The 61,937-nt window shown below is 43.6% G+C and overlaps 2 protein-coding genes across 2 annotated transcripts; one reads left to right on the top strand and one right to left on the bottom strand.

The window, feature by feature from the left end:
- Positions 1–44,093: 44,093 nt before the first annotated feature.
- Positions 44,094–48,142, bottom strand: LOC113406691 (snaclec bitiscetin subunit beta-like). The gene is made up of 4 exons (XM_026652524.1): positions 47,861–48,142; positions 46,348–46,485; positions 45,211–45,346; positions 44,094–44,176 (listed from the first exon to the last, which is right to left on the bottom strand). The coding sequence occupies exons 1-4, from the start codon at positions 48,140–48,142 to the stop codon at positions 44,094–44,096; spliced, it is 639 nt and encodes a 212-aa protein (XP_026508309.1).
- Positions 48,143–55,234: 7,092 nt separating this feature from the next.
- LOC113406610 (protein FAM216B-like) lies at positions 55,235–57,140 on the top strand. Its single transcript, XM_026652269.1, has 3 exons — positions 55,235–55,333; positions 55,700–55,820; positions 57,010–57,140. The coding sequence occupies exons 1-3, from the start codon at positions 55,235–55,237 to the stop codon at positions 57,138–57,140; spliced, it is 351 nt and encodes a 116-aa protein (XP_026508054.1).
- Positions 57,141–61,937: the final 4,797 nt, after the last annotated feature.

Here is a 61,937-nt window from a genome sequence, read left to right as displayed (position 1 = left end):
CCCTTTTCCTCTCTCAGCCGATAAGGCACAGAGTGCAAATGACTTGATATATATTATTAGAATCTATGTTAAAATATTGTCAAAGATATTACTGTGCCTGGAAGAACTGATGGCTGTTTGTGGGATAGACACTGTACACAGACTGTAAACATGATCATTACATGCGCTGATGAATTTGAGGCAGTGCTGGCGTGTGGTTTGCCACATATATTCATTCTTTACTGGGCACTTCCTTCTTCTGAAGTAGCTGCTTCAATGACTCACCTTGCGAATCAGCTGCGGTCATAAACTGCTTTCTGATGATATCCATCCGTTCTTTTCAGGATCTAAGTTACACCATAGCGCCCTCCTAAGAGCCTTATTAACTCCATGTTTCAATTTTAGCCAAATCTTCCCTATTGCATTTGTTGTGGTTACTTCCTCTTGTGACACCAGACATCTGCATACGGGTATGACTCACTCGTTTATGCCATCTACATCCCCTCCCTGAAATAAATGGCACTGCTCATAGTGCTACCCAATCTGAGAAAGGGTGGCAGAACGTCACCCCTTGATTCCAGCCTTTCGCAGTATCCCCTATTGAAGTCCTATCCTTTTGTTGGGAGAGCAAGATGTCAGACCTATACTAAGACCACTGTTACTGATGATCTAGCAGTTGATTGGCTGAGGATACACTCTTATTAAGCTATGAACCATTCCCCTCAATGATATAATACATCTGGAAAATGCATCCAATTTGGACACTAGATATCTTGAAATTGATGCTAAACTTGGATAATCCCCCGCCCCCTAAAAAAACTAAATAGAATTTGGTTACTCTCTCAGCTATTTAAATAATATTAAGCCACATGAGGTGCTTTTTTATTATAATCTGTCAGTATAGTCTGCATTGTTTTTAATTATTTTCCTTCTGCATAATTTTAGGTTTTCATTAAGCTACTTTCTTTACCTTAATCACTTGGCTCTCTTTAATCTATGAAGAATGATAGACGTTAGAGAGGGCAAGGCCCTATGATTAAGCCATCTAGCAGAAAGGCTGCTCCATGTAATCTATTTTCTAGTGTTTCGTTCAGCAGTTTAGTGGTACTGTACCACGAGAGAATAAAATTCACTGTCAGGAGGATTTTCCTGAAAAGTTGCAATATTGGTATTATGTATCTTAAATGCATTTATTATTAACTGGCACTCACAGCCTCCAGCCTGCTCTTCGCACCTCCATTGACCCTGGTGTGCTCCCAATCTCCGCTAAGAATTTGTGCGTCTATGGTGAGCTGTCCCTTACTTAAGCAACCTAGGGACAACAAATCACGCAAGGAGCTGCCTTCTATTAGTTGACCTTTCTTTATTGTTGCAAAATTGCAGATGCCTCCATCAGTTCAAGCTGTCTCTCTAGCCAGCTGCCATTAGTCTGCCTATACAGAAGCAAGTTGGAATCACTGAAACAGGAGGTACAGTGGTACTTTTGGAAATGTGATGGGAGAGAGGCAGATTAACAGCAGCTAACAAGACAGCAGAATAGTGGTGCTGTAACTAAACCGGCCTGCTTTCCCAGTTCCTAATATTCTGGGTCTGGTATTTCAGATTATGTTGTCTCAGGTTTGTGAGAGCCTTGAATTAATACTCTAACGATGTAAGGCACTAGCAATTTAATGGACTACATCCTTTTGGAATGAATGCCTGTGTGGAATTATAGCTAAAACTCTCAAAGTTTTGCTCCATGATGTGCTATAATGTATGTGTTTCTTTGTTGGCTTGTTTTTGTTTTAAATGTGTGGCTGGATTCTTCAGGGGAGTTTCAAAGATCGGCTTCAGTTGTTCCAAAGTCCTGGGCAGGAGTAGGCGTATGCCAGGCTCCTCTCTGAAACAATACAGGACTGAAACTAATAACCACAAAATGTGTATTGGAATAAATGGCTCACCAAAGCTTTAGATTCAGAGTCAGATTTTCAGAAACGTCAAAAACATGCCATGTTCACCACGTCTGTTTGTGCTGAGAGTATTCAGAATCAGCTGAAGGACAAACTGGGAAATGTATGCCCCCCTCAGAGCCAACACTGGCTCAGACAGTAAACAAACACGAAACAACTTGTTTACTCCCAAGCTTTCTGCCTTACCAATTACCTATTTAATCTGTTTACTGGACCACTAGCTCCCTGGTGCGTTCCTTTATTGCCCTTTTGGTGCTCCCAGAATGCACCTCACATAGCACTATAGTTGGTGTCCTAGGCATCAGTCACTCCTGAATTCTATCTATACCACCCGTCACCGTAGCATCTGTGCACTTTCTGACACTCATTTGCTTTGTGGACTTGGGTATCTCATTTTGGGCCTGTTCCTGCTCCCTTTGAAGTCAATGGCGTAATTCCCATGGACTTCAATGTAATCAGGAGAAGGCTCTTAATTAGTGAATATTTGTACAATGCTTTGAAAATGTACCGTGCTATAGGAGTGCTAAGTGTTATTGCCTCGCAGCTAATTTGTTAACCTTTCCTTTCTTTTGGGGCCCTTTGGTTTTAGCTACTCATTTGCTTAATTGTTTCTAAAGCTTCTTGTTAAAATGCCTCAATATATAACAGCTATACCATATCTCAAGATGAAAATGTTACAGAAATAACCACCATCCCACCAGCCACAATCTCTTTTCCACTTACTTACTTGGTGCACCCCTGTGGATTGCTGGCAATGTAATTACTTGATATATTTGTTGGACTCCCAGTTAGCTGGGCAATACTTTTTCCTCTCATGTGACTTATTTTCTGCCTACTCATTCCTTGGCTACTCAGTACTTTTTCATATAATTATCTCTGTAGCATCTTTAAAAACGATTTTGCCTCATTTACTGTGTGCTGTAAATGATGTGGTTTTGATAAATTAAGCAATAATCAGAAAACATTTTCAGTATTCCATAGTTTTCCATTAAGATACGGCTATAGTGACACAATTTGCTCTGCTACCTTTCACACTGTATTAGCCTTGCTTTCATTAAAAACTTCATTATTAAGAGATTTATAACTCAGCCACAGAAATTTGCTCTAGGGCGAAACTTGACTGTGTTTCAGCTCAAAAGTAATTTAAAAAAAAATAAAATAAAAATAGATTCATTTGTGTTGGGTTATGGTATTTTAATCTACCTGTTTAAATGTTTTCACATTCCTATAACTCAAAAATAGATTTGGTTTTAGAAATGTTTTATTACTTATAAATAATAATAATAATAATTAATAATAAATAATCACATTTTCTATTTATATCGGGCCAATAGTGTTGCAAGGCACTTTACAGACAAGAATACAGATAAGGCACTTGCTCTGAAAAGTTTATAATCTACATACATTTGGCAGGTGAAAAGTCCCTAATGTGATATAATCCCCTTTGGAATATTGAAAGAAAAAAAAATATGGAAGCCAAGTCATTCAGGTTTACAATTATTTGCCAAACTTGAGCAGTACAATTTCTTATAACTTTCTTTAAGGATTTTGACTTCTGAATGGTCTCTCTCCTGGTGCTTAGACTACTCTGCCATTCCTTCAGTCTTGTTCATGTGTTTTCATAACAGATGAGAGGAGCTTTGAATTAGGAGAGGGCAGTGCCAAAGAAGAGTAGGATACTATTCTAGCTGCAAAATTTGCATTGCATTATGAGCATACATGGACCACAGAGATGAGTGCAGAACAAGAACCTAGATAGTAATGCCAGTGCAGAAGAACTTGTGCTGGGTGAAGACATTCTTGGAGCGCTGGTGGGAAGCCACAGTGAAAAGCATCAGCAAATCTCTTTCTGCTTGTGCTTGAAATATGGGCTCTAAGATCACCGGGATCTTCTTAGCCAGTCGTCTTCCTATGTGACCAATGTTCTATTCAGAGAGGGGATACGGTTCTGGAATATGGACTCAGTTAGGCTGACACTGGAATGAGGTAAGGTTATCAAAAACTCTATCATGTTTCAAGAGTGGTCTAAGTAAACTTAATCCTATCACAGTGGGCAGGGGAGGGGGAGCATGGACTAGATGAACTCTTGAAGTCCCCTCCAGGCCTACATTTCTATGATCTTGGAGTCATGAAATCTTCAGAGATCTCAGAAGTTCAGATTCATTCAGCAGATTGGGACTAGGCTAAATTAGGAAAGTCCAAGTTTTCCCCCGAACAGTTCATCCTATTCTACTCTCCCTTCTCACCTACTGTGTACCCATAAACATTTTTCAACATTCCGTTTTAGTTATGTACTTTCCCCAGAAGTGTATTGGACCACATTTTCAGCTTCTTGCATACTGTTTTATGTGCACAACTGATTGGTAGTACATCTGTTTGGGGCATACACACAGCCAATTTGTGTTCACAGACATGAATTCTGTATTCCCAGTTTTGTAGGTGCAATTGCTTGTGCAATGCAAAATTGGTCCTGTAACTCTGGAGACTATCTTGAGGCAAGCTGAAAACTCGGTCCACAGCATATGCCTTCTAAACAAAAGACCTGATGTATTCTGTCAATGTTCTACAGGCAACCTTAAGCAGAAAATTGATCCAACCCAAGATATATATATCAAATTGTTGATATAGCAAATATAGAATATACTTATGTAGAAGCTGCAGTTCCAGGCATTTACCAATGCACCTTAAAGTTATTTCCACATTTATCAGAATTGAAATGAAAAGAACTAACATCTTCAGAGATTCATTGACTGATCCTAAGCTCGGCTTCTTTCTGCTCCTAATGAACTCTGCCAGCTTCTTTGGTCTGAGTAGCTGAAAAAGGACTTGTCAGCAAAAAATGAGGTACTAGTTATCTTAGTGAATAATGGGAACATCTTTCCTTTGTCTGTGTAGAAGATTAATGTTACTCCAGTGGAATGGACCTGGTTATCTGGGGGAGATGTAATTCTTAAGACTGAAATTTCAGTAATGGACCTTTTAGAAACTGTAGCTCAGTAGAAACCTTGTCCTACATACATGTGTGATAGAAAAGAAACTCTCAATCATATCCTGATATAGTCTTGGTTTCACTGCTATATAAATGGTGGTAGAACAGCTTTTTCTGAAATCAAGACACCATAGCGATTCCTTTTAAGAAGTCTTTAGGATTGATGGTAAGTAGTAGAAATACGCAACAGAGGGTCCTGTGGCACCTTTAAGACTAACAGAAGTATAGGGAGCATAAGCTTTCGTGGGTAAGAACCTCACTTCTTCAGATGCAAGACTAGTAGAAATACGTTAACTTAAATGAAAATTATAGATGACTTAGGGAATAATATTTGGATTTCTTTCTATCTTAAACTACTTTTCAGGCAAGGATAGGGGACAGGATTCTCTAATGGAGTGGCTTTTACCTCCCTGGACCTTTAGAGTGAGATTTGCAAATAGGCATAACATTGACCTAACTCTGCTCCCATTGAAATCAATGGCTTAGCACCGCTACCAGTGACTTCAGCGAAGGTTTTACCATTGTCTTCAATGGATGCAGGGTTATGCCAACACTGAGCACTCTTGCAAATACCACCTTTCGGATATCCAGGGCTACATCCTGCCTCTCCTGGGGTGAGTGAAAATCCCCATTGAAATCAATACCAGTAAGAGGGGCCCTGATGGCAGCATTTTAACAATACGGAAAACAATGAAGGAGTAAAACAGTTTAACTCAGTTTATGTTTTCACTTTTAAGAGGTTCAATCTAATCTAAATGGAGAGATGCTAATAGACCAGAGGTGGGCAAACTTTTTGGCCTGAGGGCCACATCTGGGAAATTGTATGGCAGGCCATGAGTGCTCACAAAATTGGAGTTGGGGTGCGGGAGGGGGTGAGGGCTCTGGTTGGGGGTGGGGGCTCTGGGGTGAGGCTGGGATGAGGAGTTTGGGGTACAGGAGGGGGCGCTGGGCTGGGACCGAGGGTTTCGGAGTGTGGGAGGGGGATCAGGGCTGGGGCAGGGGGTTGGGGTGCAGGAAGGGGTGCAGGCTCCAGCTGGGGGTGTGGGCTCCGGGTGGGGATGAGGGATTTGGGGTGCAGGAGGCTGCTCTGGGCTGGGCTCGAGGTGTTCAGAGGGTGGGAGGGGGATCAGACCTAGGGCAGGGAGTTGGGGCATGGGGAGAGGCTCAGTGGTGCAGACTCTGGGTTGCGCTTACCTCAAGCGGCTCCCGGAAGCAGCGGCATGTCCCTTCTCCGACTCCTATGAGAGGCACAGCCCAGTGGCTCTGCACACTGCCCCGTCTGCAGGCACAGCCCCTGCAGCTCCCATTGGCTGCGGTTCCCAGCAATGGGAGGTGCAGGGGTGGTGCTTGGGGCGGGGGCAGCATGCAGAGCGTAGGCCCCTGGCTGCCCCTACGCGTAGGAGCTGGAGGGGGGGCCATGCCGCTGCTTCCGGGAGCTTGCATGGCATGGCCCCCGACCCTGGTTCCTGGCTGGAGCGCTGAAGGAGGCCATTCTGCTGCTTCCGGGAGCCGCGTGGAGTGTCCCCTGACCTTGCTCCCCGCTGGAGTGCTGGAGCGGTGTAAGCCCCAGACCCCGCTCCCCAGCGGGAGCTCGAGGGCCAGATTAAAATGGCTGGTGGGCCGGACCCAGCCCGCGGGCCATAGTTTGCCCACCCCTGTAATAGACACAGCCTCTCACAAGTCTTCCTAAAATGTAATGGATCCGCTGATCAGATGCAAGGGGCATGCAGGGCTTGTGAACAGATCCAACCTCTGGGCCCTGATAAGGAGAACATAAGCTCCCAGTAAAAAGAAAAAGGAAGTCTCTAGCCCTTTTCATTGTGAAGATAGCTTTGAAAATGTACACTACAGCAAACTGATTGCTAAGATTAAAATGCAGCTAGGCTTCACTTCTGCAGCAAGAACCTAGATGGAACCTAAAGATCCCCCACACCTACTCTTTCAAATCAGTTAAGTCTCTCTGACCTGTATCTATCTTAAAGAGTCATCTCACTCCCCATAAATCCTTTACCGGTCCTGTGCATAGTAAAGTGATAAACATGGACAGAATTGCTTACATTTGAGTTGGGAAGTCACCGTAAAAATGACAAGATTGTGCTTATGAAAAGTTAGAGCCTTCTTCGAGGATGCTCGCTATCACTGTGACAGAAGCAGCTGCTGCAAGGACATTCCTTTGTTGTATTCCCACCAGTGCCTCTTGGTGCATATAGGGGGATGCACCAGAGTCCTTTCAGCTCCTGCAATGCCAGCTGCTCCAGCAGTGTAGAAAGGGGAGTAGGAGGAGCTGGAAAGGGGCCATGCTGCTTATGTACTGAGTTGGATTCCTGAAGCCACTACAGCCTGCCTCTCTTCCTGCTGGAGTCTGCCATCTCAGAGTGTAAAGAAACTGTATTAGAAAGGAACCAGGAGACCTTGTCACCATCCAGCAGCCAGGGGAGACCCATTCTCCAGTCGCCTGTACCAGCTAAGGGAGACCTCTAGAGGTCGGGGGGGGGGGATGTCTATCTCAAAGCCTAAAAGGGACCCACTCTTTCACTGGCCATCTTGCCCAAGGGGCCTGCTTCCTGCCTGACCAGAGACTGCAGGGTGATCTACCTGTTGCCACTGATGTTGCTGTGAGGAAGTTAGCAGGTGAGGGAGTGACCTAAAGAAGCCTCAGTGACATACTGATGAGAGGGGGGCATGGTGGGGTGAGAAGGGGCTGTGCTGAGGGGATGAGGGTGAAAGGACTGATGCACTGAGGAGGTAGAGAGTATGGAATTGGTGGGGGGTTTGCAGAGGGCAGTGAACTGAGTTTTTAAAAAACATTTGATTAATTCATTGATCAGGAGCAGGAAGGAGAGGGGAAGTATATTACCAGCTAATATTACATGCTTTTCTGACAAAGAGGAAATTTTCTGAGGGAGCCCTAGTTAAAATTTTGGCAGCATATAACTGATTGGATGAAGAATGCTTCAGCGGCAAGGCAAAACACCTGTCATATTTAGCTGAAGTATCAAGACATGGATCATTGACTCCTTAGCTGAGAAAAGCTGTAATATAGATCAGGCGTATTCCAAATGGATGAGTTTCACCCCTATGCTGAGGGCCAGCACAAGAACTATGCACTAATAAAGTCTCATGAAAGGCCTCAAAATGGGGATAATGTGGAAATTTGCTGGTACATAGTCTATGCACCATAGGCCTTGTGCTGGCTCTTTATACAGGGGTGAGTCACCTAGTGTGAACAGCCAATATGAACAGATTATTTTTTTAATGATCTGGGTCAGACCAATATTCCATCTAGCTCAGTATCCTGTCTTCCGACAGTGGCCAATGACAGGTGCTTCAGAGGGAATGAACAGACAAGGGCAATCGTCAAGTGATCCATACCCTGTCATCCAGACTCAGCTTCTGGCAGTCAGAGGCCTTGGGACACCCAGCGCATGGGGAGCATTCCTGACTATCTTGGCTAATAGCCACTGATGAACTTATCCTCCATGAACTTATCTAATTCTTTTTTGAAGCCAGTTATGGTTTTGGGCTTCACAACATCCCCAGGCAATGTGTTCCACAGGTTGACTGTATGCTATGTGAGGAAGTACTTTCTTTTGGTTGTTTTAAACCTGCTGTCTATTAATTTCATTGGGTGATCTTTGGTTCTTGTGTTATGTGAAGGGGTAAATAACACTCCCTTATTTACTTTATCCTAACCAGTCATGATTTTATACACCTCTATCATATCCCCATTTGGTTGTCTCTTTTCCAAGCCGAATATTCCCAGTCATCTTAATCTCGCCTCATACGGCCGCTGTTCCAAACCGTTAATCATTTTTGTTGCCCTTCTCTTTACTTTTTCCATTTCTAATATACCTTCTTTGAGATGGGGCAACCAGAACTGCATGCAGTATTCCAGGTGTGGGCATACCATGGATTTATATAGTGGCATTATGATATTTTCTGTCTTATTATCTATGCCTTTCCTAATGATTCCTAGCATTCTGTTGGCTTTTTTGACTGCCACTGCACATTGAGCAGATGTTTTCAGAGTTTCTTGAGTGGTAACAGCCAATTTAGACCCCCATAATTTTGTTTTTAATTGGAATTATGTTTTCCAGTGTGCATTACGTTTCAGTTATCAGCATTGAATTTCTTCTGCCATTTTGTTGCTCGGTCACCCCGTTTTGTGAGATCCCTTTGTAACTCTTTGCAGTCAGTGTTGGACTGAACTATCTTAGGTAATTTTGTATAGTCTGCAAACTTTGCAACCTCACTGTTTACACCTTTTTCCAGATCATTTATTAATATGTTGAACAGCACTGGTCCCAGTACAGATCCCTGGGGATACCACTATTTATCTCTCTCCATTCTGAAAAATGACTATTTGTTCTGACCCTTTGTTTCCTATTTTTTAACCAGTTACTGATCCATGAGAGGACCTTCCCTCTTATCCCATGACTGCTTACTTTACTTAAGAGCCTTTGGTGAGGGACCTTGTCAAAGGCTTTCTGAGAATCTAAGTACACTATATCCACGGGATCCCCCTTGTCCACCTGCCTGTTGACCCCCTCAAAGAATTCTAGTAGATTGGTGAGGCATGATTTCCCTTTACAAAAACCATGTTGACTCTTCCCCAATAAATCGTGTTCATCTATCTGTCTGCTAATTCTGTTCTTTACTATAGTTTCAACCAATTTGCCCGGTACTGATGCTAGGCTTACCAGCCTGTAATTGCTGGGCTTGACTCTGGAGCCGTTTTAAAAAATTGCTGTCACATTAGCTATCCTCCAGTCATCTGGTACAGAAGCTGATTTAAACGATAGGTTAAAACAGTTATTAGTTCTGCAATTTCACATTTGAGTTGCTTCCAGAGGTGGCGAGTTATATTCTTTTGTGGTGCCCAGGCTCCAGGAATATTCAGGGCTGGGGGCCCTGCTCCACCAATATTTGGAGCTGGGTCTCTCCCCTGGCCCTGCCTGGATCGGGCCCCGGCCCCCGCCTGCCCCCGCACGTCTCCCCCGCTGCATCCCTGCCTGAGAGAAAGCGGCGCGCGCCTCTCCCGTGCCTGCTTGTGCTGCCGGTGTAGCACATTCCTACGCTCAACTGCTGTCTGCTGCCCCAGGATCCTAGTGCCCCCATCCGCTAATGGCAGGCTGCCCTTACCCTGCCCTTCCGCCCTAGCCCTGAGCCTCTCCAATGCCCCAAACCCCTCAACCCCAGCCCTCATCCCCCCACATCCTAATCCTCTGCCCCAGCCCTGAGCCCCCTCCTGCATCATGAACCCCTCATCCTCAGCCCCACAGCCCTCACCCCTGCACCCCTCCTATCCCCAAACTCCCTCCCAGAGCCTGCACCCCCTCCCTCTGCACCCCATCCCAACCCCAAACTCCCTCCCAGAGCCTGCAGCCCTCACCCCCTCCTATGCCCCCACCCCCAGCCCAGAGCCTGCACCCCTCACCCCCTCCTTCACACCCACCCCCTGCCCCAGCCCGTAGCCTGAACCCAGCACCCGAACTCAATCCCAGAGCCTGCACCCTAATCCCCAGTCCAGGACCTGCACCCCAGACCTCCTCCCCCCACCCAAACTCCCTCCCAGAGCCTTAGGCAGGTGGGGAGCAGAGTTGGGGGGGACGGAGTTGGGGGGAGCAGGTTCTGGGCACCACCAGAATTTCTACAAACCTGTCACCCATGGTTGCTTCAGGACACTTGGGTGAATACCATCTGGTCCTGGTGACTTATTACTGTTTATTTTATCAATTTGTTCCAAAACCTTCTCTAATGACACCTCATTCTGGACCGGTCCTCTTAAGTATTTCTTAAATATTTTGATTTATTATAATTTGCTATGCACTGTGAATGAAATTCACTGTGCACCAATTAATTCCTACTTAATCCCTATTATTGAAGGCTTAGGTAGAATGTGAATAGTACATGGGTCTTGTGCTAGGATCATACAGAGTGATCAGTAAATTACAGTTTTTAGTTTTCAGGGTTGGTGGATCATACTTTACGGCACAGTATTAGAGGTTCAATTATACATAGAATCAATGATAGCATATCTAGAAAAGAGAACTAGGAGGGCAGGAGAAGTTTGATCATATCACAGAGTTCTTGTAGCTATTATGCAGCATGGTGGCACCATACATCAGCCCAGCACTGGGCCTACTTCACCTGGGGACTGGGCTGAGGATTTGGCCCATAATGAGTACTGATGCTAGCAATATTGTATGCCATTTATTCATCATGCCTAACAAGATTATTTCTTTTCTCATAAAAGTGTTAGTATTCTTTTTACCCATTGAGCCAGATGATTCTATTACTGCACTTATTTTTAAAAGTCTCTCTCAATTCAAAATACAAAAAGAAATCACAGGCATGTTCTTTTACACAGTCAAACTGAGCATTAAAATCGATTGTATCACAATGCGGCAAGCAAATGACTGCTTTATATAATATGTAAAACACAAAAGAGCACTATCCCCAATAATGACAGCTGAAGATAAGGTAATACAGGTTTTCTGGAAATGAACATATCCAACGATTTAAATGTTGGAGCTTCCCCGAGACCTCTTTCACTTGGTTCACCAAGAACTCAGTTTGATTCTCGTCTTGTCACTCAGGTTCCTTTATTTGGCATACAGCAAAGCTATGCTGAGTTGATCAGACTCAAGTGTAGCGGTGAGTATAGGGCATACCACACAGAAACCCTCTTCCTTTATATACATTTAACACATTACATTGCATTTAATATACATTACATCACATGTTTTGGGATTGGTTTGTATCTTGGGATACCACATGCTCTGTCCTGGCACTGTCCACGTACAACTTATTCTTTACTTCATCTTTACATTCCTGACTCATTTTAGCCATTGTTATCTTGTCCATTGTAAATGGTTCTCTGCATGTTCCCCCTTTTCTTAGCTAGTACAGACCTTCTGTCTCTTAGCTTACAGACCCATTTACCTATCCTAATTAGCACAGACATTCTGTTTTCAGTCTGCTGATCTATTTACCTCCCTCGTCCTGTCTCCCAAGAAATGATGCCTCCCATTATGTTTAATTACTCATGTCAAGTCAGGCCTACATTCCACTGCTTTTGTTTTTCTTTTCTAGATTAGTATACATTTTATTTCTATTCTTTTGTGCTTTCTTTTGTGCTTTCAGCAACACATTTTCAAGACCGCAATTGTTGTAATTATTTGACCCACCATTAATACTAGGCTTAAAGGACAAACCAGGGGATGCAAAATCACCTACTGCAGAATAGCCCACCACAGGGTGTGATTCTTGCTTGCTCTGCCTTTAAAGCAACATTTTGTAATTTTAACTTTGCTTTTATTTTGATATTATTAAAAACTGGTACAAAATTTAAAAATATTTTCATTTATCATCACAAGAAATTTAGGTGTGAAACAGAACATATACCAAGTAAAATAACATTTCCTGGATCCATACCAGAAATGTTCCTTTTCAGCCATCACACAATACTTGCATGGGCAGTTTTTACTTTACTAATGTTCCAGCATTTCAACCATACAGTACAATTTGGAGACTGTCCCCCCCCAGCGTGAACCCACATGCTGGCAACTCTGTCTGTAACACATTACACCTGCACATGTAAGTGTCCCCCAGATGCAAACAGGTACAAATCTGAGACTTTTCAGATCTTGAATTCTTTTGCAACAGTACTTGAGGAGGGAAAACGAACATTTTCACACTATATGAGTTGCAATGGTTTCACATTTAATGAGTCACATTCATTGTATCGGACCCTTGTTAATTTGCTTACCCCGCGCCAACTGGTGTCACCTCTCCTGCACCAAATGTTTAACTTTTCTGTGGTGATAAATGAGGGCAAGTTTTCTTGCTCCATATTATTACTTATGGACGCTTTTACTTTGTATAACATGTATCCCCCACATACTACACATATTGTTATTATTGGAACACATTGACTTCATAACGATAGCTGAACATGTCAGTACAGGTTATTTGGAAACTAATATATCCAAGGAGGTAAAGACAATCAAATAACGGTATGGCAAACTGGTCTAAGCCAACATTAATTTGCCAGGCCTAGAGTCCAAACTCATCCCCTTTCTGGAGTTTAGCTTTATTAACAACTTTACAATTAATTTAGCTAAAGTTCAGCCTAAGTCTTTGTCACAAAATAGGTTGCTCCGATCTTTTTACCTCAATACTGCTCAACCCGCACCCTAGCCTAATTTTCTCTAGAAAGCCACTCCCCCCTCCCTCCCTCCTGTTTTGGTAAAGCAATGAAGCCAAGTGGTTGGGGGTGTTCGAGATTTTTCCTCCCTCCCCTCCCTTCCCCTCACACAGAGTGCGGCATGGCTGATTGGGTGCCTGGGCCTGATTTAGCCTCTCCCATTGGCCTCCAGCAGGCAGAGTCCCTCCCCCGCTCCCCCCTCCCCTTGCCTCAGTGTCAAGTTGCCAGCACGCTGCGGGGGAGGGGCTGTGGGCTCCGCAGCCTGTTTGTTTTGGCTCCATGTGGAACCAGCGGCTGGAGCGGCATGGTGGTAAGGGGAGTCCCGGGGGAGCTGTCAGGGGGCGGGGAGTGGTTGGATGGGGTGTGGGAGTCCCGGGGGTCTGTCTGGGGGCGGAGGTGTGGATAAGGGTTGGGGCAGCCAGGGGACAGGTAGGGGGTAGGGTACTAGGGGGGCAGATAGGGTGGGGGGTCTCAGGAGGGGGCAGTCAGGGGACAAGGAGCAGGGAGGCTTAGGGAGGGGGTGGGGTCCTGGGGGGCAGGTAGGGGCAGGGGTCCCAGGAGGGGGCAGCCAGGGGACAAGGAGCGGGGGGGAGGGAGGCGTTCTGAGGGAGGGCGGGAAGTGGGAGGGAGTGGATGTGGGTGGGGCTCTCCCCCCGTCCTCTTTTTTGATTGTTGAAATATGGTAACCCTAAAAAAGCGGTGCCCTGGCTTGGCAGGGAGGATCCACCTTCTGGAGGCACCGGAGAGCCAGAGCGTCGGCTTGCGGGGGTGGCGAGCCCCAGCCATGGAGGAGCCGGCGCGGCACAGGGGGGCAGCAGCCCTGCAAAGGTGGCGGCACCGCTAGCGGGGAGCAACCGCGCCCCCTGCCTCTCCTGCCCAGGCTGCAGCCCAGCGCACCCCCCCCCCCCGGGGGGCTCCTGCAGGCTGCAGCAGTTTCATGTGGTCGGCGGCCCCCGTGCACCCCCCGGCTCCCCCCTCGCCGTGCTCGGGCTCTGTGGCTCCCAGGCATGTGAGCTACCGGGGCGCAGGGCCCTGAGCCTACTCTGGGCAGTGGCGGCTTACACTCCCGGGAGCCGCAGAGCCCGAGCGTGGCAGGGGGGAGCCGGGAGGCGCACAGGGGCTGCCGCCCGCATGCATCCACTGCAGGAGCCTCTGGGGGGGCGCCAAGTGGGTTGCAGCCCGGGCAGGCGCACCCCCCGGCTTACCCCGGGCATGTGAGCCACCGCTGCCCCTCCCGGAGCAGGCTCAGGGCCCTGTGCCCCGGCGGCGGCTCACATGCCCGGTAGCCTCAGAGCCCGAGCACGGCAAGAGGGCAGCCGGGGGGGCGCATGGGCAGCCTGCATTCGCTGCAGCCTGTAGGAGCCCCCGGGGGGGGGCGCCAGGCCGCAGCCTGGGCCGCAGCCTGGGCAGGAGGGGTAGGGGGCGCGGCTGCTCCCCGCTAGCTGTGCCACCGCTTTTGCAGGGCAGCGGCCCCCCTGTGCCGCGCCGGCTCCTCCATGGCTGGGGCTCGCCGCCACCGCAAGCCAATGCTCTGGCTATCTGGTGTCTCCGGAAGGTGACTCCTCCCTGCCGAATTGCTGCAGCGGCCCAAGCCCGGCAAAGCCAGTGAGTGGACTCGGGGCGGGGACCGCGGGGGTGGGGTGGGGAGGGCTCATGGGGGGGCTGTGCACCCTCCAGGGGAGTTCAGGGGGCGGGGAGGGAGGAACCTGGTCTGGGGAGCAGCCCCTGGGCACGGCTGGCCCCTGGGCAGGTTGGCCCCTGGGGTCTATAAAAGCTCGTTGGGATTTGCCCCCAGTGAACCGATGGGGGGGCGCAAGGTGGAAGTTTCGCCTAGGGCGCAAAATATCTTTGCACCGGCCCTGGTTGTCTGTATCCTAACCAAAGTTATATTACTAGGTTAGACTAGATTAAAGAATATAAAATCTTCTCAGGTCTTGCCAGAAAAAGAAAGATTTTCTTGTGTTTTAAGCCATTGATTATATATATTAAATGGTTCTGGAAGCTTAACACAAGGGTAAATAGTTTATTTATCAAGAGAACTTCCACCAGACAGAGAACGAGGTTTTTGAATTTTGTTCTAAGACTTCTCTAAAGTCAAAAGGCTAATACACAGAGCTAAAGCAGGCAGGATGAATGAGAGTGTGGAAATATCAGTCTGTCCATGAATCGATCACTTACATGCATATAAGTGCCACACGTGCGGGTAACTTAAATCCCATTACCAATCAGGAAACAGTCAGCTCACCCAAATATGACTCTCGGCCTTGTTGCAATTTTTCCAAACCCGAAAACTCCTACTATTTAAAATAAAAAATAAATTAAACACAAAATGCATACTGTGTGATTGAGGGCCTGCTCCAAAGCCCATTGAAGTCAATAGAAAGTCTCCTATTGACTTCAGTGGGTTTTAGATCAGCCCTCACTTGGTAAGTATACTTATTCCTCAGACATTAAAAGGGGTATGTATGTTGTCTAGAATAAAAGCTTGCAACTCTGTAAGTAAAGCCTAAGAAATACCTGAGTCCCTGATCTATTAACTTCTTAAGCCTATCACTGTTTTGTATCATCTCTGGTTATTGATACACTTTTAGCTGCTCATTTGCTTTTTCAGTTCCTAGTCTCTTATAAAGATTTGACCAAACTAATCAACACGTGCTAAAATATACTCAGTTGATGATGAACTGGTTGAACAGGAGTGCAGGTGTTTTAAAATTAGACAAGTTTTGCTATCAATTGTTCTGTATTCTGTGATTTGACGTCTACAAATTTCCACTATTTTGATGCAACAACCTGTGACACAACCTCCTTCACAAATACAGACATGAGGTAGAAATCTATATCTTCAATTTTAAACCCTAGAGGAAGAGAAAGAAATTCAAAATTATGTTCCATTCAGCTATCTTTTATGCTCTTCTTGTTCTGGGCTCAACTTGCATTTAGGATCAGCATGTTGTCTAAGTAATGGAAAGTTTCCATAGCTCCTCTGAATCATTTTTCAGTTTTATTGATGTTTGGTTTGAGTTATTTTTTGGGTTTTTTTTGCTAATTGTATCAAGCCAGATTTCCACTGACACTGCAACAGTAGGATTCTCAGTCTGAAAGCTGTCAAGTCACTCGGAAACCTCTCCGTAGAGTCCTTTGTGTGAAACGTTCTGTATTTTGATCAAAGTTTTCCTTGTGTTTGTTTTCACATTTTTTCGCATATTTATGGTATTTGGATCCAAATGTAGAGATACTATCTTCCTGAGAGTTCCACTGAGTGTCATTGGGAAGCTGGGTCACCAATCCTTTTTCAACCAACCAACAATGAGGTTGTTGATGGTTGCAGAAGACATACTGAGCTTCCACAGTGTGCTTTAGGACTGTGTTATGTATTATTTCTTTCTCAGTGAATTTTATATAGAGAGCTGAGCATTCTTGTGATAGATGTTTAGGAGGACTAAACCTGAGAAGTTCTCTTATATTCATTTTATTTTCATAGTCTGAACATATGGGAAGGCCTTCTTGCCATGATCTCTGCATTCTTGGCTGGCACCGTAAGTAACCTGGACACATTATCCTGTGGTTTTCTTTCCAAATGTATTTGGAATAGCATTAAGGAGGAACACCTGAATGGATGGTTTTAGCCATCATCTGGTCATTTCTCGTTTTCAGTGAACAATTTTGCATTAATGTCAAAGTTAATTTTTTTGATTAATTTCCTTTATTTTTTCCACTTTTTCTTCACTTCCAACATGAATAGTGAACCCTGTGAGTTTAAATATTCAGAGTGCGGTGCTTGAACCATTTTAAAAAATTGCTCCTTTTGTGTTACATTGAAGGTAGCATGATGTTAGCATGACAGATGGTTCTGACTTCCTTATTAAGCTCTTTTCCTTATGGTTGTTGTTATGGAATCATCATTGACTGGACTTTACTGTTTTCTGGGTGTGGGAGGTGAACAGAGATTGCTCCTGAACAAAGCTGATGTTGAAAGGTCTGGTACAAGGATTACGATCATTACTGCAGCTCCTTTTTGATGACAACAATGGCATAAAAAAATCTCAGTTTCAGTATCATCAAACTCATCAATGTTCTGCTCTTCTGCGTCAATATACGTAGTTTTATTCAGTGGCACATTTATCCTGAAGAATTTGAAGACACCAATTTTCTGCATTTTCTGAAATGAGCCCAGATCCTTTCCACCTGGCTAAAAACTCTTGATAATGTTTGTATTTTGCTTTTAGAAAAATGATGAATTTTCAATTTCGCCTGTCTATTCAATAGCTTGTTTCCTACCACTTCCTTCATTTTTGGGCATATTAAGTCAAACTCACAGACAAATTTTTTTTTAATCGCTAAACATTAATCAATCACCTGTTTGCGATATTGATCAGCAGCTTTCACATTTAGAAAGAAAAACAACCAACTGCGACACTGAAGACTGAAAATTAAGATGTGCTAGCCAGCTTTACATAGAAGCATTACATCAGAGCTCTTTCCCACCTTTCAGAAGTTTGTAGATTCTAGCAAACCAAGTCTTCTGAGAGTCCAGACTGCCACCCATTCTCCTCTTTTCATCACCCAGTGACAACTAATTCCATTTCCAATCTGTGCCTCCCTCTCCAATCACAAATGATTCCAGCTAGTCTCTTCCCCTCTAGGTAGCTTTATTGCTTTCTTACTGCTTCCTAATAGACAGAACATGGATGTTCTTGTCACTTCTCTTTTCACTTTTTTGAATAGTTAAATTTTCATTCATAGATTGAAATTAAAGCCTAATATTTCTAGTATCAAAAAGTTACAAATATATGTTATATTTATATGCTTCAGAATGAAATTAACAAAATAAAAAACAACAATGGAAAAATCTGGAGAAAAATTGTTAAACCCCCAAACCATCCAATGGACTGAAAAACCTTACCCCCAGAACCTATTTTTTTCACAACTCTTTGACTTTAACTCCTATGTTGTCAAAGGATCAATGTTTTGACTTTTAGAAGACCCAAAACTACGGGGCAATCCTCTAGGTCCTAACATTGACGATGACCAGTAAGCCCTAACAGTTGGATGGAAAAAAGCCATCCTAGGACATACACAATAAGAAAGTCACAAAGGGTTTTCTCCTACTCATGTTGAAGTCAATGGGTGTTTTGCCATCAATTTTAATAGGAGCAGGAGCAAGTCAAATGGCAGGAAGAGGTAAGAGCTTTGTGCATAAGCCCATGATTGTAAGCATCTATCCTTCACACATGTGCATAGTTCAAAGTGAGCTACACAGAGGGCTGTACTAAAAAGTGATGGCTGTCAGCAGCATGACTTCTTTTATGTTGTTTCATCAGAATTGAAATGTCAAGTCACGTAATCATTTTAAAGCTTAAACAGTTGAGGTAGGAAATACTGAAGATAAGAAAAAAGTACCTCTGTCTCCATGCTCTGTTTATGCACTCTCCACGGTTTTTTAAAGGGTAACTTTTAATTGTTCCATGGATATCCAAATATTATTACTAGGGTTGCCAGGTGTCTGGTTTTTGACCGGAACACCTGGTCGAAAAGGGACCCTGGCGGCTCCGTTCAGCATCGCCAGTTGGGCCATTAAAAGTCCAGTTGGTGGTGCTGCAGGGCTAAGGCAGGCTAGTCCCTACCTGTCCTGGTACCGTGCTGTGCCCTGGAAGTGGCCAGCAGGTCCGGCTCCTAGGTGGGGGGCGGGGGGGCACGGGGCTCTGTGTGCTGCCCCTGCCCGAGCACTGGCTCCACACTCCCATTGGCTGGGAACTGCGGCCAATGGGAGCTGGGGGGAAGGTGCTGTGGGCGAGAGCAGCACGTGGAGCCTCCTGGCCCCCACCTAGGAGCTGGACCTGCTGGCTGATTCTGGGGTGCAGCCAGGTAGGGACTAGCCTGCCTTAGCCCCGCTGCGCCGCTGACCAGGAGCCGCCCAAGCCTTCCCCAACCCTGATTCCTAACCCCCTGCCCCAGCCCTGAACCGCCCCCAAACCCAGAGCCCCCTCCTGTATCCCAAACCCCTCATCCCTGCCCCCACCTCAGAGCCTGCATTCCCAGCCCAGAGCCCTCATCCCCTTCCACACCCCAACCCCCTGCCCCAACCCGCAGCCCCCTCCCGCACTCCAAATCCCTCGGCCCCACCCCCAGCTCCCTCCTGCATCCTGAACCCCTCATTTCTGGCCCCATGCTGGAGCCCACACTCCCAGTTAGAGCCCTTACCCCCTCCCACACCCCAACCCCCTGCCCCAGCTCAGTGAAAGTGAGTGAGGGTGTGGGAGAGTGAGCCACCGAGGGAGGGGGAATGTAATGAGTGGGGGGCAGGGCCTTGGGGCAGAGCCAGGGTAGGGATGGGGCTTCGGGGAAGGAATGGGGCTAGGGTGTTCTGTTTTGTGCGATTAGAAAGTTGGCAACCCTAATTATTGCCTCAGTACCAGTTGCTTTTTTAGTAAACGGCTTCAAAGCTGTCTTAACCTGAATGTAGTTCTTCCCAGATTCTGTTTATAATCTAGTTTCTTTCTTACTCCCTGTGTTGTGGTGAAAAACAATTGCATTGACTTTGCCTCTAACATTTCAGGCTTCTTATAATTTAAATAGGACATCTGGCAGCTATACTGCTTCAATAATAAGATATTTTTGAGCTCTAGTCTTTACCCTTTCATCTTTGTAGCAGACTAATATCTTTACTCTATACAAATCCCACTTTGTAATATGTTTACAGTATGGTTTCAAAAACTGAACATAATAATAAACCTAAACCTTTACTTTACTACACCAAATACATTGAGAGCAGGTTTGCATTTGCAGTGCAGACCTGGCTAAGATAGGTCGCATGAAGTCAATATATCAGTCTATCCGATCTATTATAGACTCTGAAATCTTTTTCAAGTAGTCTAGAGAACTGTGTGACAGTTAGACTATTGGCACCTTACTTACGTTCCTCTCTGACTGCCCCAGCTCGATACTCAGATACCATGGTAAGTATGTATGGTTTAGAGAGGCAGATAAAACTAATTAAAATTTGCTTGCTATATTCTTTTTATGGGCCCAGTCCCAAACCCATGGAATTAATAGAAGGACATCAATGAACTTTGTGCTGAGGTTTTGCTTCAGTGGTCTCATACAGGTCCATGTGCCTTCTTTTCACACACTGTTCTTTTGTTAATAAGCAGCAGGTCAGTGGTTGTGCAGCAAGTCACTGGTGATGCATGAAAAGAAAATACCTGCTTTCCCTTCTGTGAAAAAGTATAAGGCAGCAGAGCTTAAAAAAGACAAGATTGTGGCTGTCAGGACGTCAGACAAAAGAGGTAGCAGAGGAGCAGAATGGCCAGCCCAACCTGAGCTAGTGTATTCAGGATCAGTCTACTCTAGTCTGCCCTTAACTATCTAGTCAGTTTAGGGCCATCTGGCCAGCCTAAAATCCCATCAGCTGGAGAGTGAAAAATATCCAACCAAACACCTGAAAAATCTATGCACCTGCAATCAGCTGCATAAAAGTCAGCTAAACGCTGGCCAGCCCTTGGCTTTTCAGGGGCCTTGCCTCCAGTCCATATTCAGACTCAGCTTCCATTAACTTCAGTAAGAGCTTTGGATGAATAAAAAAATCATGATTAGACTTGGGTCCATATCTGTTATGTACCTGTGTTGAACACCACAGTCACGCAAGCTGGAGACTAAGCACTTGATCCAACTCACATTGACTTGGGTCAGGCTGTAAGGAAACTTTAAAAACATTTGGCATCACATTACAGATAAAAATCACATCCAGGGCCTCTTCCTGAGCCATGTCCAGGGGAGCTTTGCCATTGAAACCCCAGTTTTTAAAAATCCAGCCTTTGATATAAAGTAGAGTGGGAAGCACTCATAACAGTGTCTTTTGGAATGCCATTGTTCCTAAAGTTTGCCAGTTCAATGGACAGAGGTAGAACTTTTAAAGATTTTGTTCTCTCCTTGAATGATCCTGAAGGAGGGTTTGAGAAACAATGTTAATTTTCTTTTACCTTTTTTAAAAAAAAAGTTCCTTTAAAAGAAACTAAAAATGTTTAATTAAGCTCAGTAGTTCTCCAGGTTTTCCCTATCCTTACTACACACATGCAAGATCAAGAGACAGAGAAATTGCTTTCTTCAAAGGAAAGGCGAAATAGGGAAGAGGAGAGATGAGGAAAAGAAAGTGACATTTATTTTTTTTTACTTTAATTTTTAAGGCCCCAAACCTGCTTCCACTGAAGTTAATGGGAGTTTTGCCCTTGACTTTAATGCAAGCAGGATAAGGCTCTACTTTCCCCCTTCCCAAACTAGAAAATTTTAATAGACTAAATACCCGGATTGGCGGGTAGTGATCGATCTATCGATCCCCAATCGCTCTGCCATCAACTCCGGAACTCCACCGCGGCGAGAGGCAAAAGCGGAGTCGACGGGGGAGCGGCAGCGGTCGACACGCCGCTGTCCTCACAGCCAGGTAAATCGACCTAAGATACGCCGACTTCAGCTATGCTATTCGCGTAGCTGAAGTTGCGTATCTTAGGTCAACCCCCCCCAGTGTAGACCTAGCCTAAGGAACCATAGGCTAGTGGAATAAGCATAGGCTGTGTTAATTGCTGCACATAGGAAGCAATTTGCAGTGCATGATAAGAACTTTATTGCACCTACAAACTTTATGAACAATATAACAGATGTTATTATTCTTATATGCCACTAGATGGAGATCTCTCTCTCTCAAACTGTATACAGACACTACATAGATACTTACATCTTCAGGGATTCATAAATTTGAAGGCCAGAAGGTACCTGTATGATCATGCAGTCTGAGCTGCAGCGTAACAAAGGCCATAGAATTTCACTAAGTCATTCCTGCATCAAGCTCACAGAGCATAACTTTTAGAAAGACATCCAACCTTGTTTTAAAGGCTTCAAAGGATGGAGAATCTACATTAGTTGTTCCAATGATTAATTACCCTTACTGTTAAAAACGCATGCCTCATTTCTAGTCTGATTTGTCTAGCTTCAGCTTCCAGCTGCTAAATCTCAAGTCTTTGTCTGCTAAATTAAAGAGCCCTCTACTATCAGAAATATTTCCCCAAAGTATGTTCTTATAGACTACGATTAAGTCATCTCAGTGTTCTCTTGGCTAAACTAAATAGAGTGAGTAAATTAGTCTCTCACTGTAGGACAGATTTTTAAGATCTCCAGTCATTTGTGTAGCTCTTTTCTGAATCCTTTCCAATTTGCCAACATCCTTTTAAAAGTGTGGACACCAAAAAATGGGCACAATAGTCTAGTAATGATCTTGCTACTATTGTATACAGTCATGCCACTTTTTATTCACTTAAGGATCAAGCTTGCTTTCTTAGCCATCACATCACATTGGGAGTTCATATAGAATATAGGGAATAGCCTATATTCATAACAAGCTGAAAGCCAGTAACTGCTGAGTTCTAATACTGTCTCTGCCACTGTGATTTGCTAGGTGGCCTTGAACAAGCCATAGAAGGCCAGATGAAGCCTGAGTCCTGTGTGCTGGTGCTCAAAGGACAAAAGAGACTCTTGTAGGTAGGAGCGCAAGGACACTGAAGAGCTAGACCACAATAAGCTCTAGGTGATGCAAAGGTGGTAGAGCGGAGGACAAATGAAACCTCTGCATCTCACCCTGCCAGCCTCCTGCATTGACTTCAAATGGAGAGAGATGATGAAAGGGGCATGATATCTTCAGCTCACTGAGAGTGTTTGCAAAGATGGCTGGGCTCAGAGGAGAGAACATACAACAGTCTACAAAGAAGGCGCTTGCATAGCAGCTGTGCTGCCCAGATACTTTTGGGAGCATTCTGACTGCTTCAGCACAATGCCTCTTAGAGCGCCCACTGCCCCGAAGTCTGTGCCTTCAGTTCATAACTGATCCTTAATCTCTGTGTTTCTCTGTTTCCTTGTCTGTAAAATGGGGCTAGTACTCATTGACCTGCTTTCTATAGGCCTGGTGAGAATTAGTAAAGGTCATGCGGCTCTTTGAAGATGTTAAGTGCTAAGGCTGCTTTCAACCTTTTGAATTTTTAAATTATATTTTTGTTTTAAAGCTTTAATTCTACACTTAACACAGCTTACGGGGACGGGAGGGGACCCTACTAAAGTCTGCTGATGTTAATTTAACAAGTTTCATGGAGAGTTCAGTGCTGTCTGGTTTAATTTAAGCACGGTTACCTCAAGATACTAATGTTCATGACTGAAAATTCCCAGTTCAAAGAGAGAGAGAAAAAAAGAAAATCAGAGGACCATCAAAGTTCAAAATAATATTAAAAACCTTGCTCATCTCTTTTCAAAAGACCCTGGGTCTCTGACTCTGTAAATGATTTTCACAGGATCAGACATGAATCTATTACAGGGGTCGGCAATCTCTGGCACGAGGCTCACCAGGGTAAGCACCCTGGCTGGCCGGGCCAGTTTGTTTACCTGCCGCATCAGCAGGTTTGGCCGATCGCGGCTCCCACTGGCCGCAGTTCGCCGTCCCAGGCCAATGGGGGCTGCGGGAAGTGGCACAGGCCGAGGGATGTTCTGGCCGCCGCTTCCCACTGCCCCCATTGGCCTGGAGCGGCGAACCACAGCCAGTGGGAGTCGCGATTGGCCGAACCTGCCGATGCGGCAGGTAAACAAACTGGCCCAGCCCGCCAGGGTGCTTACCCCGGCAAGCCGCGTGCCAGAGGTTGCCGACCCCTGATCTATTACCTACTTGATGCAGTAAATTCAAGTCTATGTAGCAGTGTCTGATCATTAGGGATTAATGGCGCTAAACCCACCAATGATGTCACAACCGTGTAGTGCGGCTGATGTACCACAAGTTGCAGTACCGCCTCCTGCCACTGGGAGATGCTGAGTGGGGCTTGAGCTACTTCAGACCCAGGAGCAGTGGAGGAAGGAGGCACAGAGCAAGCATTTGTAGGGCTATCTCCAAAGAGGCAGAGTACAGAGCTGTCTGCTGATGCTACCAGCTGTCTCTGTTCTTCCTTTTCCAGCAGTAAGTAGGGGCAATTCTGAACCTTGTGGTGCAGGTGTCAATAGGAGGGGAAAGAGTAGGAGCATGGGCTCGGGTGTTTTTGGGCCTGAAGATGTAGGGAGGGGAGGGAAAGAAGGGTGTGCATTCTGAGCTTGGGACTGCCAGGTGGAAGAGTCTTCAGAGCTAAGGGCATGGTAATGTTCTGTAGGGATGTTGACAGGAAGAGGAGGGGTTCTCAGCTTGAGAGCTAAGTGTGTCTAGGAATTTCTGAGCAGGCTGGGTGGGTTTGGAGGCTGCTGAAGGCACTTGGGGTGGTTCAGAGGTAGGCTGGGATGGGCCGATTAGTAGGATTTAATGGGAGGGTGGAGAAGAAGGAAAGAATGAAGCAGCGGGTGGATTGGTGGGGGTGTGGTGGGATGCAGGTGGGATGGTGTGGTAAGTAGACTGGACATTAGAGGTTAGCGCTAGGAGAACAGTGAAGGAGTAATAGGGGGCTACATTCGGTTTCTCCCATCCTGCCGTTCACTGTAAAATGTCCCTATTTTTCATTCTGGAAGAGGGAGAGGGGCGAGGGAAAGGGGCCCTCCTTTGTCTTCTGACTTCGCCACCCCCAGCCTGAGTGCACCAGCATTTTACTTCAAAAATCTGACCACTCTGTGGGGCTGAGATGAGGGTACAGATTGCTACTTACAGTCCCACCACTCCCGTTGGGAACCAACTTCCACTGATGCAGTGCATTGCGATGCACCAGCCAGTGATTGAGAAAGCGACTCCAGCAAACATCGCCTGGAAACAATCTGTTTCCAGGGAGCTATTATGTAGTCTCTCTCTCTCTCTCTCTCTCTCTCTCTCTCTCTCTCTCTTTCTATGTAATCCTGCTAGTTGTTGTCGACAACAAGGGCTGGGTTCAATGTATAAGGAGTTCCTCTTAAAATTAACAAACACGACCAGCATTTTAAGGTCATCAATATTTTTTAAAGCCTTGGGATAAAATTGATGGAGACACATTTGAATACTGTAAGGAGTTCACAGGTTAGGAGTCATCATCTCAACAAATAGAAGAGTAGGAGGCTCAAGTGGGGCTACGGCATGCAAAGGGCAACAGATACATGGAATAAGTTGCCTGTGCAGGAGGTGACTGAATAAAGAATATATAGAATTTTGAGACACCTCATTTTTCAGGAGAAGAAAAGATTGAAGAGCGTGGCAAGAAATCAGGAAGGTGGGATTAAGCTAAACCAAAAGGATGAGGCATGTTGGGCTTGATGGCTTTTTCTTATTGTTGAAATTTCTTGCGTCCTTAATATTGCTACAGAAAATGCAGCACTGATGCATTCAGTCTTGTTCATAACCTTATCAAACCCATAAAAGAAAGTTAGACAGGCATCTGATCTTTCTGAAGTCTGCATTTTCATAAATATTTCCCGTGAGGAGTTTGCGAAATTGAAATGGGTTTGATAACCCTGCTTTGTTCACCGAGCCTTAGATCCCTAGAGAGCAGTGAGAAAAATGAAAAGATTTTAACAGAACGTAATCATAGCAATTCAGCACAATGGCACAGAGACAAAGATAAGATGAAAAATAACGTACTGTTCCCTGTGCTTTCCTTGTTCTCTCATTTGCGTGATAATTTTCATACCTTACCTTTGAAAGATATAATTACAGTAATTGCAATCTGAATGTTTCTGAGAGTTATGCTCTGCAGCACCTTTCCCCCTTGACATTTGTGCTTTTTAACTAATATAAGATCTTTACCAAGTAAATAGATGGGGGCTTATTCTCTGTGGTGTATTGGTAGCTATGTGCTGCTCCGACAGCCAAGGAAGAATCCTTAGAAGGGATAGATTTGACAGAGCACTTCCAGGGCCAGGTAAAGGAATAGGCACCATAAGCCTGTGCCCAGAGCTTTAGCTCCTGGATTCACACAGTATTTTGTACGTAAATGTTTTACTTTTCCACATTGGCTGCAATATTTGCCACCATTAAATATTCAGTCAAAGGAACAAAGAAATTAAATGAGCTCATGTTTTGTGTGTGTGTTCGCGTGCACGTGTTGCTTGGGCGACAGTGGGGAGAAAGTGCCTTTGGGATGTTAAAAGTCCACAATTAGAGTCAGAAGAGTAGGGTGGGCCCTGAATTTGTAAATTGCCTGTTAACTTTCTGCTTATGCTAAATTATTCTTCCTTTTTTAAAACAGCATAATTTAAGGAAAAGAGCTTGCTGACTGCAACTGTGTATTTATTGTACAGAGATACTGGGTAAAATACCCTATCTCTGAGTCACTGATTTCTCCTTCAGTGGGAAAATGAACTCCAAGGCCCCAAAATCTTCTCCCACTTAGCATAGGGGCAACAATAGTTTATGATCGTTCATTTTATTTGGTTCCACCTCCGTACATCTAGTCATGTTGACATGTAAAATAACCCAACAGAAACAAATGATAGTAAATTAATGGTAATTCACACTAGAAAATGGGATATAGGCTCCAAAGTCACATAGGTGTTTTTGAAAATTTTACCCATTGTCCCCATAGCTTTGGGTTGCTATAGTTTAATTTCCTTTTAGGAGGTTTTCTGTATGGTAGCATGAACCTGAGACATCCAGCTGTGATTATTCCCTCAGCGTTCTTGACCTTCATAAGGTGTATTGTTGATGACAAGAAAGTTTCCAGAAACATCACATGCACAGTGACTCATCAAATAGGTCAGTCTGAGCGGGTATTTTTCAGTGATACCTGCTTTTTTAAGCTAGTTTTGAGCAAGGATGATTGAATCACAAGGAGGTGGAATAGCTTCTTTACAGTCACAATCACACCCTGAGTCAGTGACTCAGCTTCTCTTAGCTCCTAGTTCTTTTGTACCATCATTGGGACCACACGTAGGATTGCCAATTTTGACTGGGCGTATTCCTGGAGGTTTCATCACATGATATAAGCTTTAATTAAAGATTAATTTTTAATTCCTGGAGACTTCAGGACAATCCCATACCCAGACACCCCGCCAAGCCTCACCCCATACACCCAGAACCCCCCTAGCCCTCCATACCCAAACCCCACCCCACTGAACCTCAACCCCTGCATCTAGAGCCCCCTGCATCCAGACCCCCTGCCTCCAGACCCCACCCCTGCACCCAGACCACCCCCCACTGAGCTCCCTGCACTCAGACCTCTACCCTGATGATCCCCACTCCCCTGCACCACTCCGAGCTCTCACATTCAGACCCCCATGCCACTGACCCCCAACTAGCTCCAGCCAGACCCCATCTCACCAAGTCCCTCTCCCCCTGCACCCAGACCCCCCTGCAGATACCCCCACACCCAGACCCCTTCGTTGAGCCCCAGCCACTTTCACCTGGAAGCCACTGCAGAGTCCCATTGCCCCTACACCTGGAACACCCCTCCCCCAACAAGTCTCTGTGCATCCAGATCCCCCCAACACCTAGACCCCCCTCTGGCCTGCCTGCACCCAGATTGTCACACACAGAATCCTCTCACCCTACACCTGGATCCTCCCACACTTGGATCCTGCCTGGTTGAGCCTGCCTGCCCCAGACCTGGCACAGAGGGGCAGGGCCCCAGGGTGTTTCTGGGGTAGGTTCAGGCCTTGTGCTCTATCAGGGTCGGGTGCAGCCTCACCGCTGAGTCCGTGTCCCAGGGGTTGGGAGGCTGCAGGGGAATCTCCCACCTTCATACAACCAGTGGCCTGTGCTTCCCACTGCCATGCTGGAGCCTCTGCATTTATTTATTTATTGACAAATAAAGCTTGCAGAATTTTGTGACACAGAATTTTTAATTCTTTGGCACAGAATGTCCTCAGGAGTAATAGAAGTTCTTAAGGGGGTGTGTAAGAAGAGCAGTATCAAGTCAGCTTCACCTCCTCCCTTTCTCTCCTCTTCCCCAGAGGAATAAATAACTTATAATTCATTCTATTACATTCTCAATCCACCTACTGATGATGAAGTTTCTCTCCAACAGACATAGTTTCTTAAAACCCTACAAAACTCTCGCTCAACATGCAATCTTTACTTACCATTAGAGACATGAAAATTGCAGTGGTTTCAGTTCCCAGGGCTTTATGCAAACCTTTTGCAGTTTTGGCTTGTGAGGTTCACACACCCTTATTTTTGCTTATAGTTTCAATTTTGAATGAACCCAAAAAAAACCAAAGTGAAAATCAGCTGAAATGGCCGATTTTTGCCTAGTTTCAGATGAAGACCATGCAAAACCACTGTGTTTGGCCTGATTTCTGCCTGAAACTATAAATAGGTCCTTCAGTTGAAACTCAGCCCTGGTTTACACAAACCACAGCCAAGACTCATGAGAAAGTTTATGAACCTTGGTGACTGTTTCGGAGACCCTTGCCTGTGTTTGGTGTTTGTAACAAAATCTGAACCTTGCTGAATTTTACCTGCTTGGTTTGAGGTTTCATTGCAAAACTTTTATGCAGTCTACTTCCCATCTAACGTACCATCCTTTGTCATGGGAAGGAAGCCAGGGCCAGTAGATAGGGCCCCAGACTAGAAGACCTGAATTCTGTTCATGAATCTGCCACTGACTTCCTGCGTGACGGTGGACAAATCATTTCACTTCTCAGTGAAACATGTTTCTCCATCTGTAAAAAGGGATAATAACGCTTACCCACCTTTGAAATCAACACATGAAAAGTGCATCTATGAGCTACATTTTATTATTTGTCTCTGAATGAAATGTGAACCCTTGGCTTCTATATAGCTCTGCCTTGTTTTAAATTGGGCCTGACCCAGCAATCCTTGTGCAGTCCAAATTCCCATTGCCGGAAAGCATCATCTGGCCCTTCATTTTAAAATAACACTAAGGTCTTTTTTCTTATTGAAAGCATATGTCTTAACCCATTTTAATTGCTACTGAGATCCTTGGCATTGAAGTTAATCACCAATATTTTTTTAAATGTCCATCCCTCAGAAGAAAACTGACCATACCATACCATACATTTTTTGGCTCCTGTCTTCAGTTCCAAAGTATGAGTTTGTTTCTGCTGAAGTACATCATGTCACAAATGGCCTTCATCAAGGACATTCTTTTGTGGCTGATACATTAGACTTTTCAGTCCATTCACCTGAAATAAAAGTGTACACTAGTCTTAGTAGAGCTGTCACAGCTCATTTGATTATTCAGAGTTTGTTCTTTGGTCTAGTGTACCCAGGAGCTTTTTGCTAGTCAATGTCATTTAATAAATTCATCTGTCTGGACTGGAGGATGTTACTCAAAGTTGGGAAGGAGGGTTTCTTAAAACAGACCTTTATATTTAAGCAAATATGCCTTCGTCCTGGAAGCACCCTGAGGTCATCCTCCATGTAGCATGGTTGAGGGGCCCTATACAGTCCCACGGATGCAGGTGGTCAACTCCTGGCTCTGCTCTCTCACAGGTACTCAGGGGAATTTAATGACAGGTCCATGTCAAGTTTCTTGGGGGCAAGTCAGGAAATGTCATGATAGAAGCTACTTGTGAGACTGAAGGTTGCATGCCTCGAAGCAATGAGAACTCCACATCCAGAACCAGACCATATTCCCTAGACCTCTGTGTAGAGAGGACCCTGTGCACATGAACCCAAACCTTGCAGAAGGACCCATTGAGAGTTACTCCAGAACTGGAGATCTGTGAGGAGGTTGGTTTCAGGAACATGCACGGTTCAACTCTCCATCTAAATCCTGTAGGGAATCTGCTGAAAAATTGATATAGACTGAGGCTGCCTGGCTATTCTGTAGCTCCACTCTGTGCTGTTCATCTCTCTTTAGGGGCAGCAGTCAGTGGAGGTTACCCTGGTGGTGAATCTCCATTCCAGTCACACTGCTCTTGAGCCACTGTGACATCACATGGACTCCATGCATGTGGCCCTGGCTTCTAATGGGGAGGGGGAGTTGAGACACTCCTGGTTTGTTCATTAAGGTGACAAACACTGCCCCTCCACCGTCCTCCCATAGAATTTGGATGAAACTCTATGAAGACTGCCTTGCTGAGTTTTTTCAGAAATGGCACCTGTTCATTCAGGCCACTTGATGATATGGTCTTTAATTACATAATCACATACTGTTTTTCCATAGGACTCCTGCCTCATTCACTGCACATGATGGACCGGCTCTGGGAAGGAATCAGGATTGTGTAGTGAAGGAGGGCTTTGGCTATAGGACCCCTGCCTCATTTGTTGCAGAACTTGGAAGGTGTGTAATAAATAAGGCAGTGGATTGCAGGAAGAGAAAGGATGGTCTCATGATTGTAGAGTTCAATGCTGCACTGGAGAATTGGATTTTATCCCTGCCTCTGTCACAGTGTTCCCATGTGGTACTGAGCAAGTCACTTACACCAAACTTTGATCACTAATTGTCTTTTCCTCATTTTCTGGGTGCCCAACTTGAGACCCTGGGGTCTGATTTGCAGAAGTGCTGAGTGCTCACAGCCTCAGCTGAAGTCAATGGGAGCTGTACTTTGAATGTAGAAAGTGCCAAATACTCTGAATAATCAGTTCTTAGGTGTCCCAAATTGGGCTCTCAAAATTAGTAGATATTTTGGCCTTAATCTTTCTCTTTCTCCCCATCTGTAAAATGGGGATAATAATATCCCCACATCTCACAGGGGTGTTCCGGAAAAAAAATTAATTAATGTTTGTGAAGCACTCAGATACTATAGTTATGAGCACCATAGAAAAGCCAATGAGGCAATTAAGAGTTATGCATTGAGAGGCGTAAATGAAGCCTGGAACCACCTGTTGAACAGTGAGGATAAAATAAAATACTGAATAGCTGTCACAATGTGAGTACTGTCTATCCTGTGAACTGAATGAGGCAGGTGGAAAAAATAGTATGTGATCATGTAATTATGTGACTGTATCATTCAAAATGCATATGCATATGTATGGGGTGGGGGATTAAAGTTAGGGATTTCCTAATTTTTGAGTGTTTAATTTAGTAACCTTAATAGTGTTCTTTCAACAGGTTTTTGTGTGTGTAATTTCCTTGTTTTTTAAAAAAAGCAAACTGAAGCAACAGAATTTCCATCATGTGGCATCATGTTGACATGTACATGGGTCATCAGCACGGATGGAACCTTTAGATCCACTGCAAAAACCTCTGCCCCTTGGTATATGGAATAGCTGGTGGTAATAGTAAGTTGTCTCTGAGAACTAGCACTACAGAGGGATGAGACACTTTGGCAGGGAGTTTCACAGGTATTTGCTGACAGCAGAGGAATGGTGAGACTCAGCAATCTTGGGTTCCATTCCATGCTCTGGAGGGCAATGTGCTCTTGTGGGCACAGATTTTTTTGCCCATTCCCCTCCAAGTGTGATACCTTCTGCCTCAGCTTCTCCAAACTGTCCCTGTCACAGTCTTGTCTTTTCCTCAGCCCAGGCTTCTTGTCCCAGTGCCATTCACCTCACCTAACTCACCCCCGTCTCACTCCTCATGCTTATCATCCTAGTCCCTGTTTTCTTGCCTAGTAAATCCTATGGCAGGGGTTGGCAACCTCTGGCACGTGGCTCTCCAGGATAAGCCCCCTGGCGGGCCAGGCCAGTTTGTTTACCTGCTGCAGGTTCGGCCGATCGCGACTCCCACTGGCCGTGGTTCGCCGTCCCAGGCCAATGGGGGCGGCGGGAAGCGGCACGGGCCGACGGATGTGCTGGCCTGGCCAGTGGGAGCCGCGATCGGCCAAACCTGCTGACGTGGCAGGTAAACAAACTGGCCCGGCGCGCCAGGGGGTTTGCCCGGCGTGCCAGGGGGCTTACCGTGGCGAGCCGCGTGCCAGAGGTTGCCCACCCCTGTCCTATGGATTCCTTGTCCCAGTCCCAACCCCCTCCCTCCCATTTCCTGCCCCAGACTCCTAAACCAGCAGCTCCCAATCTGCCCTTTGCCCCAACTCCCAGTCCCAGTTTCCCTCTCTCCTAAGTTAGCCTTCGGTCCCTGTCTTTCCTCATCTTTTTCAGGCACCATGTCCCAATATACTCTCCCCGTCTCTTCCCCCTAGATTTAGTTCTAGTCCCCTTTGCATGTGATTCAGGTAGCTTCCTCCTCCAGTTGCTTGGGTGTCAGCAGGTCAGGCATTGAAAGTAGAGGAGAGACAGTTTCCTTACTTTCAGTGTCAGAGCCTGACCACAGTGCACAGGCTGCAGCAGCCCAGAGCTGCAATTGCAGGGAAAGTCCTTCTCAGCCCCAGTCTGGAGCATGCCCAGTGTGGACAGAATCTTCAGACACTGTGGCTTGGTCTACACTAAACCCCCAAATTGAACTAAGGTACGCAACTTCAGCTACGTGAATAACGTAGCTGAAGTTCGAAGTACCTTAGTTCGAACTTACCTCGGTCCACACGCGGCAGGCAGGCTCCCCCGTCGACTCCGCGGTACTCCTCTCTTCTAGCTGGAGTACCGCAGTCGACAGCGAGCACTTCCTGGTTCGACTTATCGCGTCCAGACAAGGCGCGATAAGTCGAACCCAGAACTTCGATTCCCAGCCGCCGAACTAGCGGCTGGGTGTAGACATACCCTGTATCTCTGAAGCTTTACTGAGCATATAGGAACCACCATTTTTCAAATGCTTTTAATTTAATCAAATTTAAGTGTTTTTTTGGAAGAATAACAAAAGGCGCATCCCTGGCACAAAAGCCATCCCTCCCTGCCAAATTCCAAGTCCCTACTCCAAAGCTTGGAGGCGCTAGACCTTCTCAATGAAATGGCTTCTTTGAAAAAAAAACAAGGACAAAGCAACATATTTCCCCCTCAGCCCATTCTCAGAAACAGCTCAGCAATTTTTGCCGAAACTTTCAAAAACATTGACACCCAGCATGGAAATGAAACAGTTAAAGTTTGGCAACTGAAAACAGAGTCTTAAAATGGAAAGTGTCAGGTAATGGTAAGAATAAACAGAGCTGCCATCCCTGCCTATAAGTCATCCATTCTACACAGTCTCCTTTGTGTGATTTAATTCCATTTAACAGTCTAGACTAGTCTCCTCCTCTGCACTGAGCAGCCCAATTTAAGGAGCAGCAAACTCTCTGGGTATATAATACAAAAATTAAGCGTTAAAGGAAATGGCATTGGTAAGCAGGGTGCATAGCATGGAGACCTATTTTTCCTCTGCATGCTCAGACAGGTCCCATACATTCTGTCTAATGCACCTACGTGTTTTCTTCTTTCTATTACAGAACAAATAAATTTTAAAAACCTCATAATGTTGCTGTGCCATGTGATCGTAGCCCAATCGATTACCACCTTCTAAAGATGACTCATTGTTTTGATCTGTAACATAAAACACAAGAACACAGTGAAAGCCTTTTAGAATAACTCCAGAGACGTATTTTTCCATTTGTGGTTTCATTTAAAAAAAATCTTCCACCACAACATGAAGCACCGTTCGCGAAGAGCATATATTGTGAACAACAGCATGGGGAAAAGAAGCAGCTCCCATCACTCTCCTCCTTAATCCTTGAGTCTAATTTTGGGGTCCACATCAAAATCCCACTGTTAGCGCTAGAATAGTAAGGGTCCAGTGCTATAAACTTTTCTATACAAGTAGTCCCATTTACTTCAGTGAGATGACTTGTGTGAGTAGTGGCTACTTGGCTAAGTAAAGGTTTGTAGAATCAGAGCCATTTACTGTGTTACATATTTTGTGATAAATTAATTCATGTCAATTGTATATCAAATTTATACTGCTAGAGATCCAAACAATATGTAGAAATAGTCAATTTGGAATAATCTCAACCTGCTTTCATATTAGACTGATAATGTCCTTTTTACCTGCAGTAGTTTTGCAAAGAGACTTTCTTGGTTACTACTTTTTATTAGATCAGTTTACAGTCTGGGATTCCACCCTGCACAGCATTTTCTGCTCTGCGGGGTAAAATCCATTGAATAACACAGAGTTTCTGTAAAAAACACCCCCTTCAAGACACTTTCTTCCAGCAGGAATTTGGAATTTGAAGGTGGCAGGCCTGTATGACATTTAATTAATGAAATGTAGGACAAAAATTCTCCTTTTTTTCTCTTTATAGTCATATAATTCTAAATGTGGCTTTCTTTTTTGAAGACAATAAGCAACTTTTAATCCCTTTTAATGGATACGATAAACCTTTTGAGGCACCATAAACATACAAACGTGTTTTTTCAATGTGAAGATTGTATGGTACAGGGTGAAAATAGTGCTTGACAGGTGAAGAGTCTTTACAGAATTGATCAATATGTTATAGCTCTTCAAAGAAGAAAAGGTACAACAGAGTTGAAAAAGAAGGCCTTTGTGTTGAACAGTCCATTTACTGAGCCTTTCAAAACCATTAGAGAGTTAACAAAAATGTAATTGTGGGCTGACTTCTGAAATAGTAGTGAAGAATTCCCTTTTTTTAATTGTCCAAAGCTTTTTCTTGCATGACTGTACCGTCATGACCCCACACACGGTCTACTTCAATCCATGAAGAATGTTCTTAGTTGAGCTACAGCATCAGTCACATCCTCCTGGAAATTATATATGCTTTATATTCTGGATGAGAAGCACAGGACTAATAATTCCTGGTTCATCTATTAAAATAGTTATTTCCTATGTTCTTTTTTCTTTCCCTTCTTAGATACAGCCTTTACTGTTGAAAAGAGTTGGCCTATGTTAAGGACTTTTGCAGGAAATCAACATATAATAAAATATAGTTTCCTGTGGTGAGTGCTCCCAAAACTCAAAATAAAGCAGATCTTTTCAACTGTCACTGGTGTACATACAGAGCTGACTAATTAGACACTAACTGGCAATATTTTGCCTGAATCTATTAATGCACAGTCTGAGTTTCTCTGCTAGCTGTCTCAGAAATGCTTCTCCTGATTTGAAGTGTAGGCTGTTGATTGCTGTTACATGGGTCTAAAATAATGAAATTGACCTTTTGTACTCATAGGCCACTCATACTGATCATCTTTTCTTGCTATATACACAGACCATGGGTTTAATCCAGGCAGTACTTAGAAAAGCTGCTGGTATGAAGCAGAGACTTGCACATCCTCAAGGTGATTTTGTGATTGATTAAAAAGGGAGAGGATGAGGGGGAAGGGAAGATTGAAGGAGATGCACAAATTGTGATCGAGATATGTTTTACATGCAGATATTCTCAGAGTTTCTCGACCATCGGCTATGATATTAAAAATTAAACCAGTGAACATTTCTCCATTGCAGTAAAGCTTGTGTAAAGCTTGAAAAGCAGCATTCGTGCACTGGAATCTTCTTGCTCCTAGCTCCTTGGTCATGTCTCCTCTCAGCTGTTGGTCCAGGAAGTCAGTTTGCATTTATCCTTACTTTACGAACAGCCAGACTTCCTATGTGCTCTGGCTGTGACCACTGCTTGGTCCTGCCACCCACACCTACACCACACCCACACAATCTGGCTGTGATCACTGCTTGGTTATATGCACACACATTCTCTCCATCTCTCCAACCATGGTTCTTACCATGCCCTATATTGTAGTATCTAAGTGCCTGGTTAATCTCTGCTTCTGTCTCCCCAGTTATCTAAGCATTTCTGGTATACTTATCAATCACTTAAGGGGCTAGCTTTCTTGCTCTAGCTCTGCAGACCTTGTTGTTTAGCCTGGGTAAAAATATACAAGCACTTCTGGCATGTATACTTTGAAATTCACTCTCCGTGAATATTTGTGCCAGGAAACTGGATTACTTGAAGTGAACACAAAAGCCCTTCTGGGCAGACACTGCCTTGTTTTATGTGTTTTTACAGTGTCTAGCACAATGGGGCCTTGATATTGTTTGGGCATTACGATAATACCAATATTACTACTACTATGAAGTGCAAAGATGGCGAATGGGAATTCATGGGATACATTTTTGCATTAATTACCAAACTCAAGTTTCTAAGATCCCTTTGTAAATCCTATCTACATTAGAGATATTTTTGAGAAAATTTCCCTCCATTGCTAACACTGGTTCAGTTGGTGAGATTGAGTGGGACTTTCTTTTTGTTTTGTGTTTGTACAGCTCCTAGCACAATGGGGTCCTGGTCCATGACTGGAGCTCCTAGGTGCTATAATATTATAAATACATGATAATGCGTAGATTGACCTGTTGCTGCTAACAACGTTTTAAGCAAATACACCTGCTTGGAATAGGGGTAATCAACACAGTGCTGTAAATGATGTTAGTTATGTTAGGTCTCCCAACATGACCTTGTTCAGCTGAACCAGTGTTAGCGACATTGGAAATGGTTTCTAATTTTTCCCTTGTGTAGAGAGGCCCCAGAGAAGCAGTAAAGTGAGAGACCCTGTCTTCTTGTCTCTCTAGTACTCAGAATGTCAATTCCTGCTGATTCATAGTAAGATGAACAAAGGAACTTTGCACCATGAGACGAAAAAGGTTAGGTTTCCTCCCAGACCCCTACGCAATTACCACTTTCCTCTGAAAGGATCCTTCCTTGAGTCCATTTTTGCTTTCTCCCTTTCTGCTGGTGCATTGTCAAAGATATGCCTCTCCTTCCTAATTAGCCTCTTCACATATGTACAGCAGGTGTTCTGCTACCAGTGCTACTAATTATTAAGTGGAAAGTGTTATTTTCTACTTTTTGTCATTTTCCAAGGTGCCACCTTCACAAATGAGATACTGGCAGAGATAATGTATCAGTACTAGAAAAGCTGTTTCACTGGGAAAGCTGTAGCAGCGCCTTCAACACCTTCACAGGGTATTTTATTACCCCTTTGTGTATTTCAGCCTGTGCATTAATCATTACGGAGAGGCAAGGAGAAAATTGTTAGAGTCTCTTGAGGTGAAGGCTGTGTCTAAAGCTGCTGAGGGCTCTGCGGTGTATTTTAGTGGTTTTGAAGCTGAATTAACCTGAATTCTCTTTTTTCAGCATGACCAACTGTAGGCTGCCTGCAGAAACCACTTCCTTGCCTGAGAAAGAAGAGGGCAGGGTTTACGTGTTTCCTACCAGATCAAAGTGGGGACAGTTATTGGGGTCATTTGTCATCTCTATGGCAATAAAGCAAAAGGTGCCATAGGGTTAGGAGTCCTTGATTTAGGTCATTTGTGGACCCCAGTGGACTTTTTACTCAAAATCTCTGGCATTTTACTGCAGTATTGATTCTTTTGATAGTACAAGACAAGAGTACTGATCTGACAAAAAAGTTTTCCATGTGATTATCCAAGAATGGCATTTATTCAAAATTGTGCATTTGCAAGCGCACACCTAATTTGTGTGATCGTGTGTGAAATCAGGTACTTGCACACACAAATGAACTAGACAAGCAAAAAGAAAGGCATACAAATTGAAAATTCAGGTATACATGTAACTGTATGTGCAAGTAATCAGTTATGAGTCTAAGTGCCCATTTGTGCCCACATTTACCCAATTTGCTTGCATGTTGTAGTAGTTGCATGCACAATTAAGGGACACAATTGTGTGTGCATAGCTTAGGAAATCAGGCTCTCATTGTATTATATACTTCTTGGAAAAGCATTCATCAGCATTATAGGAAGAAGGAAAAGCTCTGAAATGACAATTTGCCTATAGAAACAGCCACTAACCTAATGTTACTGACAGCTTGAGGGACCAGATCTCACAGGTTAGTAGGCCAACATATTGGATGATTGTTTGATAAGACAAAACCAAAACATATAAACAAACAAAAAAACCCTAGCATGGGACTACCGCAGAGACTGGCTGGTTTGGTAGGGCTGTGTTCAATTGTACTGTCTCCCATTTCTCTTCAAATTGTCTGCAAGTAGTTGGATGTAACTACCACAAACACCATTCAGGAGTCCTCTGTGGAGGGAAATACCCTCCTCCATGCTCAGCCCCATTGTGCACTGCCACACGAGAACAAACAGTGAAGATATTTCAAAAGAGAGACGGTGATTTTGTAACAAAGCCTGGGAAAACACCACAGCAAATTAGGTCATAGCTCCATAATATCCTAACTCCTTCATCAGCTCAACCGCCCAGCTCATGAATTAGACTGTAAACTCTTTGGTTGGGAGCCATGTCTTCCTATGGGTTTATATAGCAGCTAGGACAGTGAGGCCCTGTCCCTGATTAGGGCCTCTTGGAACTACTATAATATAAATTATAAATAAACTAATAATGGCTCAACGTCACAGTTTACAGACAGAATAATTAATATTCTCATGGAAAGGCAATAATTAATTAAAAGGACAAATAGCTTTATCACAGTTAGTGCTCATGGAAGATATTGGATTTATTGCCTGGATACTGAAGGCCTTTGTCCATAGAATAGCTACAGCATGCAGGAGATTTCCCAAGGCTGCTCTGCCAATATGTCTAAGGGCCTGATTTTCAAAGGTAATAAGGTGTCTAATGGTGCAGATAGGCACCTAGGGTGGGATCAACAAAGGGACTTAGGTGTTGCAATGGTGAGCATCATAGTGCCTAACTTGTAGAGGCCTAGAAAATCACACGAACACCATTGTGATCCACAAAGCCAGAGTTAGCCGCCTAGGCTCTCTATACAATGAATGGGGAGAGACATGTGCCTAAGAATGCCATCCACAAAAGCCAGCACTCTAGGCTAACCAATGAAAAGGGTATGTCCTAGGCCCTGCTTCTCTCTTGGAGATAGGCACCTAAGCCCAGGCTGCTGGGAGGAAGCTGCTTCTTGAGGTTAGGTGCCTGCATCACTTCACACAAAACCCAGGGCTTGGGGGAAGGGAAGGATTTGGTGCTGAGTCTCCCTTACAACTTTTAGCAAGTGGTTAGAGCATGTGCTTGGGACATAGGAGACCCAGCTTCAACTGGATTTGAACAGGGGTGTCCTTTTTCTCAGGAAAGTGCTCTAACCACTGAGCTATGAGATATTCTGATTTAGGGCACCCTCAATCTCTCCTGTTGAAGCTGTTCCATTGTGGCTAAAGAAAGAAAACATGACTGGACAAGAGAGAGCCTCTATAATTCAGTGGCTAGGGGACCCACGTGGGAGGTAGGAGACAAAAGGTCCAGTCCTTCCCCGCTCCAACCTCTCTTTTATTATTTATCCACAGTGGAACAGCTTAAACAGGAGAGACTGAGGGAGCTCCACATCGGAATATCTCACAGGTCAGTGGTTAGAGCACTCTTCTGAAAAGTGGGACAGGCCATCTTAAATCCTTTCACTGCTATGGCAGAAAGGGGGGCATTGAACCCTCATCTCCCATGAGTGCTCTAACCACTGAACTGTTCCCAGCTCTAACCTTGGCTCGCTGTGTGATCACCCACTTTAGGTATTTCACCTCACTGTACCTCATTTTCTCCCATCTGTAAAATGGGGCAAGAAACCTGCTTTGTAAAGTTCTCTGAGATTAATGGATTAAAAAGTACCACATAGTATTATTCTAGGGATAAGACTAGTGCACCGTGTGTGTCTGCTGTCTGTGGCCTTGATACTTCTGTTTTCCCTGCCTTTAAAAAAGTGCTAAATTATTGCTAATTGTGGTGGTGGTTTCAGTGTCGTGGACTACATGGTCATTGGGAACTGAACTGAGCCCACTGAATCAGTTTAGATAGCTCACCAGTCACCCACTGGATGTAGGTCAGGTTTCAGATCTTATCAACATGGTTCATATTAGCACAGGAGATGTAGAGTTCCATATTTATTATGAAAACCCTAACCCATTTACCCCCATGCATTCACCATGTTTTAATGGAATCCTGGAAGCTCTGGCTATCATATTATAAAATGACCATTGTATCTGAATAACCTTATTCTTCTACATTAAGAACACAGGCCCTAAACCCATTCTCTAGGGACAGAAATGCTGTTCAAAAACAAAATCCAGGAGCTGGGTATGTAGTTGACAATGAAATGTGGTGTTCTTTGTGAATCGGGAAGCCCGGATGAACCAGTCCAGTAAGTCAGCTCGCTCTTTTGAGGTAAACAAATTGACAAGGAGAAAAGTCACTTTGATTTGGGAAAGTGATTTGGCACTGTCTAGTGGACTAAGCATGAGGACTGAGGGTCCTAAACGTCTGCCCTACTGCTGACTTGCTGTATGATTATGGGCAAGCTATTTAACCTCTGTGTGTCTCACTTTCCCCATCTGTACCACGTGCTCCAAAATACTGACAGTACTTACCTCACAGCTAAACTGTGCATCAATTAGGTAGTTTTGATATACCAGGTAGCCAATATGGTAAACCAATGATGTTACTGAAATACAGTGGTCACCCTGAACAATGGACCTTAGATAAATATGTAACATCAGTTACGAAAAAGGACAACAAAAATGATTAGGGGTATGGAACAGCTTCCCTTTGAGAAAGATTAATAAGATTGGGACTTTTCAGATTGGAAAAGAGACAAAAAAGCGGGGATATGATAGAGGTCTATAAAATCATGACTGGTGTGGAGAAAGTAAATAAGGAAGTGTTATTTACTCCTCCTCATAACACAAGAACTAGGGATTAATCAATGAAATTAATAGGCAGCAGGTTTAAAACAAACAAAAGGAAGTATTACATAAGAACATCCATACTGGGTCAGACCAAAGGTCAATCTAGCCCAGTATCCTGTCTTCCAACAGTGGCCAATGCCAGGTGCCCTAGAGGGAATCATCAAGTGATCCATCTCCTTTCGCCCATTCCCAGCTTCTGGCAAACAGAGGCTAGGGACAACATCCCTGCTCATCCTAGCTAATAGCCATTGATGGACCTATCCTCCATGAATTTATTTAGTTCTTTTTTGAACCCTGTTATAGTCTTGGCCTTCACAACATCCTCTGGCAAGGAGTTCCACAGGTTGACTGTGTGTTGTGTGAAGAAATACTTCCTTTTATTTGTTTTAAACCTGCTGCCTATTAATTCCATTTGGTGACCCCTAGTTCTTGTGTTATGAGAAGGAGTAAATAACACTTCCTTATTTACTTTCTCCACACCAGTCATGATTTTATAAACCTCTATCATATCCCCCCTTACTCATCTCTTGTCCAAGATGAAAAATCCCAATCTTATTAATCTCTCCTCATATGGAAACTGTTCCATGCCCCTAATCATTTTTGTTGCCCTTTTCTGAATGTTTTCCAGTTCCTATATATCTTTTTTGAGATGGGGTGACCACATCTGCATGCAGTATTCAAGATGTGGGCATACCATGGATTTATATACAGGCAATATGATATTTTCTGTCTTATTATCTATCCCTTTCTTAATAATTCCCAACATTCTGTTTGCTTTTTTGACTGCCGCTGCATATTGAGTGGATGTTTTCAGAGTACTATCCATAATTACTCCAAGATCTCTTTTTTGAATGGTAACAGCTAATTTTGTATGTATAGTTGGGATTGTGTTTTCCAATGTGCATTTGTAGCGGGCTGCTTACCCTGCTCCTGCCCTGGAGGACTTAAAACAGCCCTGGGGGAAGGTTGTGGCTGGGAGCTGCTAAGCTGGGCTGATTGGGGAAGCAGCTGCAGCTGGGCCATGCCCCAATCAGGCCTCAGCTGGCTCTATATAAAAGGCTGGGAGCCAGAAGCTCAGCAGTCTCTCTGCTGTCAGAGAGAGAAGGGCCTGGCTGCAGGGAGTGAAGACAGAGTACCTGGGTGGAGCAGGGCTCGGGAAAGGCTGAGAAGCTGGGAGGTCCAGCCTGGATAGCCCCAGGCTGCGGCCTGGTGATAGGCCAAGGGGTACTGGGGGTTGCAGAGGGCAGCCCATAGGTAGGCCAAGGCAGCAGGTCCAAACCCAACCTTGCCGATGATGAGTGGCCTATACTGCAGTCTGCCCCAGAGAGTGGGGGCTAGTTGGTGACTGGCAGTGGCCTTATCCTGAGGTGAGGTGGGGTTAGTGGGTGGGGGTTCCCCTGGGAGGGGAGACCTAGTGTGTGGGTACTGCCAGGGGGCAGCACCCAGAGCAAAGGGGCACTGGGGTCCTGGGAGGGACACTGGGGCCAGTGCAGAGGACAAGGTGGATCACCGGCCTGCAGAGGGTGCTCCAGAGGCTGGTGAGTTAATTGCCTGGATGACCAGCAGGAGGCGCCGCAGGGGTGAATCCGGACCTCTTACAGCATTACTTTGCATTTATCCACATGGAATGTCATCTGCCATTTTATTTGTACCCAGTTTTGTGAGATCCCTTTGTAGCGCTTCACAGTCTGCTTTGGACTTAGCTATCTTGAGTAGTTTTGTATCATCTACAAATTTTGCCACCTCACTGCTTACCCCTTTTTCCAGATCATTTATGAATACATTGAATAGTACTGGTCCCAGTACAGACTCCTGGGGGACACCCCTATTTGCCTCTCTCCATTCTGAAAACTGACCATTTATTCCTATCCTTTGTTTCCTATCTTTTAACCAGTTACCATTCCATGAGAAGACCTTCCCTCTTAAACAAAGAAAGCTGTCATGGGATAAGAGCCTTTGGTGAGGCTTGTCAAAGGCTTTCTGAAAATCTAAGTACACTGTATCCACTAGATCCCCCAATCCACATAGTTGTTGACCCCCTCAAAGAATTCTAGTAGATTGGTGAGGCATGATTTCCCTTTATAAAAACCATGTTGACTCTTCCCCCAACAAATCATTTTCATCTATCTATTTTCACACAATGCACAGTCAACCTGTGGAACTCCTTACCAGAGGATGTTATGAAGACCAAGACTATAACAGGTTTCAAAAAAGAACTAACTAAATTCATGGAGGTTAGGTCCATCAATGGCTATTAGCCAAGATGGGCAGGGACGGTGTCCCTAGCCTCTGTTTACCAGAAGCTGGGAATGGGCGACAGGGGATGGATCACTTGATGATTGCCTGTTCTGTTCATTCCCTCTAGGGCACCTGGCATTGGCCACTGTCGGAAGACAGAATACTGGACTAGATAGACCTTTGATCTGACCCAGTAGGACCATTCTTATGTTCACCTCAGTATCGGTGGCATAGCCTGTAATTATGATAAGTATGGCCACTGATACTGAGGGGTCATTATGTTAGGGCAAAATTGGTACATTTAAAAACATTTCTCACTATTACTCCAACAACTGCAGCTCCACTGCTATCAGCAAAAGAGTGAACTCTAGTATAGATAAGGCACCAACGGCAGCTGGTGTTGTTACCACCATGTCACAAAGTCCTCCTCCGAGCAGGGTTAGATGACACAGTCATTAAAATGCCAGTAGTTGGCCTATGTTAGTGTTCCCACCATTGCTGCCAAGGGAAGTTTATTCACCTCGCTGCTCCATTATCACCTGAATGATCCAACTAGTCTTTTGAGATTCTATGAAGTTTTGCCAGTTACTTTCCTGTCTTGGGGAGGGACACAATTACAGTAAGAACTTACAACTAACTAATGAGTCAAAAGCAATACAGTAACTTATAATTAAGAAAAACAAAGTGAAGTTATTTGTTTACACAGACCACAGTAATGTATAATGTTTAGTCATTTTAACATACATAGCCATAACAACAAGTTTTGCTTCACTTAACAAAATGCGATCCCATGCAGTTAACAAAGCTCTGTATCATCTCTCTGTATAATGCTATACACATGACTGTTCCATATGATTTGTACTTCTTTTTATGGTTATATTACAGTTCAATGAACTAGCCATTTAACTACTTAAAAATTGAAAATATTCAGCTGACTTTTCTTGGATTTATCTGACATTAAGAAAGGAGAATTTCCAGGATTTAAAATGTCTGAAGTGGTGTGATTAAATGGTGAAATGAGTAATGTTGTAATGATTTGTAATTATTTAATAATTAAAGAGCTCTCATGAATATTCTGGAAACCCCTGTGGAAAAGCCCAATCGTGCACTGATTTCATCAAGCATTCAGATCAAATCAGAAATTATTTGTATAGCACCCTTTTTACAGTGTTCTAAATGCTGTCCACAAGCGAGTCACTTTTTAATTTCTTCTACTGTTTTCTGTTCTATCTATATCATATGCGTTAACATTCTGGGTCTTTTTAAACTGACATCTTGATTTTACCATATGAAAGAATCACGCATTAATTGTGGCTGAACGACATTCCAAGTGCAGTAAAAGTGGTCAGATTTCATCAGCAGCATCGACTTCCTGTTGCAGGCTAAGGCGGAGTCAAATTGGGTTTGTAACTGCAGATGAATGATAACTTCTTGTTGCAGTCACAGCCATCCCACCTACCCTGGACTGGAAACAAAGACAAATGACGATGAAAAGGAAAAGTAACAGAACAATTTATAAATGAGTTTTTTCACTTCTGACATGAGCTCATTTGGGCTCAGCTCAGTCCCTGGAAAACTAATTCTCCTTCTAATTTGTGTTTACAAAATATATAAACTGCACTAACCAAAAAGTGACATTTTCTCCAACTAATTCAGGAAATATTGGTCCGATCAGAGGGTGGTTGGGGTCCATTGGTAGGGAAAGGCTGAAGAAAGCTCATGGTTAAACAAAAATGGAGACTACCTTCCTGTTTCGCCCCAGGAGAAAATGGTTCACAGAGCAGGGTTGAGTTATAATAGTGGAGCTATGTGGGCATGTGTGTGTGTGTGTGTTTGTGTGCATGGGTGTGTTTTGGGGAGAAGTCCCAACCCTGATGAGCAAGGAAACTGTCTTGAAACAGAAAGGATCACTGGAATAACATGTTCAGTTCTGATATCCACACTTCAAGAAGGATGCTGATAAATTGAAGAGGGTTCAGAGAAGAGCCACGAGAATGATTAAAGGACTGGAAAACATGCCTCAGAATGATAACCTAGATTGAGCTCCCTGAGACTAACAAAGAGAAGGTTAAGGGGCGACTTGATCATAATTTATAAGTACCTACATGGGGAACAAAAATTTTATAATGGGCTCTTCAGTCTAGCAGACAAGGATATAATGAGATCCAGTGGCTGGAAGTTGAAGCCAGACAAATTCAGACTGGAAATGAGACACAAATTTTTATTAGTGAGGGTATTAACCATTGGAACAGTTTACCCAGGGTGGTGATGAATTTTCTGTCATTGGAAATGTTTAAATCAAGATTGGATATTTTTCTACAAGATATTCTGTTGTTCAAACAGGAATTACCGGTAATTCAGGGAAGTCCTATGGCTTGATGATCACAGTGGTACCTTTTAGCCTCATCTGTTAATCTAATGGAAATAATAGTTCCTTACCCTCAGACACTCTGCCTAGTATGAAAGTGTAAGTCATAAATCAATCCCTGTTTTCTTTACCTCCTAAATTTAGGGTCAGGCAGATTTGTACATTGAAGATACTGTTAAATACTCCGCTGATGGCATTGAAAATCGAGCTCAGAGGCCTCTGGATGAAATTCGGCAGTGATCCATCAGTCCATCTCAGAGAAGTACGCTGCAGAAAAGTAATACAGAAGTTTAATGAGAACTGCAGAGAGGACAGGTATTCTAATACTCTGCTGGGATTGAAAATGAGTGAAGGAGTGTGAGGGGGGCTTCAACAGAAATGTGTGCGTACCCTTATTGCCTACAGTCACGCATTGGCCTATAGAGCTGCATGAATAATTCATTTTGAATAATGTATTATATTCACTTCACCTCTTCTTCCCTTTGTGAATTGTCCTCAAATAGATTGATTCTGAATAACAAATAGATTCAGGAAAATTGCAGTCTATAACTCACTTATGAGGAGTTCATTGCAGGTGTTCGATTTTTGAGATGTTTGGAATGGACTGAGAACACATGGTACATTTCCGGTCCCTGATTGCACGTATATAACTCATAGAATCAAGTTTCTAGTTCAAATAGTAATGATTACAAATATGAGGTTCACGTTCTTTGAATATTCCACAATACTAGTTGTAAATTCATTGTATCAGCAAAAGCTCCTACCAGTAAACTCATTTCCTAGAATATTGCTGAGAAGACAGTCCAAATGAATTCATTACAAAATATCTGAATAAATATATTCACAGAAGCTTTTGATAATATTAACTCATCTCTACTGAGCTCACATTCTGCCAGGCAGAAATTAAACCTAGAACCCATTATCCACAAGCCAGTTTACCCAGCGAAGCCTGAACCCAGGTCATCCTGCAGTTGTGGGCTAGAGCTGGCTGGAATGTACGTGTATATGTGTGTGTGGTGGGGGGAGGACGGGGTTCTGAAGATTTTTTTTTTGTTAAATCAAAACTGAAAACAAATTGTTTATAGCAACTGAAAATATTTTGGTTTTTCCACAATCGAAAACCAATTTTTGGGTGGGGGCTCAAAGCTAAAAATATTACGTTGAAAATCACTGAAAACCAATAAGTTTTCTATGGAAAAATTTTGCAGCCCTTCTGTGAACCTCTCCTAGCTGGTTATTATTTTCATGCCTTTTCTGGGTACACTTACCTTTCGGTAACTTCCTCCTGTCCAGAACTGGGTTGTCCTTTTGTCTTCATAACTGGCGAGGTTCACAAGGAAATCATTCTGAGCTGCATTGGAGATGCTGGTGAGGTGACCTCCCCCTGCTATCCTCTGGCAAACACTCTGCACGGTAAAAGCAAATTAGACCCAGGGACATAGAGTGGGAAAGAGAGTGAGGGGAGAGTCTCTGAAACAGAACAGGGAGAGAGAAAAGTGGAAAAAGTTTGGGAATGGGAGTGAAGAGGGAAAGAGAGGCAAGAATATAAGAGAGTGAAGAGAGAAGGGCAGTGGAGAATGAAATAGAAAGGGGGGAAATAGGACATAAGAGAAAGTTGAATAAAGGGAGCAGAGAAAGACATACAAATGGAGCAAGGTGTAGGCCAGAGCGGAGAAGTGTGAGAGGAAGAAATAATGGTAAAGGGGAAAACAAGAACATTAAGTGTGGAATGGAGAGAGGGCAGAAAGGGAGAAAAGTAGAGAGAGAAGAGGAAGATGGAGAAAATTGAAAGGCCAAAAGTGTTTAATAAATAGTTTTTCTTCCTGTGTTCCCCAGCCATCCACCAATCAAGATGGGGTAGAGATTTCTCTTAACTATCTTCTGCTGAGTGGGATTGAGTGATTTTTGCCTCTATCCTCAGGTAAGAAGATGGTTTCTCTTTCCCATAAGGCAGGAGGCCCCTTTGTCTGCAGCCTGAAATGAAGGCACGGTTTGCTTTGGCCCTAAGGAGCCCTTTGCCAGTTCACCTTGATGATTAAGGCATTTGTTTTGCCATTTAAACTGAACACATTCTCATAGCCATAACCAAGGAAGGAGGCAGCACCACTTAGCAAAAGTTTACATTGAGTGCATTTGAGGGAGGTGTCTGCATTTTGAAAATTTGCATATTTTGACAAATATATCGGTACATCAATGTTGCACCGGCCTCATCTGGTATCATTAGAACAGGGAGTGAAGTGAAGTCAGAATATTTTTTAGCAAGCCTCTGAGATTTAGAGGAACATAGACCAGGCAAAAGGAATTTGCTCTTCAGAAGTGTTTTTCTGAGGCAGACAGATAAAAGTTAAGCCTCCTAGGGTGGGGCCGACTGCCTCACAAACAGGAAAATCACCCTAAACTTCCCTTCAGCTTGGTGTTAAGATTTTAACAAGGAATTAAAAATTCTCTGGCTTCTTCCTGAGTTTAAATGGAAAAATGCCAATTTTGAAAGGCAGTGAATCCTGACCAGTGGAGAGAGATGGGATTAAATGAGAGCTGTGTTCAGATTTCAAAAGTTCCGAGAGCTGAGTAGGAGTTGGTTCATAGCTACCCGAGCATCTCACATCGCTAAGCTTCATGCTGGTAGTTCACCCACATGTTCAGCCCCGAAATGTGTATTAAGTACCTTCTGCCAGGATTGATACATTTCAGGAAAATCAGAAAGGAAGGCTAAAAGAAACAAAAAAGTAAAAAGATAGAACAAGGGGAGAGAGAAAATTCTCATTTTGAAGAACCTGGTACCTCAGCACTGGCCCATGTATTTTGCTCCTGGACAAACTTGTAACACAGGCCCATGTTACTAAACCATCCATCCTGGCAGGGACCTTGGCAGAACAATTTTGACTCTGCTAAGGAGGAGTCAGCTTGATCTGGGTCTTGAATGTTCTTAGGTGAAAACTGGCTGCCCTCAAGTATGCTGAACAAGGACCGGACATCACGACGTTTGACATCTGGGTTCTTGTCACCTATGAGAAATACAAAACCGACTCCCATAGAGAGGTACGGGAAGAACGAAGTGGGCATTCACCCACGAAAGCTTATTCTCCAATACATCTGTTAGTCTTAAAGGTGCCACGGGACTCTCTTTAAATCTAGTTAAACTGAGTTATAACAGAATGATTTACTGAATATAATTAAGAGCAAATACTGTACTAGATATTCAGCGGGACCATGAAAATTCAGCAAATGAAGTGCACTCGTCTTAGGAGTCAAGTTCTGATGAGGTCATAAACATTGCAGGATACAATGGATCCACTTCTCTACTTCACAAAACCATGTCAGTGATTGGTGCAATGCATCGTAGCTTGCTGATTCCTCTCTGGCTATGCCTCTTGGAGAGACTGCAGGGGGTACAGCAGGTCAGAACTGAAAGGCATTGGTGGGTATTTTTTGGTCCCCCAGACTCAAACAGCAGTTGGTTCTGCAGATCGGGATTATGTGTATTAACAAAGTTTTGTCAGGGAGGACCCAGGACAGAACTAGCAACGTGAATTGCAGGCTGGGGCTGAGGTGTATCAACACCTTTAGGAGAGAAGGAGGAATACTAGAACAATACAGGTCTGTCAGGCCAGAATTAAGATTAATTTTGTGAAAGTTATTGCAGTCAATTTCTTTCCGACATCTTTCTTAGTAAACAATCAGCACAGTTGGAGTCAACTTCCAAATATCCTTGATTTATCTCCCAAAACCACATATGGTAATTTCCTCTACCTCCTTAGAATCTGCTTGTATCCATTCAAGTTTCATCTTGTGGAAGCCCCATTTCCCCCCTCTAGAGCTAGATGTGCCTGGCACTAGCCCACCTCAATATGGTGAGGAAGGTGCAATGAACATTTTCATCCCACCACTCTCCCCTTGGAGCTCCCTGCACATTCTGGGTCATTTTTAGTATCTGGGGACTCAAGCCATCACAAAGGGAAGAGGGGTGAATTATGGTGCTGCACCCTTCCTTCAACCCCGCCTTACAACCAGCAGAGATAGCCAGCAGCAGAGAGCGGAGCATGCTGCACCAACTTCAGGAGCAGTACAGGCACAATGCAGTGCTTGTGCTTCCACTGCACTCTCTGGTCTTCCATGAGAGATCCCTCCTGGAGCACTCCTTAGGGTGGTGCAGGTATAACGCCAACAGACCCTGGTCGTTGGTGGGCAGGATCGAACCGGGGACCTTTGGAGCTTAGTGCATGAGCCTCTACTGCATGAGCTAAAAGCCAATTGGCTGTTCGCTAAGGCTGTAGAGCAAACTCATTTAACTCTCTCTCTCAGTGGTCTTGGTGCCACTAGATGGGACAGAACACCACACCCAGAAGGTGTGTGGGTTACACAGGCCCACACCACCTCTAATGCAAGGGCAAGTCACTAGCATAATGGACACACACACACACTCACTCTCTCTCCCCCCCCCCCCCACCCAGCATCTCCTATGCCTGTCAGTCTTAAAGCAGCTCATTCTCATTTTATCCCTGCCTCAGTCATACAGGGAAGAGCTATACTTCTGGGTTGAGGGCAGGGCATGGATCATTTGGAATTACTGAGGACCTTTTGCAGCTCTTTGCATGTAGAAGACTTGCACAAGGGCACATCACACTAGACCTGGCTCCAACCTTTGCTCATTGTCACTGCATTGCAGAAATATTAAACAATACACCAGATTCATTCTACGTTAAAAAAACCCAAAGCCTCAGACTTTTACTCTATTAACTTAAAAATAATTCTGTGCTGCTAACAACAAGAAGCAAATGATGAGGCTACATTTCTTTTTTTGCAGCATCAGACAGACATTCTAGATACATTATACTCACCTTCCAAGCCCGGGAGAACCAGTACACCTAGCAGCAGGAACAAAAATGGAAGGGACTTCATTGCTATGAGACCTTGCAACACTGTTGCCTGCAATGTGTAAATATCAGGTAGAAGTTGTTTATCCAGGCACCTGACTGCTGGTCAAAGTAAGAAATGGAAGAGATCTGCCAGGGAATCTACATTGGTGTCAGTGTAACAGAGAGAGAGATGTCTTTACATCATACTCCATAGATGGTAGATAGTTTTATCATCAACATGACTCATTATGTTGTGTAAAATATTCAGAAGTGCCTAGGTGACTTGGGAGCCTAACTGCCATTTTCAGTAGTGATCTAGGGCCAGATTTTCAAAGGTATTTAGGCACCTAATGACGCAAAAGACGCCTACGTGGGATTTTCAAAAACATCTAAACAGGTTATGTGCCTAACTCCCACGGAAAGTGTTACCCCTAATCTCATCTAGATTAAACACCTCTCCTTGTAGGCTTGTTCCCAGACTGTGTTTCCTATTCCTTTGTCCAGTTAAGTTTTAAGTATCTTCAGGAATGGGGCTTCCACCACTTCCCTTTGGGATTCTAACAGATGCCACTGTCAGAAATTTTGCCCTGTGGTTCAGCCTAAATATTCTCTTTCCTAATTCTATCCCATTCTTCCTAGTTATAACCCTCTGTTCTAACTAAGACTCCTCCTATGGTGTTCACACACTTCAGATACACAGAGACAATTATGTCCTCCTCCTCCACTCCACCCCACGATTTATTTAGACAAACTGTACATTTTTCGTTCTTTTAATCTTCCTTTGTAAGTCTGTACCTCCAGCTCGAAAGAGGGTAGACAGGAGTGACTGAATGAACAGCGATAGCACCCTTCAGAGGCAGCTCAGCGACAAGTTGCTGTGCAGTGACACTGGAGCTTCCCAGATGATACTTTTATATCCTAGTCTCAATGACGTGCTGAACTAATGATGGACTGACTAGGAGGAAAATAGCTGCAGCGCTAAAATAATAATGGCAGGAGAGGGGTAAAATGGAGTAATTGGATACTAAAGAAAGAAAGATGGAACAGCCCAGGGAAAGGAACTTTGTCAGCATGATGAATGAGGATTTCTCCATGGACTCTAATTAACATTAATGTGAATCACATGGCTAACTCTGATACACAGCAGGCCAAACTCAACCCTAGTGTGACTTGGCTTGGCTAGATGCTGATCTTCATTACATTGGGGGCAAATCTCAGAGTATTTCCATTTAATCCATTGGGGTTACTCTGGATTTACACAAATATAGTGGAGATTAGAATCAGGTGCAGTGTCTTAAAAACACCTTGTCTCTCCCCAACCCCCAAGTAATTAAGAGAAAAAGTAAGAAATGTATAAAGAGGAAGTTGATACGTGCATAAGAAAGACAACTATTGGTATGTGTATATATATGTAAAGTGCATATGTATAGATAGAAAGAAAAATAATATGATAAATAGAGTGAGAGACAGAACTAGAGACATGCAGAAAGAGGCATATTAAAAAAGATTGATAAATACCAAATTGCAGATTCTTTCTGTTTTTTCTTCCTCCTTTTCACATTGGTGTGAGAGAAAAACTGTGCCTTTGAGATATTTATGATGCCAGCTTTGGCAAGGATGGCTACTCCCTTTGGTAAATGAGGCCAGCTCCAATATTTAACTTGAAATCTTTTTTATATAGTCTCTCTCCCTTAAACAAAGATGGGTGGGGTCCAATTCTGACATCTGTGCTATTTGAAGCACGCTTGACTTGTTTAGCAAAGCCTTTCAGAAACACACCTTAATCTGAAGTGTCTACCGAGAAATATGGGAGAACAGATAAGTTCCCTTCACAACATGGGAGGAGGTAGGGCTGTCCTTCTAGGATGACCCTTATAAAAATAGGCTACAGTTCTGGTTCCAAATACAACAGTAACATCTATAATATTTGTGCCCATCATTGTAGAATATTTTGTCTAAGGGTGGATGAGGTAGAGGAGCAGAGAGAGAGAGAGAGGTGTCTATGTGTGAGTGTGTGTTTTGCAGGGCAGGAGCCTAGAATTGAGAGAACGTGGAAACTATATTTCTTATCCTGTCAGATGAAGACATTCCCTTCAGGACAAGGCTCAGGTCTGTTGATGAAGCAATGGAACAGGTCAGAGCTGAGAACCCATTCAAGCTCCATTAAACATAGAATCATAGAATCATAGGACTGGAAGGGCCTTAAGAGGTCATCAAGTCCAGTCCCCTGCACTCATGGCAGGACTAAGTATTAACATACACAAGCTTCCCCGTGCCATGCCCTTTTCTTAAACCTTGTCCAAACACCCTCATGTACAGTAAATACTTCCTGCATCCATTAAATGCTCTGAATCATGCTATGTGATTGGAGCATATGTTTGAATTCATGCATTCATTTAAAGCCCAAATATTTGTTAAAGGGGTGAAACAGACTCCTTTCCCCCTCTCTTTGTACAAATATAGTTTCATTGCCACCAGGTCCAGGGAGAGTTGTTCTCTAAAGCTAGTCCTGGCTCTTTAAAATTAAAAAGAGGTATAGTGATTAGCTGGGGTGTATTCATTAGCGAGACCTCAGGGACTGGATCCTAGTGCCTCCTTAAAGATGGACTGTGGGACTGGTTCTGTATAGCTCCCGGGTGTTCATCCCAGTGGCAAATTTCCCTTTGTTTTATCTTACAAACAGCATACAAGGGCCTGACTCTGCTATCCTAACTCACACTGAGAAGCATCTAATCAGGCGAGATACTCACAATGTGAGCAACAATTGCAAAGTCCTATCCTTCATCACTAGGCTGCTTCTCTTGCCCTTCCGGGTAATGTGGTATGGGAAAAGGTGTTTGGTATTTGATTTGTGGTGAAGGGCAGTGTGTTAAAGGAGGATTATGTACTATACCCATAAAATGATGGTAAGTAAGTGCTCTGAGTAGTTTACCCACTTCTCATTCTCACCATAATATATTTATAAATCAGTTTGAGTGCATACTGCATGCCATTTACTATATAGCAAAATGTCTCTCCACTACCACTAGATAAGTACATTGTAATGGTACCAATTCATTTAATCAATGGATCTGACCTCTCCTTACTTGGTTCATGACTAGTCTGTAATCTGATAATGATTTTCTTGAATTTATTCATTACTTGAAATTACTCACTAAATACTTTCTGCAGATAATTTTCAGCCTGTAGATTCTTTGTGAGCAGCTCATTGAGCGTATTAAAAAATTGTGCTATTTTGATCAGACACATAAGCCACATTGTACGCTTCCATTTCCTGCCTGGATGAACATAACTCTGAGAAGGAAGTTACAGAGCATGCATTTAAAATTTGCTTTCCATAAATATCCTGCAGTATTCCCTGGATATTCACAGTTTCTGTGAACATTCCTATCTGTACATTCATTTGCTAGAATATTCATCGAAAAAAAATACAGAAAGTTGCTGAATGGGACTTTCAATTAACTTAGGAGTACACATCCCATTGAAAGTCAATAGGACTTGTGATTCTACCTCACTTAAGTGCATTTGAAAACTCCTCCTGTTAACACAGTTGAATCATGTTTGTTGATAAATTTGAAGGTATATTTATAGAACATTTTTGTAGGATTCACCTGTCTATTCTCTGTTCTCTCTACCTGTGTAGGGCTGTCTATCTGCTGTTTGTTTCTCATAATATGGGCATGCTTCATTTCCCAGCACACCTGCATGGTGGAAAGATTCACTGTTCTATTGGAAGTGCTGTTCTTCAAAATTAAGGCATTCTCCCAGCAACCCCAGCTGTCTGTCCACAAGTGTTTTTATAACCACAAAATGATGACTGAGCGAACGTTTCATTTAGCTGTTCAGAGAACATCCAGATCCCTGGGAGAATTAGAATGGTCAGACCCATCCCTACACAGCAAAGATGTAGTCATTGTAAAAAATCAGCAGGTTGATGGTCAGAGATTGCTCAAGGCACTTAGCCAACTTCCCAGAGATCCTTGTAACTCTCTCTCTCTCTCCCCCTCTATGTTGCTAGGATATTTGTCAACAGAATGAAAGTGACAGTTCCTGGGAGAAACTGAATTTTGTATTAAGGTTGTCTTGTGTGGAAAAGTGAAGCGGTATTTCCAGGGGTGAGTCAGAGCTGAATAGAATTTGCTTTATATATGAGGTTTTTCATATTCCAGGTAACTCAATGCACAACATTGTAAACTAAATGCTAGCAACTCACTAACAGTGTAGATAAACGCAGGAGGGTTGTGCATTAAGCAGCAGCACACATAGCAGTAGATGTCAGAAACAGTTCTAAAAGAGAGAGCAGGGGAAATGTTGACCTGGATTATCCTTTATATGCATATTGGAAAAGTGCCATGGGATCTTTGATTTCACCATGGGCAGAGGTGGGGTGGGATTACCTTGCTTTAAATAGCCTATGATTTCAGGAAAGATTTAATTGCTGTGCTTTCCACTATGCCTGAAATACCTTCCAAATCCTGCATGCCCTGTAATCTCCCTTTCCTTCATATTCCTCCTCACAACTCGCCTATTCCCACGCTCTCTCCAACGCTGACTCCTACACCCATGCTGTCCTTCTAACGTAGGTAGGATAATAACATTTAAAAAGCTGGTAGTGCTGTGACCCAAAGTATAAAGGAAGCAACCTTATTAGCTTGCCCTGCGTCGTTTCCCCTTCTATTATGTCATACCATATCCAATTTACAATTGAAGTAGGCTTACTACCGCTATATAGCACCTTCCTCACAATTGACTTCCTTGGAACTGTTTGTGGGGTAAGGCACAACCTCATGTGAGTAAGGGTATCAGAATCTGTCCCTTAGATTGTAAACTCTTTGCGGCAGGGATTATCTATGTGTTCTCGCTGTAAATAATTATATACTTAAATTAATCCCTAGCACCAGCACTCTACAATGGGTGAAGAGGGATAGGAAGGTGTCTCCATTTTAGCATTATGGAGTGTGAGGTCTGCGTGGTTTCCAAAGTCCAGTTTGAAAGGTGACAATTTACAATTCACAGCTATGAGAGCAAAGCATTTGCACAAGGGAAAGGCAGACAGAACTCTGGTTTTGGTTCTTCTCTTCCACAGGGCTGTACCCAGAGTTCATTCCAGGTGGGCACAGTGATCCTGTTCTTCTTTATGCTTCTTTATTCCGTGTGGGTCTGGAAATTTAGTTCTGGTTTTGTTCCTCCCCTCCAAGGAGTTGTACTGGATACTTGAAAGATCATGAATAATTATTGATATAAAGTTTGTTTTTTGTCTCATGTTTTGTGAACCTGTCTTTTGAGAGGCTGGGTAAGGATGGGTGAAAATTGGAAGAGGAATCCTGGTCCCTGTCATTCTCCAAAAGTTTCATGCATACAAGTTCCTCCATCTGCTCAGGATACCTACTTACTGAAGGTAACAGACTGATAACAGGCCTAGTTTAGCTTTCTTTGTATTTCACTCACAGCCCTGGGGTCTTACTTAACTCTTTTAGTTAAATGAAACAAAAATGTCCCTTTAGGAGCAGAAGTGACATCTTAGAGGGTACTATCCATTCTTGTAGCCTCGTTTCTGAGTGTATTTAAATAGTTAAAGAAGTTGCAATTAAAACTTGTCTGTAAAGGTTTCTTCCTCAGGTTTAATTACTGCTTTATTTCATAAAATCCCCCTGCAATAGAACAATGGACTTGAATCCTCTCGTTACACTTTGAAATCAGTTTAGAATCAGATGTAAATTTAGTGCTAACAGTTAAATTGCCATGTGCTGCTGTGCTCTTACAGGACCTGAAGCGAGGCCAGAAATGCTACCTCTACAGCATCATGAGAGTTTATGACCGCAAACCTCTGAGGGAAATGCTGTCGCATCAGTACATGCTCAACCTCCAGCGCCAGAATTTGCTGGGTAAGTGCCGGCTGGTATTGCTATGTCCATCAGCAATCTATAGAAATTGGAGTCTGGAGGGTAAACCTGGGGTTTGAGGGAATTAGGATGAGAAGTTTATGGTGCCATATAAGACACCGGACACACAAAATGGAGCCTGGAATAGTTTGTAGGCAGAGGTCAGGAAGCCTTTGGCTGATGAACTCTGCCTTCTGCAGCAGAGACCACTGTGACAACAAGCAGCAAAACACTGTAGGTTTGATGTTATTTATTCATTCGCAGAGTGCCTATCCCTAGCTCCAGGTGTTATTTACAGAAATGTTGAATGCATAAAATCAGAGGATAAAAGATATTAAAGATACTATGTCATCTCCTTCCATCAAGGTGTCCGATAGCCATTCTCTTCATCCAGCCATCCCATCCCTCATCCCACACTCTTACCAAAGACCAACAAAAATCAGATGGATCTTTGTAGCATGCCCTGAAGGTCAACAAATTTTGGCTTTGATAGACAATGAATTTGAGTTGAAGACCTTTCATGGAAATTGCCCTACCAGCCACACCCTCTCCTAACCCACACCTTGCAGCCCAAAAACCTGTTAGCTCAACTGCCTGTGCTGACCACAATGGCAGTGATATCCACACAGAAAGGTAGTCTCTGAGGTAGCTGGGTCCCAAACTATTTAGGACTTTGTAAGGTCAAAATCAACTTATTAAATTCCATTCAAATTACAGGAAGGAGATTATGGTCCATGTAATTAGAGAGGTCAACAATGGAGTCAAGCAGCAGAAATTTTCTTCTCATCGTTAAGCTAGCACCACAGATGCATAAGTCTCAAATATCATTTCTTCTCTCACCACTGACCACATCAGGGACAATGTCACATATCCGTGAGACAGCAGCTGCCAGCAAAAGGTTCTGAAGCTCTAATTGTACTTAGAAATATTATCTTCAGACTTCATAGTTCATGCATGGCAAGGAGCACATCTCATCCCATCAGTTTTAACACACCATGCTGCATGAAGTGATGCTGCTGTATCACTTGTTCAGCTAGTTTTTATGTGCAGCTTGATGTTTTTCCAGTGCAGGCTCCCCTCTCTGGTGAATGTATTGGTATGCAACATCACTGTCCATCAAAGATATAGCACTTGTGCATGTATGTGTATATAATACTTGATTCCTGTCCATTTTCCCTATCCTCTCACCCAGGTCATATTACTGAGCATGAAGTCAGGTTTTACACCTCCTTCCTGGATGAAGCTGAAGAGAGAGACCCAAGGAAGGTCTCAGTTAGAAACAGCACCTCTCTGAAGTTCAGTGTTGGGAGAACTCAGCTGTAGTTCATAGATTCTAAGGCCAGAAGACATCACTGTGATCATCTAGTCTGACCTGCTGTATAACACAGGCCATAGAACACCCCCAAATAATCCCTGTTTGAACTAGAACCTCTCTTTTAGGAAAAGATCCAATGTTGATTTAAAAATTGCCAGTGATGGAAATTCCACTATATCCCATGATAAATTGTTCCAATGGTTATTCTCAGTGTTAAAAAATTGTGCCTTATTTCCAGCCTGAATTTGTCTAGCTTCAACTTCCAGTCGTTGGATCTTGTTATACCTTTGCCTGCTAGACTGAAGAGCCCATTTTCAATTTTTTTATTTCCCAGGTAGGCACTTACAAGATATGATCCCCCCCTTAACCTTCTCTCTGTTAAATCAGGTTGGATTAGAAAAGGCAGCAAGGACATACTGAGGTCTCAGTGGAAAGATGTCTGATAATTGTCTGTCCTTCACTAACCTTTTTCTGTTAGAGTCTAACTCTGACATTAATTGATATCAACTATCCCTCACTTAAACTTAATCTCCATCTTTCCCACCAATTTGTAGGAATTCACGGTGACTGAGTCCAGCCAGCTGGACTTTGTAGGGACCGGAGGGATTGGCAGTTAGTCCATCTTTCTGTGTTTAAAGCACTGGCTGTATTTCAACGTTAAAAAGTTTGCGATGAAGACTGGCACTTCTGAGCTGTGGTGTTGGCTGCCTTGTGGAGTAGAGAGGTATGTGACAAGAGCAGGCTGGGAAGGGCTGGATGGCAGACAGCATAAAGCAGCATCCATCGGGCTGTGGTACTGATTTAGGCTGGATTTTCAATGGAGACTAAGGTAGTTAGATGTCCAAAGGCAAAAGACTTTCAGTGTAAATTGGATGCTGAACTTCCTTTGAAATCCCAGCCTTAAACATGAAATGAAGAATGTCAATATGTAAACAAAATTAAAACTGTTCCACCATATGAACTTTCTGCTGGACAAAATGGAGGCAGCTACTTTTTTTTAAAGTCTGGGAAGCAACTTGCATGACCATGGGTCCAATCTTTTGTCTGTCTCCTCCCTTTAGGAACAAGGGTCCTGGGTCCACTAGCTCCCATTTCACCTCCTTCACTGTACTGCAGATCTGCTTTGAGTTGATCTGCACCCACCTCCAAGTGACAGTGACATATATTGCATAACCCAGATATACTATTCCTGCATTCTATGAAGGGCTTTCCCACAACATCTATGTCTGAAAGAACTGGGCCTCTTCTCCCAGGAATAATTAGATTCCAAACCCATCTCCTGTAGCCCTAAGGAGGGCAACAGTGAGATCATCCTGAACCATGCCCCCTTTAACAACTGGAAGACAGGAATCCAGACCAACCTCTCTTGCCTTTAACTCTTGAGAAACAAGGAGGATGGAGAAAATTCAAAAGAACGCAGTAGGATTAAGAATTAGGAGATGTTACAAAAAATACTAAATCTTTGGTTGGGGCTAATTGGCACCCCAGCTGACAGTCCATGCATAGAGGGCAAGGATAATACAGGCAATGGAGCAGAAGTGGTTTGTTCAGGCCAGGGCTGAAGCACATTGGTGGTGAAGTGGGAGGAAGCTGGCACTGCTGCTGCCACTGCTGTGTCTGTTCTGTGATTAGAGGACATCATTCTTCAAGGCTGGCAATCCAGACCCTTTTCTGAGCACCAAATTCACTTCAATAGAACCAGCTGAATTTTTTCTATCAAAACTGTCTTTCAAGGGAAAATTGGATTTTTGGCTAAATGGGAGCTAAACTGGGTTTTCAGTGGAAAATTTTTACTTGGAAGATGTAGTCCAGCGAGGCAGGCCTGGCCCATATGGGAGAATGGGGGATGAAGCACCCAAACTACAACTCCCATGAGTAGGGTGAGCAGATGTCCTGATTTTATAGGGACAGTCCCAATATTCGGGGCTTTGTCTTATATAGGCACCTATTACCCCCTACCCCATGTCCCAATTTTTCACACTTGCTATCTGGTCAGCCTACCCATGAAGCACTGTGGCAGCATAGGCGGACACTGCCCTGTGACTAAACATTGTGGCAAAAGGGTTCAGTTTTGATTTTCTTGGTGGAAACTTTCAGTTTTGATTGAAAATATTTGATTTGCAGGTTTTTGATGAAAAGTCGCAATTTTCCACAGGGGGACCCCTCCGCCCCATTTTCTAGGCAGCTCTACATTTAATCAGGCTAATTATGCAGAAATTAAAGGCCTTATTGTTAGGCTAACAATAAATCTAATTACATTCAACTTTATTGGGATGAGTAATAGCAAAGGGGACCCTGATCAGCGGTGCTCCATCTGACCCAATGAGAGCACAGGCTGCTCAGCACCTTGCATGATGGGGCCCTTGGATTGCTGGCAGTTTTCTGATTTTTGCCTCAGTTTTTTAGCCTTGGAGAGAACCACAAAGGCACGAAGTCCTAGTGACATCTGTGTCTATACAATCATAATGAATTGTTAAATGCACCAGAGTTGATGTAAATAAATCATCTTATCAGGCTTATTTAGCCTGGTGCCTATCATCAATTGACTTGTAATACAATCCCAGCACTGAAAATCCCTTTTTCCTTTACAATTAGATTTATCCCTAATTATAATTGGAAGACATCCTGACAGCTTTGAAATACTGAGTTGGACTAAAGCTCACAGCAATATTTATTCGTTTATTTAGATTTTAAAACACCCATATGCAAAGATATAGATGGCTCAACGATTAATTAGACTTACAGTGACAACCCAGCAACATTAAAAGCTTATATACAGGTAACACATTAACTCAGACAGCTAGTAAATCATAGCAGCACAAAAGCCCCCTTTACCCTCTGGTCTTGTGGCAACATACCTTCAACCTTTCCTCAAAACTCCATCAAGGAAATGGTGAACCAGTGGAAACTAGTCCCTACAGAAGGAGAAGCAGGCCTTTTCTTCCTGAGCTTTTCTTCCTGAAGGTACCTCTTGAAGGACACTGCAACTGTTTAAGAGCTCACAGCAAGGTGCTCATATACCATAGTGATGAGTGCAGTATAAAACCATAAATTGTATAGAAAATGTCAAGTTTACATGACACTTCAGGGGAGTGGTGAAGACTGCAGAAGGAAACTGGGAGGTACATTGTAGTTGTACCCAAGATGGAATATGGCGCTGGGACTAGGACATTTTGTAGGTTAACCTTTTTATTAGAGTCAGGTGTCTAAAATACCATTCCTTTTGGAACACTGTTCACTGTGCAATATTCTGCTATCCTATAGACACCATTCACATTTTTCTAGGACACTTAGGAGACTTTAATTTTTTACTGCTGAGCTCATTCACAAAATGTTTTCTCTATAAGGCTCTCTGATATAAAATATATCTCATATATTATTTTTGACCCCCTTCCTCCCGGAAAGAGCCATTAAAGAGAGAAAACAATGTTTTGCCTCTGGTGATAGGAGGTTAACAACAGATGGACTACAATCCTATTCTGCACCAGCCTGGAATCCAACCCAGCTCTACATATGATTTCCTCCAAGGGTTTCGCTTTAGAAAACTACTGGTTTTTTTAGCTAGCAAAGGGAGATTCACATTGTGGTAACAATCTAGAGTTCCCTCTGCTCTCTTCCATGGGTAATGTTTTATTGCTGAAAATATAACATATCCTATATTATGGATCAATTTCCAAAAACACATTCTCTCACTGTAATGAGAATATATAAAAGACAAAACAAACCATAAACATTACTGGTATCTCAAGATGAAATTTTGTCAAGCATGGCATATTGTTTTTGCAATATATTTTACTATGCCATTACAACATATTATTCAATATAGCCCTGCTATCCATTACTGTAGCTATTTGGTATATACTACCAATTGATTTAGCAGTTTAGTTGCATCGTTCTGTAGTTTTTAGTAAACAGAAGACATTGTGCTAGATTATGGGTATGACTTGTGTGGCTGTGCATGGTAGTAAGGTCCTGCAAGGTCATGGAGGACCTACTGAAGACCCTGAGCCCAGGCATGGTGGTGGGAGAGAGCAGAGGAATCATGCCTGCTATTCCTCACAATGTGAGCAACGAGGATGGATAAGGGCAGGATGGGGGATGGAGTAGGCAGATACATGGGAGGCAAGATCAAACCAGTAACTTAGATGCCTATATACAAATGCGAGAAGTATGGGTAATAAGCAGGAAGAACTGGAAGTGCTAATAAATGAATACAACTATGATGTTGTTGGCATCACTGAAACTTGGTGGGATAATACACATGATTGGAATGTTGGTGTGGATGGGTACAGCTTTCTCAGGAAGGATAGACAGGGGGAAAAGGGAGGCGGTGTTGCCTTATATATGAAAAATGTACACACTTGGACTGAGGTAGAGATGGATATAGGAGACGGAAGTGTTGAGAGTCTCTGGGTTAGGCTAAAAGGGGTAAAAAACAAGGGTGATGTCATGCTAGGAGTCTACTACAGGCCACCTAACCAGGTGGAAGAGGTGGATGAGGCTTTTTTTAAACAACTAACAAAATCATCCAAAGCCCAAGATTTGGTGGTGATGGGGGACTTCAACTATCCAGATATATGTTGGGAAAATAACACAGCAGGGCACAGACTATCCAACAAATTCTTGGACTGCATTGCAGACAACTTTTTATTTCAGAAGGTTGAAAAAGCTACTAGGGGGAAAGCTGTTCTAGACTTGATTTTAACAAATAGGGAGGAACTCGTTGAGAATTTGAAAGTAGAAGGCAGCTTGGGTGAAAGTGATCATGAAATCATAGAGTTTGCAATTCTAAGGAAGGGTAGAAG

This window comes from Terrapene carolina, unplaced genomic scaffold (genome assembly GCF_002925995.2).
Source record: "Terrapene carolina triunguis isolate 2854851 unplaced genomic scaffold, T_m_triunguis-2.0 Scaffold18, whole genome shotgun sequence".
Classification (NCBI taxonomy): domain Eukaryota; kingdom Metazoa; phylum Chordata; order Testudines; family Emydidae; genus Terrapene; species Terrapene triunguis.
This window is presented reverse-complemented; position numbering and strand designations above follow the sequence as displayed.

Bases quoted from the DNA above. Each gene is read 5' to 3' on its own strand.
- LOC113406691 (XM_026652524.1), bottom strand. From the start codon at position 48,142: ATGCCCACTTCGTTCTTCCCGTACCTCTCTATGGGAGTCGGTTTTGTA. The intron at 46,486-47,860 runs GTACCAGGTTCT...TTTACCGTGCAG, and splicing joins ATACATGGGCCAGTGCTGAG to AGTGTTTGCCAGAGGATAGC. The intron at 44,177-45,210 runs GTAAAGAAAACA...CTTTGTTTCCAG, and splicing joins CCTGACCCTAAATTTAGGAG to TCCAGGGTAGGTGGGATGGC.
- LOC113406610 (XM_026652269.1), top strand. From the start codon at position 55,235: ATGGGTGAAAATTGGAAGAGGAATCCTGGTCCCTGTCATTCTCCAAAA. The intron at 55,334-55,699 runs GTAACAGACTGA...GTGCTCTTACAG, and splicing joins AGGATACCTACTTACTGAAG to GACCTGAAGCGAGGCCAGAA. The intron at 55,821-57,009 runs GTAAGTGCCGGC...CCTCTCACCCAG, and splicing joins CCAGCGCCAGAATTTGCTGG to GTCATATTACTGAGCATGAA.